The 72,089-nt window shown below is 40.6% G+C and overlaps 1 protein-coding gene across 1 annotated transcript; it reads right to left on the reverse strand.

Annotated features, from left to right (window-relative positions):
• Positions 1 to 7,209: 7,209 nt before the first annotated feature.
• LOC125395210 (large ribosomal subunit protein mL51-like) lies at positions 7,210 to 46,485 on the reverse strand. The gene is made up of 4 exons (XM_087912341.1): positions 46,128 to 46,485; positions 42,968 to 43,031; positions 27,719 to 27,815; positions 7,210 to 7,329 (listed from the first exon to the last, which is right to left on the reverse strand). The coding sequence occupies exons 1-4, from the start codon at positions 46,477 to 46,479 to the stop codon at positions 7,210 to 7,212; spliced, it is 633 nt and encodes a 210-aa protein (XP_087768467.1). The 5' UTR covers positions 46,480 to 46,485.
• Between the last annotated feature and the right edge of the window lie 25,604 nt (positions 46,486 to 72,089).

Here is a 72,089-nt window from a genome sequence, read left to right on the forward strand (position 1 = left end):
TCCACAGATTAAAAAAAAAATTAGTAACCACCTGTGTCTTGTCAGATCACCATGGAATAAAGTTAGAATTCAACAACAATTCTAGGCCCAGGAAGCCTACAAACTCATGGAAGCTGAACAGTCAACTACTGAATCACCCCTGGGTCAAGGAAGAAATAAAGAAAGAAATTAAAATCTTCCTTGAATTAAATGAAAATAAAGATGCAACATATTCAAACCTATGGGACACAATGCAAGCAGTGCTAAGAGGAAAGTTCATAGTACTAAGCGCCCAATTAAAGAAAATGGAGGAAGCACACATTGGAGACTTAACAGCACACCTGAAAGCTCTAAAAAAAAAAAAAAAGAAGCAGATTCACCCAGGAGGAGTAGAAGACTGGAAATAATAAAACTGAGGGCTGAAATCAACAAAATAGAAACACAGAAAACAATCCAAAGAATCAATGAAACAAAAAGCTGGTTCTTGGAGAAAATCAACAAGATTGACAAACCCCTAGCCAAACTAATCAAACGGCAGAGAGAGAACATGCAAACTAATAAGATCAGAAAAGAAAAGGGGGACATAACCACAGACACAGAGAAAATTAAGAGAATCATTAGATCTTACTACAAAAGTCTATATGCCACAAAATGGGAAAATGTAAAAGAAATGGACATTTTTTAGATAAGTACCATATACCAAAGTTGAACTAAGGCCAGGTGAACAATCTAAATAGACCTGTTTGTCACGAAGATGAGAAGCTGTTATGAAAAACTTCTCTACCAAAAAAAAGCCCAGGACCAGATGGTTTCAATGGAGAATTCTACCAGAACTTCCAAGAAAGGCTAATACCTATACTCCTTAATGTATTTCACAATATAGAAACAGAAGAGTCATTGCCAAATTATTTTTATAAGCTATAGTTACCCTGATACTAAAACCACACAAAAACACAACCAAGAAAGAGAATTACAGGCCAGTCTCACTCATAAACATCGATGGAAATATTCTCAATAAAATATGGCATATCAAATCCAAGAACACATCAAAAAATTATCCATTGTGATCAAGTAGGCTTCATCCCAGAGATGCAGGACTGCTTCAACATACAAAAATCTATCAATGTAAACCATCATATAAATAAACTGAAAGAAATAAACCAGATGATCATTTCATTAGATGCTGAAAATGCATTTGACAAAATTCAACATCCCTTTATGATATAGTTATTGAAGAGATTAGGAATACAAGGTTTATACCTAAATATAATAAAAGCTATTTACAGCAAGCCGACAGTTAACATCAAATTAAATGGAGAGAAACTCAAAACCATTCCACTGAAATGAGGAACACGACAAGTCTGTCCACTCTCTCCATACCTCTTCAATATAGTGCTTGAAGTTGTAGCAATAGCAATAAGACAACATAAGGGGATCAAGGGGATTCAAATTGGAAAGGATGAAGTTAAACTTTTGTTATTTGCAGATGATATGATAGTGTACATAAGTGACCCCAAAAACTCTATCAAAGAACTCCAACAGCTGATAAACACCTTTAGTAATGCGGCAGGATACAAGATCAACTCCAAAAAATCAGTTGTCCTCCTATAGACAAAGGATAAAGAAACAGAGAGGGAAATCAGAGAAACTTCACCTTTCACAATAGCTACAAATAGCATAAAATGTCTTGGGGTAACTCTAACCAAGGAAGTGAAAGATCTATTTGACAAGAATTTTAAGTCTTTGAAGAAAGAAATTGAAGAGGATACCAGAAAATGGAAGGATCTCCATTGCTCTTGGATTGGGAGGATCAACAAAGTAAAAATGGCAATTCTACCAAAAGCAATCTATAGGTTCAATGCAATCTCCATCAAAATCTCATCAAAATTCTTCACAGACCTTGAGAGAACAATAATCAACCTTATATGGAAAAACAAAAACCCAGGATAGCCAAAACAATCTTATACAATCAAGGAACTTCTGGAGGCATTGCCATCCCTGACTTCAAACTCTGTTACAGAGCTAAAGTATTGAAAACAGCTTAGCATTGGTATAAAAACAGAGAACTTGACCTATGGAATCGAATAGAAGAACCGAATATTAACCCACAAACCTATGAACACCTGATTTTCGACAAGGAAGCTAAAAGTATACAATGGATGAAAAAAAGCATCTTTAACAAATGGTGCTGGCATAACTGGATGTCAACCTGTAGAAGAATGAAAGTAGATCCATATCTATCACCATGCACAAAACTCAAGTCCAAATGGATTAAAGACCTCAATATTAATCTGACCACATTAAACCTGATAGAAGAGAAAGTGGGAAGTAGACTGCAACACATGGGCACAGGATACCACTTCCTAGGTAGATCCCCAGTAGCACCAACAATAAGAATAAATGGGACTTCCTGAAACTGAGAAGCTTCTGTAAAGCAAAGGACACTGTCAGTAAGACAAAAAGGCTACCTTCTGACTGGGAGAAGATCTTCACCAACCCATCAACAGACAAAGGTCTGATCTCCAAAATATACAAAGAACTCAAGAAACTAGACACTAAAACTCTAATTAACCCAATTAAAAAATGGGGTACTGATCTGAACAGAGAATTCTCAACAGAAGAACTCTGAATGGTCAAAGACACTTAAGGTCATGCCCAACCTCCTTAGTGATCAAGGAAATGCAAATCAAAACAACTGTGAGATACCATCTTATACCTGTCAGAAATGCTAACATCAAAAACACCAATGATAGCCTATGCTGGAGAGGATGTGGAGTGAGGGGAACACTCATCCATTGTTGGTGGTAATCCAAACTTGTGCAGCCACTTTGGAAATCAGTGTGGTGGTTTCTCAGGAAACTGGGAGTCAACCTCCCTCAGGACCAAGCAATACCACTCCTGGGAATATACCCAAGAGATGCCCTATCATACTACAAAAGCCTTTGTTCAACTATGTTCATAGCAGCACTATTTGTAATAGCCAGAACCTGGAAACAACCTAGGTGCCCCTCAATAGAAGAATGGTTAAAGAAGGTGTGGAACATATACACATTAGAGGTTTACTCAGCGGTAAAATTAATGACATCTTGAATTTTGCATGCAAATGGATGGAAATAGAAAACGCTTTACTGAGTGAGGTAACCCAGACCCAAAAGGGTCTGGTATGTACTTACTCATAAGTGGATTCTAGCCATAATTAAAGAACTTTGAATGTATAATTTGTCATCCTAGAGAAGCTAAATAAGAAAGGGAACCTAAAGAAAATCATATAGTTATCCTCCTGGATATTGAAAATGTTATTCCTTTGCAGTCACTTTAAGAGCTAGCCACGCCCACCCCCCAGCCACTTCTGACCTCCCTCGTCACCATCTTTCTCTCTCTTGTGTTTGTCTCTTGTCGTGTGTACATGTGTCTTTGTTTTTCCTCTATGTTTCTCTTATGTCTCTCTGTTTTCCTCTTCTTTAAGCAATAAATGTCTCCCTCTTCTTTAAATAATATTATGTCCTGTGAGCCTTTTATCCACCGTAACCGCCTGCCTGACTCCCCCAGCCGCATGGCACTGCCACCCTGGAGATCTTGCAGGGACCCACAGCCATCCTTGTCAGACTAGCAGCTGCTCTGCGAGACGCCCAGGGCATTCCATCATCATATTCTTTTTAAAGAACAATAGGAAGTAGACAAGATTGTCAGGCAAAACATGGGTGCATGGTGTGGTGGGGGGTGGATGTAAGGGGAGATGGGTAGAGAGAAGGGAGAATAGGAGGATTTGGGAAAGCTTAGTGGAATGGGATGGGTGGAATGGAGGAAGGGTGGATATGGGAGAAGGGAAGTAAATATCTTAATTAAGGGAGTCATTTTAGGGTTTGCAAGAGACTTGATTATAGAGGGGTTCCCAGGTCCAAGGAGAAGTCCCCAGATTGTTACTTGGGCAGCAGAGGAGAGGGTGCCTGAACTGGCCTTGTCCCATAGCCACACTGATGAATATCTTGCATATCACCATAGAACCTTCATCTGGCGATGGATGGAGATAGAGACAGAGACCCACATTGGAGCACTGGACTGAGCTCCCAAGGTCCTAATGAGGAGTAGAATGAGGGAGAACATGAACAAGGAAGTCAGGACTGTGAGGGGTGCGTCCACCCACTGAGATGGTGGGACTGATCTAATGTGAGCTCACCATGGTCAGCTGGACTGGGACTCAAGGAGCATGTGATCAAACCGGACTCTCTGAATTGGCTGTAAATGAGGGCTGACTGAGAAGCCAAGGACAATGGCACTGGGTTTTGATTCTACTGCATGGACTGGCTTTGTGGGAGCCTGGTTTGTTTGAAAGCTCACCTTCCTAGACCTGGATGGATGGGGGAGGACCTTGGACTTCCCACAGGGTAGGAAACCCTGCCTGCTCTTAGGACTCGCGAGGGAGGGGGATGGGGAGTGGGGGGAGAGAAAGGGAAATGGGAGGTGGGGAAAAAGTGGAAATTTTTAATGAATAAAAATAAATAAATAAATAAATTGAAAAAAAATAAAATTTAATTAACTTTCAAATTCTAATTAACCCAATTAAAAAATGGGGTACTGAACTGAACAGAGAATTCTCAACAGAAGAAGTTCAAAAGGCCAAGAGACACTTATGGTCATGTTCAACTTCCTTAGCTATCAGAAAATGCAAATCAAAACAACTTTGAGATACCATCTTACACCTGTCAGAATGGCTAAAATCAAAAACACCAATGATAACCTTTGCTGGGAGGATGTGGAGTTAGGGGGAACTCATCCATTGTTGGTGGGAATGCAAACTTGTGCAGCCACTTTGGAAATCAGTGTGGTGGTTTCTCAGGAAGTTTGGAATCAACTCACCTCAGGATCCAGCAATACCACTCTTGGGAATATACCCAAGAGATGCCCAATCATACTACAAAAGCACTTATTTAACTATGTTCATAGCATCATTATTTGTAATAGCCAGAACCTGGAAACAACCTAGATGCCCCTCAATGGAAGAATGGATAAAGAAAGTGTGGAATATATACGTATTAGAGTACTACTCAGCGGTAAAACAACAATGACATCTTGAATTTTGCATGTAAATGGGTGGAAATAGAAAACACTATCCTGAGTGTGAAAACTCAGACCCAAAAAGATCAATATGGTATGTACTCACTCATTTGTGGACTCTAGCCATAAACCAAGGTCATTAAGCCTATAGTTCACAAGCCCAGAGAAGCTAAATAACAAGGTGAATCCAAAGAAAAACACATAAAGATCCTCCTAGAAATTGGAAGCAAACAAGATTGCAGGGCAAAAGTTGTGAGCATGGGGGTGGGGTTAGAGGTGGGGTGAGGTTGGGGGAAGGGGAGTGGGGGAGAGGGAAGGGAGAAGGGAAGGACTGGCAAGAGCCTGGGGGAGTGGGAGGGTGGAGATGGAGGAAGGGCGGATATATGAGCAGGGAAGAAGATACCTACATTAAGGGAGCCATTTTAGGGTTGGCAAGAGACTTGGCTCTAGAGGGGATCCCAGGTGTTCATGGGGATGTCCCCAGCTAGGTCCTTGGACAGCAGAGGAGAGGGTTGCCTGAATTGGCCTTGCCCTACTATCACACTGATGATTATCTCCAAATATCACCATAGAATCTTCCTCCAGCGAGAGATTGAGGTAGAGTCAGAGACCCTCATCATAGCAACGGACTGAGCTCCCAAGGTCCAATTGAAAGGCAGAAGGAGGGAGAAGACGAGCAAGGAAGTCAGGACCTCGAGGGGTTGGTCCACCAACTGAGGCAGTGTGCCTGTTCTAATGGAAGCTCACCAAATCCAGCTGGACCAGGTCTGAATGAGCTTGTGATCAAACCAGACTCTCTGAATGTGGCTGACAATGGGGGCTGACTGAGAAGTCATTGATAAAGGCACTGGGACTTGTTTCTACTGCATGTACTGGCTTTTTGGGATCCTAGTCTATTTGGATGCACACTTTCCTGGGCCTGGATGGAGGGGGCCTTGGACTTCCCACAGGGCAGGGTTCCCTGCCCTCTCTTAAGACTGGATGGGGTGGGAGGAGCGTGAGTTGAGTGGGAGAGCGGAAGGGGAATGGGAGGAGGGGAGGAAATGGAAATTTTTGAATGGAAAAAGAAAAAAAAGAAAAGAAATCAAAATATCATTTGCAGTATTTTTCAAAGAAAACTTTAACAGATGCCAAAGAGATGCAACTGAAATTAACATGAAATGACATGACCATTATGTTTCAATATGAATGATAAGGATACTTAAGCTAGATCCACTTCGGGAATTAAAACAGAATCATCATCACAGCATAACTCCAGTCAACGAAACGCAGGGGAATTGAATGCACTCAAAACTTAAGAAGGCACGTGCTTAATGTAGTCTGTAAATCCCCAAGAAATGAAGGTGTACAAAATGACACCGATTTATCTCAGGTCATCTCAGCTCATGGGAATGCCTCTACAGGCAATGCCCTTTCAAAAGCTGGAGGACTTCTCCAGACCCGGAAAATGGAATGGTTTAAAAACATGAATGAGCGACTTCTGGAAATAAATGGGGATGATAAGGGAGTGACGGTAGTAAGCAAAAAAAGATACATCACTTTCTCAATGAACTCTCAAAATAGCTTCAGTATGGAGTAGAAAAGCAAAGACCAAACACTAAAATCCAATTTTCATTGTGAATTTCTGAATTCACAGAGGGTCTAGAAACTTAATGTGACCCAATCTTTCAGAGGCAAGATGGGGTGGGAATGGGGGTAAACAGTTTCTCAACTAGAAGAAAACGGGGTTTTCTACATTGTTTCATGCATTCCGGGAGTTCTATGTACCAAAAGCAGCGACTAGCTGGGTATGCACTAGGGTCCCAGATGAGGATCTGAATGCATCCCCTCCCCAGAGAAAGCGTGGGAAAATGCCCTAAGACTGCCAGGGCATGCAGTGCTTACCTGACTGATCCACTGTACCAGGGAGCTCTTTCCTGTGATGTCCACACGGAGAACCTGTCCTTCAGAGGAAAGTACCAGCAGGAGCCACTGAAGCAGGAGAACGTGAATCCACAGAGGCTGGGATCGGCGGCCGCGCCAAACCCTGGCTATGGATGCTCTTCCCCTGACCCGGGTCCTGCATCTCGCGCATGGGCGAGGGCAACCGAGGCTGAGAGGCCATTGCGCGGGACCGCTCCTCACGCCCAGACTACCCTCAACTAAGTTGAGCCCTCACCGGTCGGCTGCAAGGGCTCACCCGCGGCCAAGTCCGAGCACCTCCGCGCCTAGTCCGAGCACCTCCGCACCTCCGTGGCGAAGGACGATAGGCTGCAACTCCTTGGCGGCGGCTGGGGAGAAGAGGGGACTCTGGCACTGGTGGAGCTCAGAAGCTTAACAGGGGCCTCCTTGACCCCCTGCAACAGCCTCGCCCACCCGCGCATGCGCTGCCCGTGGATCTTGAGTAGACAGAAGTGTCCCCCCCCCCCGTGAACGCCCCTTCTGGGGGCGGGGCTTCTGAGGAGCTGTTGACAGTTGATCTCTTCTGGGGAAAGAGAGTCAGTTTAAGAATTGGAACCCCTTTGGTCAACCATGTCTCAGTGGAGGCCCAACTCCAGTCCCTATACTGGCAACACAAATTGAACCCACTGAATTACAATATATATTTAAAAAAAAAAGTTGAGAAGGACGGCGTGGGTGAATATGTCCAAAATATGTTATATGCATATAGGAAAGTTTCAAAGAATTAAATGAACACTTCCCCCTCTCAGTGCTGGGACTACAGGATTGAACCTATGCAAATCTTGTGTTTGCTGCCACAGTCTACATGAGTTCATATGTACATCAGTCCTTTTGTGCCTGGAACTCACTGTTTCCTTGGAATCATGCATCACCTCTGGCTCTTACAGGTTTTCTGCCTCCTCTCCTCATACCTCCCTGAACCTGGTGGGGAGGGGTTCAATCAAAACATCCCATTTAGGACAGAATGCTCCAATGTCTGTCACTTTCTACACATTGTGCACTTGGGGGTTTCCCATCTACTAGAAGAAACTTCTCTGATGTGGATTGGGCAAGACGCTGATCTATGGGTATAGCCAGCTGCCATTAAGAGATGTTTTATTGCTATGTTCCTTTATCAGAATAATAGTAGTAGGCATCGCAAAGACCATGACCTATCAGTTTGGGGTTCTAAACTACCTTGTCAGTGTAGGTCTGAGCTTTATCTCATGGAATCACAAAGTGGCTGGTTGCTCCCGTAACATTTGTGCCTCTATTAAACTAGAATGTCTTACTGTTGTAACTCACAGGTTTGTAGTTTGGTAATATTGCTGATTACCTTGATATTTTGGTATCAAGCAGATTAGCTTCTACTACCATGAGGGCTAATCAATAATGACAAAATTTCTAATTAGGCACTAACTCAGCTATTCCATATTTAATAATGGAAGTGAATGTTATTTTCAGAAATAGAGCCTTACTATCAGTTTATGGAAAGTAATCACTGGCATTGAAAATACCCTAATATATTTGGGGGTTTCCATGGGGCCTCCTTGGCCAAAAGTTCAGTAAGGTATCACCCATTCCTGGCACTGGAGGTTTTACTTGGTGGCATAAAATGTCTAGTTGTCTCCACTGTTATTTGGTAACTCCATTTAGATCCCTTTTAAACATATGTGTGTTTTAGGAATCTTCTACAGTAGTAGGCTTCCACATTGGTTTCTCAAACGTCCTTTAGAATCAGTTGTCCTCCCCATAGTCCCTCCTTTACCCTTTTCACTCATCTCCTCCCATTTTGCTGTGATCCAGCTGCCCTCACTCCCCATGACTGACAGCGGAACTTCCTTGTGGTCTGTAATTGACAAGGATGCTTATGTTCTTTCTGGCCGGTGAGTCTCCACAGAAGGGGTAGAGGTATAAAAGGTTGCTGGGCAAAATAAAGGTTGCTGTTCTTCCACCTGAAAAGAAGCCTCTGTGTCTCAATCCCGGCACCCCCAGCCAGTCTTGGCTATCCAGGCTGTGCTGACTGCAGCACCATTTTAATTCTCCTAGTATCCTTGTCTCTCCACAACAACATATTCTATCATTTATTCCTTCGGGGAGTCTCTCCTTCCCCCACTCCCTTACTGGGTATCCAACTTCTGTGGTAATTTGGAAAATAACACATATATAGAAAGCTTAAAAGCTAACATCTACATATGAGAGAAAGCATACAGTATCTTTTAGGATCTATGTTACCTCGGTTGAGATGATGTTTTCTAGCTCTATTCATTTACCTGAGAATTTTATGATTTTTAATAGCTGAATAATTGTCCATTGTCTAAATGTATCACATTTTCATTATCCATTCATCAGTTGGTGGACATTTAGGCTAATACCAATTTCTAGCTATGATGAATAGAACAGCAGTGAACATAACTCAGCAAGTATTTTCATATTTGGGATATATACACAAGAATGGCTTTGCTAGATCTTGAAGAAGATTGGTTTCTAGCTTCCTTGGGAACCATAGTGTCTAGAGAAGGTTTACTCCCACCAGCAATAAATAAGTGTCACCCTTTCTGTACATCATTGACAGCCCTTGCTTTATTTTATTGATATTGACCATTCTGGCTGGTATAAGATGAAATCTCAAAGTACTTTTAATTTGCATTTCCCTGGTGGCTAAAGATGTTGAACATGTCTTTAAAGGTTTCTCAGCCATTTCTGTTTCATTTTCTTGAGGGTTCTGTGTTTAATTCTCTATCCCAAGTTTGAATTGAATTATTTGTTTTCTTGATGTTCAGCTTTTAATGTATATATTTTAGATATTAATCATCCATCAGATGACTAATTGGGGTAGAATAGATCCCCCCACTCTATAGGCTGCTGCTTTGCCCAAATGATAAAGCCCTTTACCATATAGAAGTTTCTCAGCTTCATGAGGCCCCATTTATTAATCATTGGTCTTAATGCCTCTGCTATCAGTGTTCTGTTCAGAAAGTCTTCCTCTGTGTCAAAGAGTTCAAGACTATTTCTCCACTTTCTCTTCTGTCAGATTTAGGAATCAGATCTTGTATTCATGTACTTGATCCATGCAGCCATCCAGTTGTACTAGCACAATTTGTTGAAGATGCTGTCTTTTCTCCAGTGTATACTATGCATTCAACACAATCACCATCAAAATTCTAATACAATTCTTCACAGAAATTGAAATAAAAATCTCCAACTTTGTATGAAACCACAAAAAATTCAGAATATACATTGTTGATTTATTCTTTTTATTAATAATTGCTATTGGTAGAACGGCCATTTTACAACATTAATCCTACTGATCAATGTGCATGGGAGATTACTGAATCTTCTGATTTCCTACTTAATTTTGCCCTTAATTGCCAGTTTTTATTATACAAGTCTTTCACTTTCTTAGTTAGAGAGTTATCGCACATTTTCTGTCTTTGTCTTAGATGATTTTGAAAAGGCTTTGTAATTCTTCAATCTTATTGATTTTCTTGAGGTTTCAAGAATCAACTCTGCTTATTGTTGATTTTTTGTTATTATTTTTGTTGTTTCTAGTTCAGTGATTTAAGCCCTCAGTTTACTTCTTTCCATCTATTCTTTTGGAGTATTAATTAACCTTTTTCTAAAGAGTTCAGATGTGCTGCTAAATTACAAATATGAGAACTCTCTTTTTTTTTCAGGCAGGCACTCAGTGCTGTGAACTTGCCCTTCAAACTCCCTTCATTGTGTTCCATAGGTTTGGATAGGGTGTGTTTTCTTTTTCACTCAATTCAAAAAAATATTTTAGTGTTAAGTTGATTTTGGTTTTGACCCATTTTTCATTCTGTACTGAGTTTTTCAGTTTTCATGACTTTGTATAGTTCGTGCTGTTGTTGATAGCCAGTTAAAGCCATGGTGATCAAATAAAATGCAGGATTTTACCTCAATTTTTTAATATTTGTTGAGACTTTTCCTATGTCCTAGTATGCTATCAGTTTTGAAGAATGTGCCATGATACTCTGAGCAGAAGATATGTTCTTTAGTGTTTGGGTGAAATAATTTCTAGGCATCTGCTAGTTCCATGTGATTTGTGGCATTATCTGGCATTTCACAGTTTAGTTTTTGTCCATGCTGTCTGGAACTAGCAGAGATCCAGCTCTGTCTGTGAGGAGCATGGGCCACATAGTGAGTCCCCAGCCAGTCAGAGCTACAGAGATTGTTGGTGCCCTGGATATGGATAGCATGGCTTGCTCATAGATGCACACTTTATGATGGAATCAGCATCCATAATTTATTTATGTTGCCATAAAGGACACCCCCCCAAAGTGTCCTTTTCATTTACTTTGCTGTAACACCTGAGATTCCCTCTGCTATGTTTTGTGCTTTCTTGGTGAAGCTTATCTTTGAGATTTTGACTTGACTTCCTAAGTTATACATTTCCAGTTTTATTTCAGTTTGTGTTTTCCTTAATAATTCTCTTTCTACTTGCAAGCCTTGAAGTTTTTCTTCATATTATTCCACTGTTTGTTATCTTTTCAAATACTTCATTAAGGGGTTTTTTCATATCTTCTTTAGGAACCTTCATCAAGTTCATATTATCTATTTCTGATACTATTGTCTTGTGGTTCAGTTGTATTGCATTTTCAGGTTCTGTTGTAGCATAGTTCCTGGGTTCTGGTGGAGACATATTGTCTTGGCTATTCATGATTATATTTCTGTGCTGGTGTCTCTGGTCAGGATAACTGTGTTTCTGTGTGTATTGTCTTTGTTCCGTCAGTGTTTTCTTCCCTGGATATGAACTCTCTGGATCTTAGCGAAGTATTGTTATTATGGTATGGTAGGGAGTGCTTCTATGGCCAATGTGTGGCAGAAAGAAACAGGTGTGGGCTAGGAGAAAAGGCTGAGAGAGGCTTCAGTAACAAGCTAAGTGGATCCTCTCCACACCTAGAGGTGGATCCACAGAGTGTTGGGGTGTGGTGGGAAGATGGGATTCTGCATGTAGGTTGTAAGACTTATATGAAGAGATGGGAAGGAAGTGCTAGGGACCCTCGGTCCAGTGTCCAGTGAATACAATTGAGAAAGGGGACATGCAAGCAGATTGTTACCAGGCTGAGCATGAGAACAGAGAGATTGTAGTGGGGGACAGGAAGGAGGTGAGAACAACCTACTTGAGTCCCTGTCAGTGTGGTCACTGGCGTAGTTCTTTTATTTATTGGAAAGTGACACTAAGGAAAGGGAATTAACTGCAGGGGATGCTGAGAGGATCCAGATGAAGGAGAGAAGCTGGGTCCTCTGCAAGGTTTGTCAGAGTCCCTAGGTAATGGAGGCCAAGAGGAAGGACAAGTCAGTGCTACAGGGTTGGGGAGAAAATGGGGAAACTGAAATGTAGGACAGGATGGAGAGTAAGGGTGGACTACCTGCTTCCCAGGAATGAGTGACAACCACATTTCCATCTGGAGTATTTCTAAAGGCTTTCTACACAAAAGAATAGGAGTGAGGGAGGAAAGGAAACTCAGCAATGTTCTGCTGAGTCCTCAGTGAATGGAGGAAGAGTGATAGGACGGGCAGATAGTTTGCTACAGGAGAAGGGATGGTACCAGAAGAACTGAAATGGAGGACAAAAAGGATGATTAATCTGATCTGTCTGCTTTCCAGGTCTGTGAGCACACTGTATTCCCAGATAGACAGTGTTTGTATGTGTTCACATTTGAGATAAAGGAAAGGCAATTATCTAGAAATAGGGGTAAGAGGGTGGGAGAGTCCTCAGGAAAGAGGAAAAATGGGCTTGTTGCAAGGTTTGGCATATTCTCCAGGGATTCCACCACTTCTCTTCTATCAGTAATTCAGTCTAGATACTGTGGGAGTGGGCAAAATGGATGATGCCATCCTGAAGATCAAATGACTTCTGAGAACTTTCCTATGAGTAGCTGTGTGCGCTTGTGATTCCAGGCCAAATCTCTGGAAGATACGATGAATGCATAAAAGCATCATATCAGCATTGTCCGCAAGATCTCACTGCCATGGAAAGAATATTGTCATTTTGCAACTGAAAGCCCAAAGAGACCCAAAAATGCCTGTTCTTGGTTACCATAGCTCTCAAGAACAAATATTGGCTTAAGTATCTGTCACCAGGAAAAGGAGGAGTGGCAAGGTGGTCATTACCTGGAAATTCTATGATAAGGGAATACATCAGTAAACACAGTTCTAGATATAAGGAATGCTATACACACAAATACACACATGACCACATCATATATATATACATATATATATGAAAACGTCATGTATATAAATTTATATATAAAAGATTGTATATAATCTATGGTAGATTTATATAGAAGAAACAGACTCACTGGTGTGTACAAATACCCTTTTGATATCTCACTAACATGACCCACTTGATATGACAATTTGCTGTTTTATGTGTCTGCTTCCCTCACAGGTCAGAGAACCATTGAGCAGAGACCTCACTGGTTAAAGATGCAACCAGAAGGTGGTAGGAGACCTCAGCTCCTGGTGGGTATGGAGAGAACTCACTTCCTTGTATGCTGGTTGTGCAGGCTTAGGGCAGAAGCATAGACTTTTGTCCCAACGGTTGAGTGGATGACTCAAGATGTAGAATTGTTACTGAGAAAGAACAACACCCATGTAGCTGTAGTTATCCTGCTAGGCACAATTCTATCCTGGATCTTAGTTTAATTGGAAAGCACAATGAAAACACATGTTCCTACTTTATTCATGTTTCTGTGGCTGCAGCTGGATGATGAGTTAAGATTTTAGGTCATAGAACACACAGTGGGTATTTCTGAGACAACCAGGAGGACTTCTATTTTTGTCATTTATATCATAGAAAAAGAATCCTGAATAGTGATGACCTGACAATCATTTTTTCCATCTTTCTACATAGGGATGAGCCATGGCCAGCAGGTGGAACAGCATCCTTCTACCCCGAGAGTCCAGGAGGGAGCCAGCACTGCCATCAACTGCACATATGTCGATACTGCATCATCCTACTTTCCTTGGTATAAACAAGGACATGGAAAGCATCCTAAGCTCATTAGACAGTGATTCAAATATGGAAAGAAAGCAGGATGAAAGTCTGATAATTTTATTGGATAAGAAACCCAAACACTTTTCCATGCACACCACAAACACCCAGCCTGGAGATTTTTCCATCTACTTCTATGTTGCAAGGGCACACTGCTACCCAGGCACCTGCAGCCTCTCCTCAAACCTTTCACAGGGCCTGGAGCCCCATCAACATCCTGTATCACAGGCCTTCAAGTACAGCATATGCCAGTTGTTGGTTGGTCAGTGCCAACTACAGTGTAGACATTAAAAACACAAAATAATAAAGTTAGCTTCAACCCACTCAATACAATTTAGGATAATTTATTCTGTTTTTAGAAATTGAAATACAATTTTGTCATCCCCTTTCTGTGGTTTCAGCACATGGTGATTGTCACAGAGAACCAGAACACACTGTGTTGCAGAGAAAAACAAATTGTAGCACACTCACCCACAGATGGGACATCTACATTACACACTTTCCTCCCAAGGACAGAGGCCACCAAGGAAGGAGACTTGGAAAGAATGTCAGAGACATAGATGGGGATGACTACAAGTAGACAGTGCTTTCTGGACACACCAGGGCAGCTGCACACATGAACTCACAGAGCTTGAAAGCACAGATAAGACTTACAAGGATCAAGGCAGACAAGAGTTCCAGCAAGGAGAAGGAGGGTGAGCATTTCCACCCTTAGTTAAGGAGCAATGGGCAGTTGGTAGCTGCTGGGAGAATGGTTCAGGTTTCTATATTGGCAAGGCCTTGATTGCATTGACTACGCTCCACTGAAGGTCACACATCCAAGAGAATATGTGCTGTACAGCTTGTAAAGCAAAAACTGAGTTATTTTCTTTTAAAAGTGTGTGTGTTGGGGTTACTGGGTTGGTAGAGAAGAGTAGATGGATCTGGTAGGAGCATAGGGAGCAGGTGAATATAATCAGTCTTTTCATAACATTTCCTAAGAACTAATAAAAGAGAAAAAGAAAAATTTTAGAAGCTATGTGAATGTTTATGTATGTATGTGTATGTATATTGATAGATAAATTTTATGTATATTCATCACAATAAATATCATAGAACACATATGGTTCAGTATCACTGGCGATCGCAGTCATTGACTGTGGACATGAGACTTGCCATCTTCTGATGAGATTTCAAGTTTATTCACATGTGCTGCACAGACATCTGTGTGCAGTTTGAAGGGAAATCAGCAGAGGGCACTGCCTCTTCAGATGTGGTTAGCTTCTTATCCAGGTGGTAGTTTCACATGACAGACTGTCACTGTGCAGAAGGAGGTTCTCCTTTGAGAGTGAGAAGCTTCAATAAGGTCCTCGGGAGGCTTGTCCCGCGAGTTTGGTGAACTCAAGGAGCAAGTGTCATTGACTTCTATGGACATGCTTCCTGACACCTGCTCAGTCCTGGTGCTCCTGTTAATGCTCAGTAAGTTACATTTACCCTAGGTGGTGCTGACGTCATTGTCTTACAACTGTGGACGTCTTTACCTTCTTCCTCATAGAAAAGTGATCTTTCTTTCTTCCTTCCTTTCTTTCTTTCTTTTCAGGGATGAACAAGGGGGACTCAGTGACCCAGACAGAAGGCCTGGTTACTGTCACAGAGGGGTTGTCTGTAAAGCTGAACTATCAGACTACTGATTCAGCCCCTTTCTTTTACTGGTACGTGCAATATATTCAAGCTTCGTGGCTACCGCTGAGGAGGTCCACAGACAACAAGAGGATGGAGCACCAAGGGTTCCATGCCACTCTCCAGAAGAGCAACAGCTCCTTCCCCAGGCAGAGCTCCTCAGTGCAGCTGTGGGACTCTGCCCTGTACTTCTGTGCTCTGAGTGACACAGGGAGGGAGACTGCAGGGGAAGCTGCACACAAACCAAGGGTGCAGGAGGGCTGACGGGAGTGGCCCTGTGAGGGAGAGCTGCGTGCCTTCCCTAAGTGGGGTTTACTCAATCTCCTAAAATACAGCAACAAATTTCAGATCAAAGTCCCAGAAAACTTGGAATTTGTGGATACTCTGACAGGATAGGATGGAAGTCATTGCCAGAGACAACTCGGGATTTGAACAGAACACCAATGCTGTTCTCTCCCTAAGTGGAGGACCTCTCACAGAAAACATCTCCAGGAAAATTCTGACAGGATTTATCACTACCAAGATATCTTACAAAATTTAGTGATTGATGTTCCCCAGCAATCTTCTGTTATTACTCCTCAAATTCATGTCCACATGACAAATATAGACTCCAGTCTTTAAACATCTGTTTCACTCTCAGTCCACAACATATTTAGTTTCTTCCTTTCTTTGGTCCTTGTTACAAATGGCTCAACCTAACTTCTGGCCTCAGTTATTTTTCTATTGCTGTGAAGAGACACCATGGAAGACAACTTATAAAAGAGATCATTTAAGTGAGTTGTTTTTCTTTCTATATATGTAAAAAAGTCTTGACATTTTATTGATGGGTCACATGAATTAATGTTGTAAAAATGGCTACTCTACCAAAAGCAGTGTATAGATATGATGCAATCACAATCAAATTCCTGGTAAACTGGTTTCCCTTCCTACTCCAACAGTATTAGTGTTTAAGGCCTTGCATTGAGATACTTGATCAATTTTTAATTAATATCCTTTAGGGTAGCAAAGATATAACTTGTTCTACTACTTATTTTTCCCAGCACCATTTACGGAAGGTGTCTTTCACCATTGCATTGCTGTAGTTATATTGCTTTATGCGTCCTCAAGAGTAATTCCATTGGTCTATGTGTCTCCTTCATCAATGTAAAATGTTGTTTTGCTCCCATGATGATGTCCTACAAATAGATATCAGAAATTGTGGTATCTCCTACCTTACTATTTCTATTTAGGAAAAGCTTTGACTATTCTGAGTATTTTGTAATTTCATATGTTTTTAATGCTTTTATGTCACTCCAAATTATATAAAGTACTGGGACTTTAATATTGATATTATTGAATCTTTAGATTGTTTACAGTAGAATATCCATTACACAAAATTAAAAGCAAACAAACAAAATTCTTGTCAAGGAAGCTGTTATGTTGCCCGATAATCACACAGTTTACCATTTAGTCCATATATGTGTTCTGATAAGACTTCTATGCCCCTGGTTTCTCTACACTATAGATAATGGATGTTCACTTATGCCCTTCTTGAATATCCTATTGATGCATTGTGTCATGGAGATCCTCAGCTTTGGATCTGTACATCTGGGCCCTTCACACACTCCAGCAGTACCTAGATGAAGAGGATATTAATTCATAGGGTCTGTGCTTAGGTGGTAGCAGTTTGGAGAGCTCACCACTTTTCCTCATCTCACCACCCAGGCCCGCTCTCCAGCACTGCCCCAGCTAGTTCTCCCAATTCAGCAGGCAGAATTGAGACAGGCCAGTTCTCCTCCTCTCAGGCACTCACATCTCTCTTACCTACACTCAGTCCACAAGGGAACAGCTCTAAAGATTTGCCAAGATGATGTGCTGGGTCCACAATCCCAATTTCTGCCATTGGTGAGATGTTCTGTTCTCATGGCCCAGAGACCAACTCTCCCACCAGCTACAGGTGCATATGCTCAGGTCGGGTAGACATCTTTCCCTCACCTTTGCCGACACAAGGTGGATGAAGTAGGGTGGACTCAATTCTTTTGCTCTCACTCCCTCGGGGCCAGCTCACCTGTACCACCACTCTACAATACTCTATTGTGCTGCTCAGTTCAGGTGCAGGACCCTCTCTCCCGAGGGTCACAGTCGGTGAGGGGCAGCTCCCGGTAACTCTTTGTTAACCTCTCCTGCTTCAGTGGTAACAGGAGGCATTGATATCAACATGGCCAAGGCTGTGGCAGCACACTGGATCCAGACATAGCTTTTGGCAGCAGTCTAGGCCTGGATGTCACCAGGGCCCTGGCTGACAGTGCAGGTCAATCAAATTGGTATGGACCCAAGAGCACCATGTCCCCAGGGTGTGGTCCTATTCCAGAAATCTGCCCTGATTTGATGACAACAGGAGCATGAGACCTCAACGCAGACTGACTGAAGCAGAGACATGGACCCAGACGGATATGAGATTCCCCTCTGTATGTTGTGAATATGTTTTATTACCATTGGTTAATAAAGAATGAATTTGTTCTAACTTAGTCAGAGTTCAGAGAGTTCAGGCATATTCTTACTCCTTCAAGGTTATGACAGGAAGTTTGACTCAGGGTGTAGCTGTCTGCAGGATTCTTGGTCTAAAGTGTGGTCACTGAATGTCCTGACGAAACAGAATACATATCTCACGATATAGTTACTTGATTTTTCAGGTTTTGAAGAGGTAATTGCTCTATTTGTTCTTTGTATCATGGTAAAGCAGTCTTTTGCCTTCTTCCCCTGCTTTTGGATTAGGGTATGTAAGCATATGAGAAACAAATGTGGGCAAATTCAGTATTCACTGAGTTGCCCTTCTAACTGTATTCTGTGTTTCTGTATTTTTTTGTATCTCTGTCTTTTTTTCTTATCAGAAAGTACATGATAAGAAAATGGGGTTCAGCAGCAAAAGATCCATCAGAGGGGTGAGTTTGCTCCTGACCCACGGCAGAAGCCTGGCAAGGAGGAGCTCAGACATTCCCCGACCCCCTTGACTCCCAGGTCACTCTGCAGGGGCTGCTCCACCCTGCTAGGCCCTCTCACCTCCTATCCCATCCCAGTTTTCACCCAGGAATCCCTTCCCTTATTCCTCCCTCCCTCCCCTTCCTAGGGGCCATAAAATCCCCCAGCTCAGCCTGCTTGGGCCCTGGGACTGGGTGATGAGTGCAACCAGCCAGGAGGGAGTTCCTGTGTTTTAATAGCCTGCCTGCAGAAAGGTAGGCCTTTTGTCAGCTCAGCGAGATTCCTGGCCAGAAAAGGGCACTGATCCTCTAGCGAACATCCATCAGAGGAGTGAGTTTGCTCCTGACCCGAGGCAGAAGCCTGGCAAGGAGGAGCTCAGACATTCCCCAACCCCCTTGCCTCCCAGGTCACTCTGCAGGGGCGGCTCCACCCTGCTAAGCCCTCTCACCTTTTATCACATCCCAGCTTTCACCCAGGAACCCCTGCCCTTATTCCCCCCTTCCTCCCCTTCCTAGGGGCCATAAAATATCCCAGCTCAGCCTGCATGGGTGCTGGGACTGAGTGGAAAGTACAACCCGGAAGAAGGGAATTCCTATTTTTCAATAGCCTGCCTGAAGAAAGGTAGGCCTGTTGTCAGTGAGGTCCCTCACCAACAAGGGAACCTGACCCAGTAACCAGAATATCCATTAGAGAGCATTTGAAAGAATAGATGGGCATGCACTAAGGCAAGAATTACTCCAACAATCTGAAAAACAACATCAAAATACTAGATCCCAGCAACCCTACAACAGAAGGACTTGAACACCCTAATCCAGAAGAAGTGGGAAAAAGTGCCATTGTGAAAACAATAGAGTCCCTTAAACAGGACATGAATAACTCCCTTAAAGAAATGGATGAGAAGTATAACAAAAAGTTAGAAGGAATGAGTAAAGAAATGGATGAGAAGTATAACAAAAAGTTTGAAGAAATGAGTAAATCCGTAAATGATACTAAGGGAAACCAAAACAACACAATCAAACAGGTAATGGAAACAGTTCAAGAATTGAAAACTGAAATGGAGGCAATGAAGAAAACACAAACCGAGGGCCAGCTGGATGTGGAAAATCTAGGTAAACGAACAGAGACCACAAAATCAAGCATAACCAATAGAATACAAGAGATAGAAGAACGAATCTCAGATTCTGAAGACGCCATAGAGAAAATAAATGCTCTGATCAAAGAAAACAGCAAATCCAACAAATTCTCATCACAAATCATTCAAGAAATCTCGGACGCAATAAAAAGACCAAATATAAGAATAATAGGGATAGAAGAAGGAAAAGAAGTCTAGCTCAAAAGGCCAGAAAATATATTCAACAAAATTATAGAAGAAAATTTCCCAACCTAAAGAACGATATTCCTATGAAGGTTCAAGAAGCATACAGAACACCGAATAGACTGGATTAAAAAAAAATCCCCTCACCATATAATAATCAAAACATAAAACATACAGATTAAAGAAAGAATATTAAGAGCTGCAAAGGAAAAAGGTCAAGTAACTTATAAAGGTAAACCTATCAGATTTACACCTGACTTCTCTATGGAAACCATGAAAGCCAGAAGGTCCTGGATAGAGGTACTACAGAAACTAAGAGACCATGGATGCAAGCCCAGACTACTATACGCAGCCAAGCTACCATTCACTATCAATGGAGAAAACAAAATATTCCAGGATAAAAACAAATTTAAACAATATGTAGCCACAAATCCACCCTTACAAAAAGTAATAGAAGGAAAGTCATAACCCAAGGAATCTAACATTGCCAACACTGGCTACAATAACTCAGATATCTAGCAACCCTTCACAAGCACAATTCAAAGAAGGGAAACACACAAACTTTACTACACAAAAAAAAAATTTAAAAAAATAACCGAAGTCAACAACTACTGGTCATTAATATCACTTAATATTAATGGACTCAACTCACCTATAGAAAGGCACAGACTAAAAGATTGGATACAAAAACAGGATCCAATATTCTGCTGTTTACAAGAAACACACCTCAACCACAAAGACAGACATCTACTCAGAGTAAAGGGTTGGGAAAAAGTTTTTCAAGCAAATGGACCTAAGAAACAAGCGGGTATGGCCATTCCAATTTCCAACATAATTGAATTCAAACTAAAATCAATCAGAAGAGATGGAGAGGGACATTTTATACTCATAACAGGAACAATGCATCAAGAGGAATTCTCAATCCTGAATATCTATGCCCCTAATATAAAAGCACTCACTTATGTAAAAGAAAACCTTCGAGAACTCAAGGCAGTCATCAAACCTCACACACTAATAATAGGAGACTTCAACACACCTCTCTCACCAATGGACAGGTCAATCAGGCAGAAACCCAACACAGAAATAAGAGAATTATTGGAGATAATGAATCAAATGGACTTAACAGACCTCTATAGAACATTCCACCCAAATAGGAAAGAATATACCTTCTTCTCTGCAGCTCATGGAACCTTCTCGAAAATTGACCAGATACTCGTAACAAAACAAACTTCCACAGATTAAAAAAAAAAAATAGTAACCACCTGTGTCTTGTCGGATCACCATGGAATAAAGTAAGAATTCAACAACAATTCTAACCCCAACAAGCCTATAAACTCAGGGAAGCTAAACAGTCAACTACTGAATCACCACTGCATCAAGGAAGAAATAAAGAAAAAAATTAATGTCTCCTTTGAATTCAAAGAAAATAAAGACACAATGTACACAAACCTATGGGACACTATGAAAGCAGTGCTAAGAGGAAAGTTCATAGCACTAAGTGCCCACATAAAGAAAACGGAGAAAGCACAAATTGGAGAAAGCACACCTGAAAGCTCTGAAAAAAAAAAGAAGCAGATTCACCCAGGAGGAGAAAAAGACTGGAAATAATCAAACTGAGGGCTAAAATCAACAAAATAGAAACACAGAAAACAATCCAAAGAATCAATGAAACAAAAAGCTGGTTCTTGGAGAAAATCAACAAGATTGACAAACCCCTAGCCAAACTAATCAAACGGCAGAGAGAGAATACACAAATTAACAATATCAGAAATAAAAAGGGGGCATAACAACAGACACTGAGGAAATTCAGAGAATCATTAGATCTTACTACAAAAGCTTATTTGCCACAAAGTTGGAAAATGTACAAAAAATGGACTTGTTTTTAGATAAGTACCATTTACCAAAGTTAAATCAAGACCATGTGAACAATCTAAATAGAACTTTTAGTAGCAAAGAATTAGAAGCTGATATCAAAAAACTCCCTACTAAAAAAAGCCCAGAACCAGATGGTTTCAATGCAGAATTCTACCAGAACTTCCAAGAAGAGCTAATACCTATACTCCTTAATGTACTTCACAATATAGAAACAGAAGAGTCATTGCCAAATTCTTTATGAAGCTACAGTTACCCTGATACCAAAACCTCACAAAGACTAGAACAAGAAAGAGAATTACAGGCCAATCTCACTCATGAACATTGACGCAAAAATTCTCAACAAAATACTGGCAAACCAAATCCAAGAACACATAAGAAAAATTATCCATTATGATCATGTAGGCTTCATCCCAGAGATGCAGGGCTGGTTCAACATATGCAAATCTATCAATGTAATCCATCATATAAATAAACTGAAAGAAAAAAACCATATGATCATTTCATTGGATGTGGAAAAAGCATTTGACAAAATTCAACACCCCTTTATGATAAAGGTGTTGGAGAGATTGGGGATACAAGGATCATACCTAAATATAATAAAAGCTATTTATAGCAAGACGACAGCTAGCATCAAAATGAATGGAGAGAAACTCAAAGCCATTCCACTAAAATCAGGAACACGACAAGGCTGTTCACTCTCTCCATACCTCTTCAATATAGTGCTTGAAGTTCTAGCAATAGCAATAAGACAGCATAAGGGGATCAAGGGGATTCGAATTGGAAAGGAAGATGTTAAACTCTCATTATTTGCAGATGATATGATAGTGTACATAAGTGATCCCAAAAACACTACCAAAGAACTCCTACAGCTGATAAACACCTTTAATAATGTGGCAGGATACAAGTTCAACTTCAAAAAATCAGTTGCCCTCCTATACACAAAGGATGAAGGAACAGAGAGGGAAATCAGAGAAACTTGGCCTCTCATGATAACCAAAAATAGTATAAAATATCTTGGGGTAACTCTAACCATGGAAGTGAAAGACCTATTTGACAAGAACTTTAAGTCTATGAAGAAAGAAATTGAGGAGGATACCAGAAAATGGAAGAATCTCCATTGTTATTGGATTGGGAGGATCAACATAGTAAAAATGGCAATTCTACCAAAAGCAATCCATAGATTCAATGCAATCTCCATCAAAATCCCATCAAAATTCTTCACAGACCCTGAGAGAACAATAATCAACTTTATATGGAAAAACAAAAACCCAGGATAGCCAAAACAATCTTATACAATCAAGGAACTTCTGGAGGCAATACCATCCCTGACTTCAAACTCTATTACAGAGCCACAGTATTGAACAACTTGGTACTGGCATAAGAACAGAGAAGTCGACCTATGGAATCGAATAGAAGACCTGGATATTTACCCACAAACCTATGAACACCTGATTTCTGACAAGGGAGTTAAAGGTATACAATGGAAGAAGGAAAGCATCTTTAACAAATAGTGCTGGTATAACTGGATCTCAACCTGTAGAAGAATGAAAGTAGATCCATATCTATCACCATGCACAAAACTCAAGTCCAAATGGATTAAAGACCTCAACATTAATCTGACCACATTGAACCTGATAGAATAGAAAGTGGGAAGTAGTCTACAAGACATGGGCACAGGAGACCACTTCCTAGCACAGACAATAAGAGAATCAGTGAATAAATGGGACCTGCTGAAACTGAGAAGCTTCTGTAAAGCAAAGGACACTGTCAGTAAGACGAAAAGGCTACCTTCTGACTGGGAGAAGATCTTCACCAACCCCTCATCAGACAAAGGTCTGATCTCCAGAATATACAAAGAACTCAAAAAACCAGACACTAAAACTCTAATTAACCCATTAAAAATGGGGTACTTAACTGAACAGAGAATTCACAACAGAAGAAATTCAAATGGCCAAAAGACACTTAAGGTCATGATCAACCTCCCTGGCAATCAGGAAAATGCAAATCAAAACAACTTTGAGATACCATCTTACACCTGTCAGAATAGCTAAACTCAAAAACATCAATGATAGCTTATGCGGGAGAGGATGTGGAATGAGGGGAACACTCATCCATTGTTGGTGGGAATGCAAACTTGTGCAACCACTTTGGAAATCAGTGTGGCGGTTTCTCAGGAAACTGGGAGTCAACCTCCCTCAGGACCCAGCAATTCCACTCTTGGGAATATACCCAAGAGATGCCCTATCATACTCCAAAGGCATTTGTTCAACTGTGTTCATAGCAGCACTATTTGTAATAGCCAGAACCTGGAAACAACCTAGGTGCCCCTCAATAGAAGAATGGTTAAAGAAGGTGTGGAACATATACACATTAGAGTTTTACTCAGCGGTAAAAAACAATGACATCTTGAATTTTGCATGCAAATGGGTGGAAATAGAAAATGCTTTACTGAGTGAGGTAACCCAGACCCAAAAAAGAGGAACATGGTATGTACTCACTCATAAGTGGATTCTAGCCATAATTAAAGGTCTTTGAGCCTATAATTTGTGATCCTAGAGAAGCTAAATAAAAAGGTGAGCCTGAAGAAAATCATATAGTTATCCTCCTGGATATTGGCAGGAGACTAGATTGCCAGGCAATCTTAGGTGCATGGGGGTGGGGGGTGTGGTGGGGGTGTGAATGTAAGGGGAGGTGGGTAGAGAGAAGGGAAAAGGGGAGGATTCGGGATAGCTTGGGGAAATGGGATGGGGGAGAGAGGAATGATGGATATGGGAGCAGGAAAGCAAATATCTCAACTAAGGGAGCCATTTTAGGGTTTTCAAGAGACTTGATTCTAGAGGGGTTCCCAGGACCAAGGAGAGGTCCCCAGATTGTTCCCTGGACAGCAGAGAAGAGGGTGCCTGAACTGGCTTTGTCCCATAACCATACTGATGAATATTTTGCATATCACCATAGAACCTTCATCTGACGATGGATGGAGATAGAGACAGAGACCCACATTGGAGCACTGGACTGAGCCCCCAAGGTCCAAATGAGGAGAAGAAGGAGGGAGAACATGAACAAGGAAGTCAGGACCGCGAGGAATGCGTTCACCCACTGATACAAGGGGACTGATCTAATGAGAGCTCACCAAGGCCAGCTGGACTGGGACTGAACGAGCGTGTGATCAAACCGGATTCTCTGAATGTGGCTGACATGGGGGCTGACTGAGAAGCCATTGATAATGGCACTGGAACTTGTTTCTTCTGCATGTACTGACTTTTGGGGATCCTAGTCTGTTTGGATGCTCACCTTCCTGTAACACCCAATTCTGTGTTACCCTCTCGGTACAGTTCGCACGCCTCTGTACCTTATGCGATTCGGGGCAAAGGCCTGGAGATTGAAAGAAACACACAAGAGTCCTGGGTCATTCGAAAGGAGATCAGCCGAATGTCACTTTATTCAATTTAGGGGAAAACCTATATACTTGGCTGCTGCAAAAGGATTACCTCTCAAGCAGGTGGGCCCTGGCTGCTGCATAAAGATATCCTCCCAGGCAGTGGGTATCTGGCTGCTGTATAAGGATATCCTCCTGGGCAGGTGGAAAATCACCATACCAAAGGTAAAACAATGCCCTTCAGCTAATCACCAGACTAGGAGAGAGGGAGCACAGGAGCAAACAGGATGCTTAGCTGACTGGTGAATAACCGTCCTCAATATTCACCCCAAGGAGCAAGGATAAATGGGCCCTACACCTTCCTAGACCTGGAGGGGGGGGGGAATTGGACTTCCCACAGGGCAGGAAACCCTGACTGCTCTTAGGACTGAAGAGGGAGGAGGAGAGGGAGTGGGGGCAGCGGGAGGGTATTGGGAGTAGGGGAGGAAGTGGAAAGTTTTTTAAATAAATAAAAGGGAAAAAAAGAATATGGGGTTCAAAGGAACTTTAAATTTCTCAGGTTCTGGTTGTATCCATGAAGGCGGTCAGTGGTATGGGAGTATTCTGAGGTTATTTAGATAATATTGAGAGTGAAAATAATGGAAGAGCAGGGTGCTGTAGGAACTCCTTCAGCCAGTAGCCTTTAAGTTACCAGCCCACTTGGGCATGACCTCTTATACTATAAATGGCAAAGTAAAGTGTGTGCCCTCCCTCTTTTCTGGCTGCTGGATTCAGTTCCTGTTTTCTTAGTTTGTGCAAAGGTCTTTGTTTTGCGAGTCTACTCCTAAATAAATTTTTATTATACTCAAAAAAAATTAAAGAATCTGCCTTGGCCTATGGCAGGGCAGAATAAAGCTAAGTGGGAAATGCAAACAGAGATATAGAGAGAGTAGGTGGAGTCAAGGAGAAACCATGTAGCTGCTGAAAGGGAAAGACACCAGAACCTAGGTAAGCCACAGACTCATGGTGATACCCAGATTAATAGAAAAGGGCTATAGAAATCTGCCTAAGTTATTGGGTGAACAATGTTGCAATCAATACAGTTTCTGTGTGATTGTTCAGGTCTGGACAACCAGGAATAAAAGAGCGGCCACCATTTACACCAGACAAGGCCCCCAGTCCCTGCCCACATGTCACTCTGGGCCTGGGTATCAGCACAACACTCTAAGAAACACATGCCCCCATGGGAGCACATCCCTTTAACACCAACATGGTCACAGGTGGTGGCCGAGTCTGCAGGTGATTGCAAGGACCTCACTGGTAAGAGAAATCACCGATACCAAAACAGACTCCCACATCTGTGTCAGGGCCATGGACTGGATATGGCCCTTGGTAGCAGTCCAAGCAAGGACATTATCATGGTCTCTGGTGGCAAGCGGGCCATGAATTTCTTTAATATTCCCTTAGTAAATGTTCTCATTTCCAGAGAGGCTTTACAGAAATACTATTGTGTTTCTCATTAATTTGGCATACATGGTTATTTCATGAAATGTGTAAACAGAATGTTATATTTTAAGGATGGTTAAGTATATGACCACAAGGATACAGTATGAATACTTTTTCCATCATGCAATGCATATCCACGGAGTTGGCAACACCATCCACATTCACATACTGGTGTAGCTCTGGCAGACTGTGAACTCACTATGCAGCCCAAGTTGGGCACTCAAGAGCTATGGTCTTGTAGGAGGTTCTGGAGCCACTGGAGTGAGAACCACACCCGATCAAAGAAATTGGTTCTAAGAGAGAAGAGTTGGAAATCACTTTTGTATTAATAAAAATAGTCATTTTATTCAATAGGGGCTTAAAGAGAGCAGTCAATATAAATAGTGAATATCCTTCAAAAATACTAAAACACAAAAAAATCCAAAGAAAAAGACAAATCAATAGCAGAACCTCAAACCATAACAAAGAAAACCAACAGAAGCAAAGCAAACAAACTTCAACCAAAAACGAAACAAAAAAATTAAGCAAGCAGCATTCTCTTTCTGCAGATTTAGCAGCACAGACCTACAGCCTGTCACTGGACATGTTTGGAATGCTAGGAGGGCTGTCATCAATTGTAAAAAGCATTTTCAAAGCTAGTATAGCCAGGTTTCCTTGCAGATTTGTAAGTCAAGGCCTCATCATCAGTTAGTTTGAGACATATTTCAAGAGCATTCTTTGTGGCCCTTTTGGGCAGTTTTTGATGGATATACTTGGAGATGGATCATGTGGAGGTCAGCTGGTATTTGCCTCATTGGTAAGTTCACAGATATAAGGGGGTGTCTTCTGAGGAAGAGGCCTTGATCCATGGGTGTAGAATGTCATAGGTTCAAGGCATCTTTGACTTCTTGGGCCTCCTCAGATTTCTCAAGATCTGCTATGTGAGAAGGAAAAGAAATCAGACCAATAAGCAGCCTGGCTGGGCCACCAGCTAGAAAACAATCAGGCTCCATTCATACTGGAAGCCAAGGTCGAGAACTCCCAGTCCCCCCAATGCCAACTTTGCTGGGGATGGGATGAAATGGTGGCTCACTTGCCTGTGAGACTTGACCTGCTGTGGCAGCTCTGTCTGCAGGAGGCTCTCATCCTGGACTGTGACCTGTTCCGACTCAGATTGGAGATTTTCTGACCTAGAGGAGGAAGGCAGTTAGGAAAAAAGCCTAATGGGGACCTGCTCTGTCATCTGTTGAACCTGAATCAGCTGTATTCAGCTGGACAATCCTACATGAGGATGTTCCCCAAGAGAAGGGTCAGAGTGCACCTGGGCTTGTATTTTTTTTCTCAGCTTTTATGATCTGGTAGAAGATGAACTGAGAACTACACTCTGCTGAGCAAGAAAATACAGCACATTTCTCCAGTGGTATAGATTTTGGAAAAAAATAACAGTGTAGCAATGTCTGAGTAACTGTTCAAGATAGATATGCATGGCCTTGATTAGCTACCAGGTGAGTGTGAGCAACCTGGGAAACTCAATGTATACCCTCTAGGGGAGCCTGTAAAAGCGTTAAAGTTTCTAATTATTCCCACAGCACAGAAACGTGCCTGGGTTCAACTCCTCAATCAGTAAAGCTTCTTATAGCCAGAAAAATGTTTGCACAGGAAACCAATGCACACTGCAGAGAGCCTGTAATGAGCAGGAGTGTGCTGCATGCAGATCTCCCCAGAGGCATGAACTCTCTAAAGGTGATGATCTGGAAGAAAGATAAAGTGGCAGGAGCACTCAGTGTCCTCCACAACTAACCCTCCTCCTGCTAGGTTTAGGACTACCAGAGGAAGAATTATGAGGAGAAACAAAGGAACAGATACTAAGAAGACACTAGAGAGGTCAGAAGGGAATAAGGTATAAACGATCCTCAGAAACACCAAGAACAAACATGGTGTTTCCTGGTGATATTCTTGTTGACTGGACCAGCACAATACCATGAGGTGTTCTTTGGCTGTGGCTGAGAGACATCCAGAAAGTGAGAATCCCCAAAAGGACAGAGATCCAGGTACAGGGGCCTGCTTCATCAGGTTCTTCAGTCTTTCTTCCAGGCTTTCTTGCTCCTGTTCATTAGAAGATTATGTTCTGAGAGGAGGGTTGCTCACTCATGTACATACAAGAACTCATGAACACAAACAAATACATGTATGTACACATAGAAGCACATTGTAATCCAGTAATATGTTTAGTTTACCAGATAGTGATAATATAAGAAAAAATCATCAGGGATACTATTGAGAAGAAGGTTAACCTTTGCTGAATGAGAGAAACACCTGGGCATGAAAGATAGGCAGCTCAGTCATTGAAATGTCCATCCTGTCAATCTACTTCACAGACAGGTGGAGCTCTGGAGTCCTGGCTCCTTAGCCAACTGTGCTTAGGAAATTCCTAGGCTGTGGAGTACAGGAATGTTTTCCAGCACAGTACCACTGGATGCTACTGGACCTGCCTACAGGTCCTGTTTGTTAACTTACTCATTGCCCCCAAGGTGAGGAACTTCCTCCAAAAGGAGCTCCCTTTGCCACAGGCTGCCTCACTTCAGACCCAAAGCAATGAGTTCAGGAAACCAGAAAATTTTGACAACCAGGAGTCAAAATCAATAGTTCCTCCCCGTGAGGTGATTGTGTTAGGAATTTCTTTGAGTAATGTTGACAAAGTCAGGCCAAATGATGTATTATTTCATAGTGAATAACATTCCATGGAAGGGCTCAATCACACTGTTCTTTTTCACTCATCAAGTGATAGAGATCTGGGTAGTTTCACTGTGAGGCTACTCTGCGAATTGCTGCTACAACCCTGATGTTGCCTAGCTTCTCTGTGGACACCAACTTCATGTTCCATAATCACTGGGTCACCTGGGACCTACAGTCTAACTCTCTGAAGAATTGCATATGGCTTCCCGCTGTGCTACATCATTTTATACCTTCGGCATCTCTGAGAGTCCTCATTTCTCCCAACCCTCCAGGAGGCTGATTTTAACAATTTGAATACAAGCAGTTACTGAGTTCTACAGACAGGACACATGGTGAGTGCTTTAGAGCCAGAAGGTCTTGGATAGATGTGCTGCAGACACAAAGAGACCATGGATGCAAGCCCAGATGGCTATACCCAGCAAAGCTTGCATTCACCATCAATGGAGAAAATGAAGTATTCCAGGACAAAAAAAAAATTTAAACAATATGTAGCCACAAACACAGCCTTACAGAAAGTACTAGAAGGAAAACCACAAATCAAAAAAGCAAACAAAACCCATAATAACACAGGCTTCTAACAACCTTTCACCAACACAACTCAAAGAAGGGAAACACACAAACACTAACACCAGGAAAAATAACCAGAGTTAGCAACCACTGGTCATTAATATCACTTAATATCAATGGACTCAATTAACCTATAAAAAGGCGCAGGTTAAGAGAATGGATACATAAACAGGATCCAACAATCTGCTGTTTACAAGAAACACACTGCAACCTCAAAGACAGACACTACCTAAGAGTAAAGGGTTGGAAAAAGGTATTGCAATCAAATGGACCTATGAAACAAGCCGCTAAAGCAATACTAGTAACTAACGGAATAACAGGAACAATTAATCAGGAGGAAGTCTCAATCCTAAACATCTATGGCCCTAATACAAAAGCACCGATATATGTAAAAGAAACATTACTAGAACTCAAAGCACACATCAAACCCCATACTATAAAAATAGGAGATTTCAACTCTTCTCTCTCACCAATGGACAGGTCAATCAGACAGAAACCTAACAGAGAAATAAGAGATCTAACAGATGTAAAGAAACAAATAAACTTAACAGACATCTATAGAACATTCCACCCAAACAGAAAAGAATATACCACCTTCTCAGCATCTTATGAACCTTATCAAAAATTGATTACATAATTGGTAACAAAGCAAACATTCTGAGATACAAAGAAATAGTAGCAACCACCTGTGTACTATCAGATCGCCATGGAATAAAGTTAGGATTCAACAACAATTCTAATCCCAGAAAGCCTATAAACCCATGGAAACTGAACATTCAACTACTGAATCACCCCTGCATCAAGGAAGAAAAAAAGAAAAAATTAATGTCTTCTTTGAATTCAAAGAAAATAAAGATACAATGTACACGAAGCTATGGGACACTATGAAAGCAGTGCTAAGAAGAAAGTTCATAGCACTAAGTGCCCACATAAAGAAAACGGAGAAAGCACACATTAGAGACTTAACAGCACACCTAAAAGCTCTAGAAAAAAGAAGCAGATTCAACCAGGAGGAGTAGAAAACTGGAAATAATCAAACAGGGCTGAAATCAACAAAGTAGAACATGGAAAACAATCCAAAGAATCAATGAAAGAAAAAGCTGACTCTTGGAGAAAATCAACAAGATTGAAAAACCCCTATCCAAACTAATCAAACAGCAGAGAAAGAACACACAAATTAACAAGATCAGAAATGAAAAGGGGGACATAACCACAGACACAGAGGAAATTTGAGGAAACATTAGGTCTTAATACAAAAGTCTATATTCCACAAAGTTGGAAAATGTAAAAGAAATGGATATTTTTTAGATAAGTAAGTACCATATACCAAAATTAAACCAAAACTAGGTGAACATTTTAAATAGATCTATAAGTCGCAATGAATTAGAAGCTGTCATCAAAGGATCCCTACAAAAAAACAAGCCCAGGACCAGATGGTTTTAATGCAGTATTCTACCAGAACTTCCAAGAAGAACTGATACCTATACTCCTAAATGTGTTTCACATAATAGAAACAGAAGAGTCATTGCCAAACTCCTTTTATGAAGCTACAGTTAGCTTGATATCAAAACCACACAAAGACTAGAACAAGAAAGAGAATTACAGACCAATCTCACTCATGAACATTGATGCAAAAATTTTCAATAAAATACTGGCAAACCAAATCCAAGAACACATCAAAAATATTATCCATTATGATCAAGTAGGCTTCATCCCAGAGATGCAGGGCTGGTTCAATATACAAAAATGTATCAATATAATTCATCATATAAATGAACTGAAAGGAAAAAACCATAAGATCATTTCATTAGATGCTGAAAAAGCATGTGAGAAAATTCAACACCCCTTTATGATGAAGGTCTTGGAGAGAATAGGGATACAAGGCTCATACCTTGTATTATAAATACAATAAAAGCAATATACAGCAAGCCAACAGCTAACATCAAATTAAATGGAGAGAAACTTAAAGGCATTGCACTAAAATCAGGAACAAGACAAGGCTGTCCACTCTCTCCATACCTCTTCAATATAGTGCTTGAAGTTCTAGCAATAGCAATAAGACAGCATAAGGAGATCACGGTGATTCAAATTGGAAAGGAGGAAGTCAAACTTTCGTTATTTGCAGATGATAAGATAGTGTACATAAGCGACTCCAAAAACTCTACCAAAGAACTCCTACAGCTGATAAACACCTTTAGTAATGTGGCAGGATACAAAATCAACTCAAAAAAACAATCAGTAGCCCTCCTATACACAAACAATAAAGAAGCAGAAAAAAAAAATCAGAGAAACGTCACCTTTCAAAATAGCCACAAATAGCATTAAGAATCTTGGGGAACTCTAACCAAGAAAGTGAAAGATCAATTTGACAAGAACTTTAAGACTTTGAAGAAAGAAATTGAAGAGGATACAGAAAATGGAAGGATCTCCCATGCTCTTGAATTGGTGGGATCAACATAGTAAAAATGGCAATTCTACCAAAAGCAATCTATAGATGCAATGCAATCCCCATCAAAATCCCAACAAAATTCTTCACAGACCATGAGAGAACAATAATCAACTTTATATGGAAAAACAAAACATCCAGGATAGCCAAAACAATCCAATATAATAAAGGAACTTCCGGAGGCATTACCATCCCTGACTTCAAATGCTATTACAGAGCTACAATAATAAAAACAGCTTGATATTGGCATTAAAAACAGAGACATTGACAAAGGGGATCAAATCAAAGACTCAGATATTAACACATAAACCTAAGAACACCTGATATTTGACAAAGGAGCTAAAAGTATACAATAGGAAAAACAAATGGTGCTGGCATAACTGGATGTCAACTTGTAGAAGAATGAAAATAGATCCATATCTATCCACCATTTACAAAATTAAAGTCTAAATTAATTAAAGACCTCAATATAAACTGACTACACTGAACCTGATAGAAGAGAAAGTGGGAAGTAGTCTGCAACACATGGGAACAGGAGACCACTTCCTACGTATAACCCCAGTAGCACAGACAATAGGATCAACAATGAATAATAAATGGGACCTCCTGAAACTGAGAAGCATCTGTAAAGCAAAGGACACTATCATTAATACAAAAAAGGCAACCTACTGAATGGGAGAAGATCTTTACCAACACTGCACTAGACAAATGCCTGATCTCCAAAATACATAAAGAACTCCAGAAACTAGACATTAAAATTCTGAATAACCAATTAAAAAATGAGGTACTTAACTGAACAGAGAATTCTTCTTCTTCAACAGAAGAAGTTCAAATGGCCAAAAGATACTTAAAGACATGTTCAACTTCCTTAGAAGTCATGGAAATGCAAATCAAAACAACTTTGAGATATCATCTTACACCTAACAGAATGGCTAAAATCAAAAACACCTATGATAACCTATGCTGGAGAGGATGTGGAGTAAGTTGAATATTCATCCATTGCTGGTGGGAATGCAAACTTGTGCAACCATTTTGGAAATCAGTGTGGGAGTTTCTCTGGAAACTGGAAGTCAACCTACCTCAGGATCCAGCAATTCCACTCTTGGGAATGTACCCAAGAGATGCCCAATCATACTACAAAAGCATTTGTTCAACTATGTTTATAGCAGCACTATTTGTAATAGCCAAAACCTAGAAACAACCTAGGTGCCCCTCAATGGAAGAATGGATAAAGAAAGTGTGGCACATGTACATATTAGAGTACTACTCAGCAGCAAAAAACAATGACATCTTGACTTTTGCATGCAAATGGATGGAAATAGAAAACACTTTACTGAGTGAGATAACCCAGACACAAAAGGATGAATATGGTATGTACTCACTCATAAGTGGATTCTAGCCATAAACAAAGGACATTGAGCCTATAGTTTGTGATCCTAGAGAAGCTTAATAAGACGGTGAACCCCCCCAAAAAAAAAAACCATATATTTATCCTCCTGGAAATTGGAGGTACACAAGATCGCAAGGCAAAAGTTGGAAGAACGAGGGTGGGGTGGGGTGCTGAGAAGGGGAGGGGGAGAGAGAAGGGAGAAGTGAAGGAGTGGCGATAGCTTGGGGGAGTGGGATGGTTGAGATGGATGAAGAGTGGATATGGGAGCAGGGAAGAAGATATATTAATTAAGGGAGCCATTTTAGGGTTGGTAAGAGACTTGGCTCTAGAGGGGTTCCCAGGTGTCCAAGGGGTATTCCCCAGCTAGGTCCTTGGGCAGCAGAGGAGAGGGTCCCTGAATAGCCTCGTCCCATAACCACACTGATGAATATCTTGAATATCACCATAGAACCTTCATCCAGAGATGGATGGAGATAGAGACAGAGACCAACATTGGAGCACAGGACTGAATTCCCAAGGTCCAGATGAAGAACAGAAGAAGGGAGAACATGAGCAAGGAAGCCAGCACCCAAGGGTTGCATTCACCTACTGAGATGTTGTGACAGATCTAATGGGAGCTCACCATGGCCAGTTGGACTGGGACTGAATGAGTATGTGATCAAACCAGAGTCTCTGAATGTGGCTTACAATTGGGGCTGACTGAGAAGCCAATGAAAATGGCACTGGGTTTTGATTCTAATGCATGTACTGGCTTTTCGGGAGCCTAGACTGTTTGGATGCACACCTTCCTAGACCTGGATGGGGATGGAGGGCCTTGGACTTCCCACAGGGCAGGGCACCCTGACTTCTCTTAGGGCTGGAGATGGATAGGGGAGGGGAATAGGGAGAGTGGGAGGGAAATAGGAGAAGGAAAAGATGTGGAAATTTTTAATAAATAAAAAAATCACAAATAAATAAGTAAATAAATAAATAAACGACTATGTTATTGAAGGTACGGTATAAATAGGTACAAATGTAACAATAATTTCACCAGAATCTTGGTATCCAAATTGGCCTCTTCAGGAGATACATGTAGCTGCCAAGGTTTTTCCCTTCTCCTGGCGATTCGCAGGGCCGTGTGACCTCTGGCTCCCTGGAGACTCTGCACTAGCTCTGGCTTGAGGGGATAACCAAGCAAGAACCTGGTTCTCTTTGTTATGGTGATTCCACTTGTATTCAAGGTCTTAGCAATGGGCCCTTAGCCTGGCTCCCCAGCTGACCCTGCCCGAGGCGCCGGGAAGACTTTAATCTTCTCCTCCTGCTCCTGGATGGGAGGAGGCCTTGCATTTTCGGTCCTTCTAGCCCACTGGTATAAATACCCGACTTGAGTTTAATAAAGTTGCCATTTACTCTGGTAAATGAGCAAAGGTCTCTTTTGTGTGTGTGTCTCTTTTCCAACCCTCAGGACAATCGTCCATTCTCGTGGGCTCGAGTTCGGGAAAGCGTGCAGCCTGAACCGGGTGTGGGTATGCATTGGGAAGTGCAGACTCTTACAGATACATATTCAGCTTTTAAGGATTGGAAAGCTAGCTCAGATTAAAAGAAAAAGTGGGGGCAATATGGGCTAAATGTATAGAACTGGAAGGATCCTGGGGGAAATTAAAGCCATATGTGGTTCACATAGCAATGAATTTGTGGAACATGACTTGTTAAATTTATAGAATACTAAAATTAGCATTCCCCCAATCTTAGAAACAAACTACAAATCAATGTATGTTTCTTTTTTCTTTTTACGTTTTCTTTTTTCTTCCTTTTGTTTTTCCTTCTCCCATTCCCCTCCTGCTCCCCCACTCATCCTCCTCCCTTCCCCTCGCTCCTTGAGAGAGGGCAGGGAACCCTGCCCTGTGGGAAGTCCAAGGCCCTCGCCCCTTCATCCAGGCCTAGGAAGCTGTGCATCCAAATAGACTAGGGTCCCCAAAAGCCAGTACATGCAATAGAAACAAATCCCAGTGCCTTTATCAATGACTTCTCAGTCAGCCCCCATTGTCAGCCACAAGCAGAGTCCAGTTTGATCACATGCTCCTTCAGACCCGGTCCAGCGGGATTTGGTGAGCTTCCATTAGAACAGGCACACTGCCTCAGTTGGTGGACCAACCCCTCGCGGTCCTGACTTCTTTGCTTGTCTTCTCCCTCCTTCTACCCTTCAACTGGAACTTGGGAGCTCAGTCCATGCTCTCATGAGGGTTTCTGTCTCTGTCTCTATAGGTCATCAGGTGAAGACCCTATGGTGATATTCGAGATAATCATCAGTGTGATAGTGGGGCAAAGACAGTTCAGGAATCCTCTCTTCTGCTGCCCAAGGACCTAGGTAGGTCATTCCCGTGGACACCTGGGATCTTCTCTAGAGCCAAGTCTCTAGCCAACCCTAAAAATGGCTCCCTTAATGTAGATATCTTCTTCCCTGCTCCTATATCCGCCCTTCCTCCATCTCCACCCTTCCACTCCCCCAAGCTCTCGCCAGTCTTTCCCTTCTCCCTTCCCTCTCCCCCTCTTCCCTTCCCCTAACCTCACCCCACCCTACCCTCACCTCATGCACTTCACTTTTTCCTGACAATCTTGTTTGCTTCCAATTTCCAGGAGGATCTATATATGGTTTTGTTTTGGCTCACTTTGTTATTTGGCTTCTCTAGGCTTGTGAACTATAGGCTTAATGTCCTTGGTTTATGGCTAAAGTCCACTAATGAGTGAGTACATACCATGTTCATCTTTTTGGACTGGGTTATATCACTCAGGATAGTGTTTTCTATTTCCATCCATTTTCATACAAAATTCAAGGTGTCATCGTAGTACTCTAACACATATATCTGCCACACTTTCATTATACATTCTTCCATTGAGGGGCACTTAGGTTGTTTCCAGGTTCTGGCTATTACAAATAATGCTGCTATGAACATAGTTGAACAAATGCTTTTGTATTATGATTGGGCATCTTAGATACATTTTCAAGAGTGGTATTGCTGGATCCTGAAGTAGGTTGATTCCCAATTTCCTGAGAAACTCCCACACTGATTTCCAAAGTGGTTACAAGTTTGCATTCCCACCAGCAATGGATGAATATTCAACTTACTCCACATCCTCTCCAGCACAGGTTATCATTGGTGTTTTTGATTTTAGCAATTCTGTCAGGTATAAGATGGTATCTCAAAGTTGTTTTGATTTGCATTTCCCTTATTTCTAAGGAAGTTGAATATGACTTAAGTATCTTTTGGCCATTTGACCTTCTTCTATTGAGAATTCTGTTTAGCTCAGTACCCCATTTTAATTGGGTTATTCAGAATTTTAATGTCTAGTTCCTTGAGTTCTTTATAAATTTTGGAGATCAGACCTTTGTCTGTGTAACATGAGGGGGCCTGCTTGTTGGGGTTTCTGTCCTGCCCGATACCCTGCAACTGTTTAGCCCCAAAGAAAATCATACAGAGATCTCCATAAGTTATAAAACTGATTGGCCTATTATCTCAGGCTTTTTGTTAACTCTTGTAGCTTATATTATCCTATTGTTTTTATCTATGGTAGCCACATGGCTCAGTCTCTTTTCAGCTGGCAGGTCACATCCTGCTTCCTTGGTGGTCTGCACAGGACTGGAAGGAATCAGCTTTCTCCTTCTCAGAATTCTCCTGTTTTCATTGCATCACCTCTATTTACTGTCTGGTTTTCCCACCTATACTTTCTGCCTGGCCAATTGGCGTTTATTTAAAACATGATTGACAGAATACAGACAATTCTCCCGCAACACTTCTCCCTCTTTAAAAAAAAAAAAAAAGGAAAATGTCCATAGTCCATTATGGGGCAGGGGGAAATGGGGAAATGTGGGCATAGTATTTCAGGCTACTTTCAGCTGGTTGGGGGCACTGATAATCTTATGGAGACCTAAAGAAAATTTAGAGTTATGATCAAGTCCTGACTGAAGTATCCTGTGAGTCTTGGTCATCTCAGGCAGCAGAATGGAACCTGTTCTGAATGAAGAACTCAGACATCTGGGTCATCTACTCCTGTTAGAGATTTCTCAGATGGTCTTCATTGATCAAAGCTGATTTTTCTTAACTCTGAATAAATCCAGAGCCTCTCATTTTCTGTGGAAACAAAAGCAAAATCTCTTTTCCAAAGTAACATATCTTTTGACTTCAATTTTAAAGTCAAGGTATTTTTAAAATACTTATCTTGGATTAATTCTATAGCATTTGTAAGCAAATATCTGTCTGCACAGGACTGGGAGAAATCAGCTTCCTCCTTCCCAGAATTCTCCTGTTTTCATTGCATCACCTCTAATTCCTGTCTGGTTTTCCTGCTTATACTTTCTGCCTGGCCAATCAGTGTTTATGTAAAACATGATTGTCACAATACAGACAGTTCTCCCACATGTCTGATACGGGGTTGGTGAAGATCTTCTCGCATTCAATAGAATGCCTTTTTGTCTTAATGACAGTGTCCTTTGCTTTACAGAAACTTCTCAGTTTTAAGAGGTCCCATTAATTCTTATTGTCTGTGCTACTGGGGTTATACATAGGAAGTGGTCTCCTGTGCCCATGTGTTGCAGTCTACTTCCCACTTTCTCTTCTATCAGGTTTAGTGTGGTCAGATTTATATTGAAGTCTTTATTCAATTTGGACTTGAGTTTTGTGCGTGGTGATATATATGGATCTATTTTCATTCTTCTACAGGTTAACATCCAGTTATGCCAGCACCATTTGTTGAAGATGCTTTCTTTCTTCCATTGTATAATTTTAGCTTCTTTGTTGAAAATCAGGTGTTCATAAGTTTGTGGGCTAATATCCATGTCTTTGATTTGATTCCATTGGCCACGTCTCTGTTTTTATGCCAATACCAAGCTGTTTTCATTACTGTAGCTCTGTAATAGCATTTGAAGTCAGAAATGGTAATGCCTCCAGAACTTCCTTTATTGTATAGGATTGTTTTGGCTATCCTGGGTTTTTTGTTTTTCCATATAAAGTTGATTATTGTTCTCTCATGGTCTGTGAAGAATTTTGTTGGGATGTTGATGGAGTTTATGTTGAATTTATAGATGGCTTTGGTAGATTTGCCATTTTTACTATGTTTATCCTTCCATTTTCTGGTGTCCTCTTCAATTTCTTTCTTTAAAGCCTTAAAGTTCTTATGAAATAGATCTTTCACTTCCTTGGTTAGAATTACCCTTAAGATACTCTATGCTATTTAGGGAAATTGTGAAAGGTGACATTTCTCTTATTTCCCTCTCTGCTTCTCTATCCTTTGTGTATAGGATGGCTCCTGATTTTTTTTTTTGAGTTGATCTTGTATCCAGCCACATCACTGAAGGTCTTTATCAGTTGTAGGAGTTCTTTGGTAGAGTTTTTGGGGTCACTAATGTAGACTATCTTATTATCTGCAAATAATGAAAGTTTGACTTCTTCCTTTTCAATTAAAATCCCTTTGATCTCCTTATGTTGTCATATTGCTATTGCTAGAACTTCAAGTACTATATTGAAGAGGTATGGAGAGAGTGGACAGCCTTGTCTTGTTCCTGATTTTAGTGGAATGCCTTTGAGTTTCTCTCCATTTAATTTGGTATTAGCTGTTGGCTTGCTATGTATTGTTTTTATTATATTTAAGTATGATCCTTGTATCCTTAACCTCTCCAAGACCTTTCTCATAAAGGGGTGTTGAATTTTGTCAAATGCTTTTTCAGCATTTAATGAAATGATCTTATGGTTTTTTCTCTCAGTTTCTTTATATGATGGTTTACATTGATAGATTTTTCATATATTGAACTAGCTCTGCATCTCTGAGATGAAGCCTACTTGATCATAATGGATAATTTTTTTATGTGTTCTTGGATTCTGTTTGCCAGTATTTTATTGAGAATTTTTGCATCGATGTTCATGAGTGAGTTTGGTCTGTAATTCTTTTTCTTGATTAGGTCTTTGTGTGGTTTTGGAATCAGGGTAACTGTAACTTCATAAAAAGAGTTTGGCAATGACTCTTCTGTTTCTATTATGTGAAGCACATTAAGGAGTATAGGTATCAGTTCTTCTTGGAAGTTCTGGTAAAATTCTGCATTGAAACCATCTGTTCCTGGGCTTTTTTTAGTAGGGAGGTTTTTTTTATGATAGCTTCAATTTCCTCATGATTTATAGGTCTATTTAAATTGTTCACCTTGTATAATTTAATTTTTGTATATGGTATTTATCTTAAAACAAGTCCATTTCTTTTACATTTTCCAACTTTGTGGCATATAGACCTTTGTAGTAAGACCTAATGATTCTCTGAATTTCCTCAGTGTCTGTTGTTATGCCCCCCTTTTTATTTCTGATATTGTTAATTTGTGTATTCTCTCTCTGCCTTTTGATTAGTTTGGGTAAAGGTTTGTCAATCTTGTTGACTTTCTCAAAGAACCAGCTCTTTGTTTCATTGATTCTTTGGATTGTTTTCTGTGTTTCCATTTTATTGATTTTAGCCCTTGGTTTGATTATTCCAGTCTTCTATTCCTCCTGGGTGAGTCTGCTTCTTTTTTTCTAGAGATTTCAGCTGTATTGTTAAGTCTCTAATGTGAGCTTTCTTTGTTTTTTTATGTGGGCACTTAGAATTATGAACTTTCTTCTTAGCACTGCTTTCATAGTATCCGACAGGTTTGAGTATGCTGTGTCTTTATTTTCATTGAATTTAAGGAAGACTTTAATTTCTTTCTTTATTTCTTCCCTGTTCTTTATTTTTTTATGTTTTTTATTTCTTTATGTTCTTTATTTCTTTATGTTCTTTATTTCTTTATGTTCTTTATTTCTTCCTATTCAGTAGTTGACTGTTCAGTTTCCATGAGTTTGTAGGCTTTCTAGGGGTAGAATTATTGTTAAATTATAACTTTATTCCATGGTGATCTGATAAGACATAAGTGGTTACTAAATTTTTTGTATCTGTGGAAGTTTGTTTTGTTATCGAGTATGTGATCAATTTTTGAGAAGGTTTCATGAGATGCTAAGAAGAGGGTGTATTCTTTCCTGTTTAGGTGGAATGTTCTATAGATATCTGTTAAGTCCATTTGATTCAATACCTCCATTAGTTCTTTTGTTTTTCTGTTAGGTTTCTGTCTGATTGACCTGTTCATTGGTGAGAGAGGTGTGTTGAAATCTCCTACTATTAGTGTGTGGGGTTTGATGTGTACCTTTAGTTCTAGTAATGTTTCTTTTATATTAGTGGGTGCTTTTATATTAGGGGCATAGATATTCAGGATTGAGACTTAATCCTGATGAATTGTTCCTGTTGTGAGTATAAAGTGTCCATCTCCATCTCTTCTGATTGATTTTAGTTTGAAATCAATTTTGTTAGATATTAGTATAGCCACACCCACTTGTTTCTTATGTCTGTTTGACTGAAAAATCTTTTCCCATCCCTTTACGCTGAGTAGATGCCTCTCTTTGTGGTTGAGGTGTCTTTCTTGTAAACAGTAGAATTTTGGATCCTGTTTTCACATCCATTCTCTTAACCTGTGCCTTTTTATAGGTGAATTGAGTCCGTTGATATTAAGTGATATTAATGACCAGTGGTTTGGTGTATGAGGGTCTTCTTTCTATGTGTTGCTTTCATTGGTTGAATAAAGAAAACTGCCTTGAGCTTTTGATAGAGCAGCCCTTAGATGGGCATGGTAGACAGAACAGAATTCTAGGAGGAAGAAAGCAGAGTCATGCAGGCACCATGCTTCTCCTGCCCAAGATGAATGCTGTTTAGACTCATGCCTGTAAGCCACAGTCAAGTGGTGATACACATTAATGGAGATGGGTTAAATTAATATGTGAGAGTTAGCCAATAAGGGGCTGGAGATAATGGGCCAGGCAGTATTTAAATGAATACAGTTTCTGTGTAATTCTTTCAGGCATAAGCTAGCCAGGCGGCTGGGAGTGAGGCAGGACAAAACAAGGTGTCCCGCTCCTTGTACTACAGTGGTTGTTAACTCCGGTTCTTTGGTTTTTTTTGTGTGTGTGGTAAAGTTTGTGTGTTTCCCTTCTTTGAGTTGTGCTGGTAGAGGGTTGTTAGATATCTGAGTTATTGTGTGTGTTGTTGGGTTCCTTGGGTTGTTAATTTCCTTCTATTACTTTCTGTAATACTGAATTTGTGGCTACGTATTTTTTTTTTTAGTAAATTTTATTAAATTATAAAAGTTTCCATTTCCACCCCCCCTCCCAACACCCTCCCACTCCCCCTACTCCCCCTCCTCCTCCCTCTTCGTCCCCCAGGGCAGTCAGGGTTTCCTGCCCTGTGGGAAGTTCCAGTTCCTTCCCCCTCCCTCCAGGTCCAGGAAGGTGAGTGTCCAAACAGACTGGATCCCCAAAATCCATTATATGTAGAGGAAACAGGTCCCAGTGTCATAGTCAATGGCTTTTCAGAAAGACTTCGGGTCAGCCACAGTCAGAGAATCCGGCCAAATTCGGAGAGTCTGGTTAGATCACGTCCTCTTTCAGTCCCAGTCCAACTGGCCTTGGTAAACTCTCATCAGATCCGTTCCCTTGTATCAGTGGGTGATAGCATCCCTCGCAGTACTGATTTCGTTTTTCATGTTCTTCCTCCTTCTGCTCCTCATTTGGACCTCGGGGGGCTCAGTCTGGTGCTGCAATATGGGTCACCGACTGTATCGCCGTCCTTCGTCAGATGCAGGATCACTCGGGAAGGCCCTCTGGATGGAAGCTGGGATGGCTGGCAGGAAGCTAGCAGGGTGGCTACGTATTTTTTAAATTTGTTTTTATCCTGGAATATCTTGATTTCTCCATTGATTGTGAATGAAAGCTTGGCTGGGTATAATAGTCTGGACTTGCATCCATGGTCTCTTAGTTTCTGCAGCACATCTATCCAAGACCTTCTGGTTTTCATGGTTTCCATAGAGAAGTCAGGTGTAATTCTGATAGGTTTACCTTTATAAGTTACTTGACCTTTGCAGATTTTAATATTCTTTCTTTATCCTGCAGCTGTTGCACTCACCACTTTATTCCCAGACCCTCAGCCCCAAAGCAGGCTGAGTTGGGGGATCCTATGACCCCACAGATGGGAAGGGGTGCCTGGGGGCAAGCTGGGATGGGATAAGAAGAGAAAAGCAGTAGCCGGGGAGAGAAGGACCCGCTGAATGACCAGAAAGTTTAAGGGATTAGAGGGTACCTGTGCTCCCTTTCCGGGGCATCTGGCCAGGTGATCGGGCACAGACTCACCTCTCCAGATGGAATTTCTGGTACAGGATCCAGGCCACCTGCTGGCCAGGGGTAATGTATGTTTCTTGAAAAAAAACATTAGAAGGTATTATATAGAACAGTCACTGACTATTCGGGTTGTGCAGGAACAGGATACAGTTACTGATCTTCCGAAGGTACCAACAATCCTACCTTTAAAATGATTGACAGCTGGGTGGTGGTGGCACACACTTTTAAGCCAGCACTCCAGAGCCAAAGACAGGTGGATCTCTATGAGTTTGAGACCAGCCTGGTCTACAAGAGCTAGTTCCAGGACAGCCAAGGCTGTTACATGGAGAAACCCTGTCTCACAAAAAAGTAAATAAACAAATAAAATAAAAAAGTAAAATAGCTGACAGACAAATCTGTATGGGTTAAGCAATGGCCTTTAACAATACAGTAACGGCAGGCTTTAGACGGGCTCATACTAGAGCAACTAAATGTTCAGCATATTGTAGGATCAACCAGTCCTTGGAATTTTCCTGTATTTGTTGTTGAAAAGAAATCTGAAAAATCAAGAACTATAAATAAAGTTAATTAGTCAATGTACTCTCTGTGGTCTGTAATTCCTTTGCCTTCTCTATTGCCTAAAGGATGACCTCTTATAGTTATTGATTTAAAAGACTGTTTCTTCACTATACTTTACAAGAAAAAGACAAAGAAATTTTTTCCTTCTTGGTGCCTACTTATATTAATTCTCATCCTGCTAAGAGATAGCAATAGAAAATTCTCTCACAGAGAAAGTTAAACAGCCTCACCCTGTGCAATATTTTCTACAACAGCTGTTGGAAATGATACCTAAACAATTTCCTGAATCTGTAGTTTACTTTACATGGATGGCATTTACTATCTGATTCAAATGTAGATACCTTAGAAAGAATGTTTGATGATGTGGGATCCCCTCTGTATGCTGTGAATATCATTTGTGAATTAAAAAAAAACTGCCTTGGCCTGTTGATAGGTCAGAACTTAGGTGGGTGGGGAAAACTAAACTGAATGCTGGGAGAAAGGAGGCAGAGTCAGAGAGAAGCCATATAGCTCTGCTGGAGACAAACATTGGAAAAATTTCCTGGTAAGCCATGACCTCGTGGCAATACACAGATTAATGAAAATGGGTTAAATTAGTATGTAAGAGCTAGCCAATAAGAAGCTAGAGCTAATGGGCCAAGAAGTGATTTAAATAATATAGTTTCTGTGTGACTATTTTGGGGCTGAGTTGCCGGGAACCAACAAGCAGCTTATTACAACGGTTTGAAAAAGTAAAGAAAATTTTGCCTTGTTGGGTTACAAATTGCTCACAAAAAAAATATAGAGAGGGGATATTGTATTAATTATTTGGTCTATAGGATAGTTTACAAAAGCTTAGACCCCAAAAGATGCAAATTAGGAGAGAATGACTACAGACTCTTAATGAATTCCAAAGATTGCTAAGAGAGATTTCACATCTACCACCCAATATTGGGATAAAACCTAATGAACTGATTAATTTAAACAAAACAGTATATGATGACAAAAACTTAAATAGTCCCAGGAAATTATCAGTTGATGCTGAGAAACAAGTAACTTTAGTAGAAGAGGAATTACAGAAGGCATTTGTGGATCATGTGTACCTGAAGTTTAACTGCATTCTGATCATATTACCCTCCAAGTATTCCCCTACAGGGAATTTTAATGCAGTAGGAAGATATTATATTAGAATGAATATTTTAACCACAAAAACTGAGTAAAAAATTAAAAACTTGTGTGGAAAGATCTCTGAGTTAATTGTTTTTTATATTAAAATATCTTTATTAAGTGCCATATTTTTTCTTAAAGGAAAAAACAACAACATCAACAACAAAACATGCATGATAGCACACACCTGTAATCCCAGCACTGGGAGGTGGTGACAGAGTTGGGAGCTCACGCACAGCCTCAGCTACATCATAAATTTTAGGCCAACCCAAGCAACATGAGACTTTATATTCAGAAAACAAAATAAAGCCACATATGGAAGTCCAAGATTTATTTCATCTCTGCCAATCCGTTTTTGTAGCCTGGGATGAGGCTTCTGGTAACTTCGGCTTCACATACCATGTGCTCTAACATGGCACTTACTATTATTAAAGAGGTGAGAAATCCAGGTGTGGAGGCACATACATCTATCTCAGCACTCAGAAGACAGAGGCAGAGGCAGGAGCAACTCTGAGTCAGAGGCCAGCCTGGTCTATATAGTTGCAGGTCAGAATTAGCAAAACCCTGTCCGTTCTGTTCCCCCTACTACACATACATTTATTTATTTTTATTTACTTATTTATTTATTTATTTTTAGTAAGGAAGAGGTACTCAGTTGGAGGAGTTCTTGCCTAGCACATAGGAAATTCTACTGTGATCTTTAACACTCAATAAAACTGGATGTGGTTCACCAAGCACTGGTGGCACACATCTTTAATCCCAGCACTTGGGAGGTAGAGGCAGGTGAATCTCTGTGAGTTTGAGGCCAGCCTGGTGTATAGAGCAAGTTCAGGACAGTCAGGGCTACACAGAGAAGACCTGTCTCCTGGGGGGGGTGGGGACGGGGACTAGAAAAAACAAACAAAACTGGATGTGGGTTAAGGTCATCCTCTGAAATACTTCTCTACTCAGAGAAGTTAACCTCATTTATTTGGATGAGAGCAGTACAAGTGTAATTTCACTTTTCCATTTCATTTTGGTGTGTCACACTCTTTAGAAACAACAGCATCATTACACTTCCAAGGGGCTGGGTAGCTCAGTGGCAGAACATTTCCCTAGAATAAGAACATTCTTGGGCTTTGTCTCTATGATTACATAAAAAAAAAAACAAATATGAAGGGCCAATGTCAGAAAGAGCCAACAATAAATGATTCTAATTGTCGTACTTCTAAGACCGAAAGTAAGACTGGGTTATAAATAAGTAAGGTCTTAACAGACGAGCCTACGACTCAGGGATGAGAAACTTCAGTCTGCAGGAGTGAGCAGAAATAGCACTGAGAACATACAGTGTGCATAGCCCATCCCAAAGCAGGCCCATTTTATCACAGAGAGCACACTGAGCTTCCTGTCAGGGACAGGTCCTGTTCCTCTTCTCCAGGGTGACAAGTGCGTCTCTTCCCGAGTCCCCAGTTCTCCGTTCTAGCGGTACTTCCCATGCGGGTTAAGTGTTTGTAGAGATGGTGGATCCGTTTGCTGAGGTTGTGCAGGTCCTCGGCGAACATTCTGCTTCCAACCCTTTTCTTCTTTCGGATACAGCGCAGCCGTTCATTTCCTCTCCAGCCTCGAAGCCATACCGGGCCCTTGATCAGTTCCTTCGGGTGCTTTTCGAAGTTCCCCAGGATCCCTCTTCTCGAGCCCTCCTCTCGATCAACCACTCTCGGGGGCGGCAGCGTAAGCCTCACACGTGTCAACAGTGGTACACCCAGAGAGAAGCTTCTGCACGCCAAGGGCATCCAGCCCCACAGGCTCCTACTTGCCACCCAAGGGAGACTCCCTGCCATTACTCTAGCGCCTGTCTACCTCGACAGGACCCCGCACCAGCCAGAAAAATGGGAACCAGGTGTAGATTTCAAAGACTAGGCAAAGGACAGTCTCAGCGGGGCTGAGACGCCATCTTGGGCCTTACTCCCACTGAATTAATTCTTAAAGGAAATTGAGACTTCATCAAATAGCAAGAATAGACCCAGCAGAAAATGTAGTACCTTTTATAGATGATGAAATTTACAAATTACAGGCAGAAAGTGAAGTATGGCAAAGAGCTTGTCGTAATTTTTGGGAGAGTGTAACAGCAACTATCCCAAAAGCAAGAGAATTCAACTTATCCAGGAAACACCAATGTCTGGAGTACCTACTTTCTATACTGATACAAATAAATCAGGTAAGGGATGTTACAAATCAGAAAATTTAAGTAAAGTGAATCTAAACACTTATGATTCTGTTCAAAAGTCAGAAATATATGCTATTCTCATGGTACTAATGGATTTTACAAAACTTCTCAACATAATTATCAATTTGAAATATGCAGAAAAAAATATTTTACATGTTGAAACCAATGGATTTATACTAGATGACACAGAATTGACTTTATTATTTATTCAGTTACAAGTAATAATCCAGAATAGGAATCATCACATATATATAAATCTGATCCCATATGGGTCTGCCAGGTCCTCCAGCATAAGGTAATGCAAAAATTAATCAGTTGCTTATTGGAAATGTGATGAAGGCCTTGGAATTTCATAGAAAACATTATGTCAATAGAAAAGCTTTAAAAAGGGGGGAGGGCTTTTCCATCACATGGCAACAATCCAAGGATATTATAAATTAATGTCCTACTTATTTTTATACAACCAAACATCACTACTTGCAGAAAGTAACCCTAAGAATACTCAAAGGAATGAAATCTGGCAGATGGATGTGTTCCATTTTGTAGAATTTGGAAAAGTAAAATATGTACACCATACCATTGACAACTATGTATGTTTTCAATGAGCAACTATTTTAAGTTTTGAATAGGCTGATTCGGTATTCACACATTTACTAGAAGTTATAGCCATTATGGGTATATTTGTACAAATAAAGACAGATGATGTTTCAGCAAATGTCTCTAAGAAAATGAAACCATTTTTGCTATTGTAATATTAAGCATATTACAGGTATACCAAACAATCCTAGAGGGCAGACAGTTATAGAAAGATCAAATCAAACTCTAAAGGATATGTTAAATAAATAGAGATGATAGAGACCGCCAGGAATAGATTGCATAATACTTTGTTAACTTTGAATTTTCTAAATGATAATGAGAAAGGAACAAAAGCTATGGAAAGACATGGAATAGCAGAAAAGACTATGGAATTAAATCAGCCTGTATACTTTAAAGATGTACTGACCTCAGGATGAAAACCAGGACATGTGTTATGTTGGGGAAGGGGTTTTGCTTTTGCTTCCACAGGAAATACCATCAAAATTGATAAAGATTTAATTTGAACAAGAGATACCTCTTAATTGAAAAGATGATAGTTCATCAAACTGCCTGGCTGTCTAATCTAAAATAGCCTATAAAACTAATAAATGCTTTTAATTTGATCAGAAATAACTTGCCATCAGAGTACATCTCCAAAATTAGGGTTGGGAAAAGGTGTTGTTTTTGTCTTTTCAGGAGAATAAAGGTATCCAACTAAGAAATCTTAAGACCACTGGACAAATGAGACATCTGAAGAAAAAAGACAAATCATCAAGAAAAAAGTCTCAAGAAAAAGAGTAAATTAGCCTATTGGTATATCACATTTCCAACAGGATAAATTTCATAAATCTTCCCAAATGTTTGTTTCTGCTATTCTCTACAGACATATAAAGCAAACGGTATTTTTGTAGTCCCAGTCCAACTAAAGATTAAAACTGGCTTTGGAGTTGGAGTGTAGCTCTCCTCTTTCCTTCTCTAAACCCAAGCATGCTTATTAAAGTGCTATCCAAAATCTCTGTCTCATGTCAGAAGAGCCACCTGATATGGGACAGAAAACAAATTTTAAGGACTATTTTATTGTCACTAATTTCATAATTTTTGGTTATATATTGACTTTTTAACAGTTTTTCCCAGCTACTCAGCAGACCAAAACAGGAAGGCTACAAGTTCAAGACGAGCCTAGGCAACTTAGTGAGCCTCTGTCTCAAAAGAAAAAGAAAAAGGATGTAGTTTCAGTGGCAGAGTGCTTGCTTGCCTGGCATGAACAGGGACCTAAATGAAACAAAATAAAGCAAAACTTTGGTTTCCCTTCCCCAAAGCACAAAACTAAGGCACAATGACTTTCACTTAAGATAAACGAAGGAATAGGACTTGAATTCCAATGGGGAAAATTTATATACAACTAAGTCTCTTACAAGCCATAGTTAGGTATGTATTATTGTCAACACAAAGGTGGTCGATAGCGACTCAAGAAGGACAAAGCCTTCCTGGGGAGGGACATACAGAAGAGCAAGGACCAGAGGAAGGGAAGAGCTGACCTATGTCTCAAAGCACGAGAAGGATGCCTCAGAGAAGAATGCACAGAGAGTTCTAAGTTCAAGTCAAGGCTGACCCTAGAATGGTGATTCTCAACCTGTGTGTCATGACCCATTTGGAGGGTCAACCTACCCTTTCACAGGGGTCACCTAAGACCATCTGCTTATCAGATATTTACATTACAATTTATAACTATCAAAATACAGTTATGAAGTAGCAACAAAAATAATATTATGATTGGGGCTCACCAACATGAGGTGCTGTATTAAGTGATGCAGCATCAGCCAGGGTGAGAACCACTGATCTATCTACAAAATGATTTTTGCCGCTTTGGGCTCAGAGGTGCAGACAGAGTTCTTGTTCTCATGGTACTCAGTAGCTGGGGGAAACTGATCACACAGGGTTTTCAGTGTAGAGTGTTTCGCATAAAAGACCTAGGACTAAGGACAGGCTACCATGGCCATATCTTTAGCAATCAGGGACATCTAAAACAGGATCTGATGGTGAGAAAAAACTAACCTAGAAAGGAACACTTAGCGGAGTCCTTGGGGGCAACAGATGCAGGCAAAAACCAGTGAAAAACTTTTTTCTCCAGTGTTTTAGTCACTGAAAGACCCAACACGTGTGAAAGCAGGAAATGCGGTTGTAAGACAACAGGGCCGCCAGCTCCGCATGGAAACCGCTTTCCTTTAGACTCCCGCGGCTGTGGGGTGTACTGCTGGTGATCCACAACTGGGGGAACAGGACAGACTTCTTCCAGCTACAATCTATGTTGGTTGTAGATCCTTCTCTCACAGACATTTTAAGGGAAATTACAGTGTGACCATTGAGAAAGTAGGTTGTCTAGAGGTTTGTCTTCAAAATGTAGTTCTCAGATTCCAGGGGTCCTTGAACCCCAGAAGTGAAACTATTTTCTGACTGACACAAGATGTAGAATCCAATTTTCTGTGTTGATATTTGTATTTGCCTTTTTTATTTGTTATTTTTGTTTTGTTTTGTTTTGTTTTTTGAGACAGGGTTTCTCTGTGTAACAGCCCTGGCTGTCTTAGAACTCACTTTGTAGGCCAGGTTGGCCTGGAACTCAAAGAGATCCACCTTCCTTCCTGTACCTCCCAAGTGCTGGGATTAATGGCATGTGCCACCATGTCTGGCTCTTTCTTCTTTAAAGTGAATTCAGGCTTGATACGATTAGGACATAAAAATTTCCAAAATGATCCTAAGTACATTTTTGTCGTATTTTTACATATTTAGGTGAAGCGATGTTATATAAGATCTAAATATCAATCAACTCAGAAACTCCTTAGAAGCTCTTCATCCTGCAGAAACAGATCATCAGCCAATATTTAACTTTTTATGTAAACAAAAAATCATTACTTAGTAAATTTGCTTTCATCTTTATCAAGTGATAAAATTTCATATGTATACCAAAGAATTGTTTTAAAATAAATTTCCTTATGAAATGTTATTAGTAAGTGATTGATTTGTATACCATATCTTGTATTTCCAGTCACTGGCGGGAAAGGCAGTTGTGGACTTGAGACCTAGTAGGGGCTCTTTCTAGTTCTACCTCTAGAGGGCGCCAGAGGTCTTCTGCCAGCTAGGGAACGTTACCGCTAGGGAGACCAGCAGCTGCTTCTGGAGACCTGGTTCACATTGCTGATTTCAGTCTGTTCCATCTTCATTTCAAGTAGAGGTAGGCAGACAGAACGAAATCACAAGGAGAAACATAGATGCTGCCCAATACTCCACGGTTTAAGAGCAGTGTATAAGATTGTCGGCAGAACCTCTGCCTTTTGTCCTGTGATTCCTTTAGGCACATCTCTATAAAAATTTGGTGACCTTAACAGGACTTACATTCAAATGGCCCCCTCAATTTCCAACAGACATTCCCAAGAATTATACCTTAGGAGCCTCAGATTTCTGTGAAGCCAACAGAGCAGGCACACTGGCCTGCACTGCCTTTGGCAAGCAGGATTGTTTTATTTGCAACATTGAGGGACTGGAGAAGAGATCCTCCACTCAGCTGACCCAGAACCAGGTCTACTTTGTGTGTGACAAGGAGGAGGCAGCAGAGGCCACTGCTCCCCAGTCCAAGGAGTCCGTTTCTAAGTTAGATGCTTTGCTGTGCGGTCTGAGAAAGAGCCTTCTCAGCCACAGATGCTACCAGTCAGGAAACTGAGAAGGGCTGTAACACACACAGCACACAGCGTGTTTGCTAATTTGATCCACACCCTGTAACTGGATGGGTGGCATCCCTGCCTGTGGAAGAACTCACCTCAGTGGCTGGTCTTTTTCCCTGCTAAGAAAGATAAACAGGAGTAAATCCCAGGTCCCAGGATCACATTGACAGAAATTGGTACGGTCCAGAGTAGGCCCAGGTCTTCTGCTTCTGGTTAATGCTAGTTCCTGAGGATAACCATCTTTCTGAGCTTTTCTTTCATCACAGGCAGGAATGCTTGGCAAATGTTACTTGGAAAACGTGTAACATTTAATGTGAGGGACTGGCCCTCAAGTCTATAACTGTGGAACTTATTCCATTACAGCTAGGTCATGGTTTCCATCCCGGGTTTCACTCATCTCTGACCCTGCAGCAACCTAGTAAAGTGTTTTCTCCACACAGGCTCCTTAGGAAACACGTTTATTTGAGCTTTACATGGAGCATAATGTAAGGAAACAGGAAAAGAGAACCCTCCCTGTTTTCATCTACGGCATGCTGTGAAGATAAAAATATCCTTGAGTATACCTAAAGATAGCAGAGGAGAAACAGAAAATGGCAAATTTTACCACTTTAGAATTGTCTGTCTAAATTCTGCTGTATTTCCAAAAATAGTGAAGCCCAACCTGTTTTAATAGGACTTTTTTTTTAACATTGTCTTAGTGAGTAACTTCTGGAGCTCTAAAAAAGACCCTGTCTACAAATTTGGTCTCTGAGTTAAAGAAGTTTATGGTGAAGTAGAGAAAAACAAAATGTTCATAATTAGCTACAGTATCATGGCAGGCAAATGGAAATCCACACACACAGTGCTGGGAGATGGAGGGAGAAGGGATGCCAGTTTTCACTTAGAGAGAATGGATAACATCTGCAAAGAAAGGGGCTTAGACCTGTCTCTAAATGGCAGGAGGACCTTGTTTGTTAAGTCATCCAGACAATGAAAGCCACACAGGAAAGACACAGGTAGGTTCCTTCCTGTGTGGACTGTGCCAAGCATCAGAGTACAGTGTGTTCCACACATGTGTCACCGAGAGTCATAAAATAATTCTGAGCTGGGTAAGACCTGAACATGGGTCAGAGCCATGCTACAGAAGGGGCTGTGGCAAAGGCAGTCAGGAGTGAGGTGAGAACGCTGGGGTTCAGAACAGTAAGAAAGACACCCCCAGGCTGATGTGGTTAGTAACAGATCTTGGAACATGGGTTCGCTATCTCTGCTTTAACAACTGACTCTTTGGACTTTAGTTTTCTGTTATTACTGCTTCTCAAACATGATGTAAAAGCAAAAATTTATCTTACTGGGTTTACAGACATGAGAAAGCGTTTTTAGACTTCTGAAAATGTATGGGTGTCTTAGGTTACATCTCAATAAACACAAGGACTTGTATCAGGGACAGAGACCAGATTTCATGACTATAACCAAAAATCTCAGGCAACAAATGAATCACATAAAACATCACTTCAGTCAGGCAGAAAGCAAATGTATCCTATGGTTACTATTTATCTCGGAATGTTTAGGGAAACCTAAGCGAACTAAAGGAGCCCTCAGGTCTCATCCTGTGTGGGGTAAAATGCTCCAGCTCCGACTCCAGCAAAAACACCAACCTTTTGTTCTCTGAGGGTATGGGAAGGATATGGGAAACAGGGATCCAGCCATGGAGAAGATTCAAGGGAGAAAAATGAATCATCAGCTACCAGGAAACACCAGGAGCTCTCTAAATGGAGTAAAATCCTGTGCTGGCGGAGCAGGGGCGGAGGAGGGAAACAGGAAGAAGGGCAGGGGAGACCCTCTAGCAATACAGTAAAGGAGCAAATCCAAAGCCATATGAGCTTTGGGAAGCAGCTATTCCTGGGGCCTTAGTGACTTCCCCCAGCAGCTAGCTGTCCCCAGTGTCCATCATGGGCAGCATTATCTACTTAAATATGTGAAGAATGTTTCCACTGTTCAGACCATGTCCAAAACGGATCCATGAAAGAGGAGGCAGCTCACACAGGCTGCACATGTGCCTCCAACCAGCAGCCCGGAAATGCTAACCTCTGACCTCAACAGGAAGAGCTAGGGCCGCTGCGACTTTCTGACAGTCCAGATCTATAGCCTGGGAAGATTTTCAGCAAGCTTTGCTAACTCCTGAACCCTGGAGCATCATGGAATTTGAGCTGCATTCCCTTTTGATGTCCTATGCATCTTTAACTAATTTGTTTTATTACTTTTAAATTATCTTTACACTAAAATTTCTTCATTTTGTTTGGGCCTCCTTTGGTGTTTCTAAATTAGTCCCTTCTCTTTCTTTTTTTTTTTTTTATAAAATAAGCCTTTAAAAGCATTGACAGTTTAAATGTATAAAAATTAGCAAAGAGATATGATGAACTGACATGTCGTAACACATTTCTTCAAGCATTCTGTGAAATTTGTTCTGCTCCTGTACAATTTTATCCTGGGCATACTAAAGCAAATTTCAAATATTACATTAGGTCTCTGTAAGTGACTTGAAACTAACTGGTAGCAAGTAAAGATTATTTTAACATAACAATATTGCTATCATATGTAACGATAATGATTTTTTGTATCATAAAATACCCAGCATTCCACTTGCTTTTAAACTTTAGAGGAGGCAGCCATGGAGGTCAGAGGAAAACTTTCAAGAGTCAGTTTTTTTCTTCACCATGTGAGGCGTGGGGATTGAATTCAGGATGCTAGGCTTCTTTCTACTGAACCATCTCAGCGACCCTCTACTTATTTTGCTTGTCTAATGTATCCCTTACAGGTAGGTTGTTTGAGATCCATGTAAGGTCTACGCCAAGCATTAATTGCTGTCCTTTTGCCATGCTGTTCATTTGCAAAAGGAATCAGGTCACAGGTAATCGGAGTCACCTGCGCTTCATCCTGGCTTATTGCATTCTTGTGTATTTGCAAGGGACCTCATTCCTTTTAAATGAAAAGTGGACTTTTGGATCACAGTCCTTGGTCGGGGTAGTCCTTGTTCCTAAATTGTCATTGTTTATAGTTTTTTGTTTTGTTTTGTTTTCAGAATAAACAGAATTGGAAATTTTATGTTCATTTGAAATGAGAAATAAAGGACTTTCTTTGGGGGGGGAAGGGAGCTTCAAGAGAGGGTTTCTCTGTAGCTTTGGAGCCTGTTCTGGAATTCTCTCTGTAGACCAGGCTGGCCTAGAACTCACAGAGATTCACATGCCCAACCACGGCCCAGAGAGAAACAAGGACTTTCTGTCTTAACTTGTTTAAAAGTTTGCTTGTCTAATAGTGACAGATACTACTTTTCTCTTGCACACACCTGTAGTTTTAAAATTCCCAGAACTCATGTTACTTACCATGAAAGTTTTAAACATAGCTGTACTGGTTAGAGTTTTTGTCAGCTGGACACAAATTAAGGTTATCTGGAAAGAGGATCTCAACTGAGAAATTTTCTCTTTATTATTGGCCTGTAGGGGTCTGTGGAGCACTTTTTTGATTAATGATTGATATGGAAAGGGCCCAGCCGACTATAGGTGGTGAGACCCCTGGGCAGGAGGCCCTGAGTTGTCGAAGAAAGCAAGGTGAACTTGAACAAGTCACAAGGAGTTAGCCAGCAAGCAGAACTAGCCCACGGACTCTACTTCATTCCCTGCCTAGAGTTCTTGCCCTGATGCTCCTTACTGTAAGCTGTAAGGTAAAATCCCCAGCCCCGACCCAAGTTGCGTTTGATCATGATATTTATCACAGCCTAGAAACCTAACTAGAACTCAGTGTAAGATTTCTTTTCAGGAGTTCTATAGAGACACTACCTTCTCTTAGGTATCCATTGATATCAATTATAGTGATTTCTTTTTTAGTAATTTTTTTCATTCTTTTGTTTCTATTTTTTTTTACTTTTCAGACTTTTTTAAATAGATACTGAAACATGGCTGTGTTTCAAAGGTAAATCATACTAAAAATCAGTGTTAGTAGTAGGCAGATAATTGTAACAAGTGCAAAACTCAAAGTGACATAGAACAGTCCCAAGATGTCATGCTTATGTCTGAAATGTTGAACTGGAGAGATGGCTCAGAGGTTAATAGCATTGCCTGCTCTTCCAGAGGTCCTGACTTCAATTCCCAGCAACCACATGGTGGCTCAGAACCATCTATAATGAAATCTGGTGCCCTCTTCAGGTGTGCAGGCATATATGCAGACAGAACCCTGTATACATCATAAAAAATAATTTTTTTTAAAAAAATCATTGTGACCTCGAATTTTTTCTTAATAAAAAGAACTTTTTTCCTGTTGCACAATGCTGTGAATTAAACTCAAATGAACCAACCCCCTGCTGATACCAAAGGATAACTCTGAAATCAATATGAGTTTTGGCTGGATTGCCTAAGCATCTCAGAAGCTTACCTTTGATGTCTACTGGTAATAAAGCTATTTACCACCTTTGTTGTAAGCAAGACAAGGAGGTGTGAGTGCTTGGTTAGGAAGAAGGGATAACTTATTCTTTGACAGCTGGCTTTTTGTTAGAAGTTCACACCCAAGTCAGGTGGCAGTAGTGGAACACACCATTAATCCCAGCACTCAAGAGGCAGAGGCAGAAGGATCTCCAAGTTCCAGGACAGTCAGGGCTATTACACAGAGAAACCCTGTCTCAAAACAAAGACAAAAACAAGCAAAAAGTTAACATCCCAAAAGAACATTTTTCTGGTGGTGTTATTAGAAAATGAGTCTGTAAACCATACTCAACATCAAAGGAAGATGCCCCTCTTTGCTATTTGGAGTTTGAACTGATATAACACTTGGGTAACTGAATTTCAAGTTCCTGGACCTGGTCGGGCTTTTTCTCCAGTCTGGGAGTTTGCCTAGAGACAAATTCAGGGCACCCCTCCAAAGGGGGAGAAAAACTTGAAAACAAAGCCAGGTCACAGCTGGGCAAAGGCCAACCCCACAGGATGAATGCTGAGGGGCTGCCATTAGTACAGAGGGTGGGGTTCTGCAGGAGCAACAAGCTCCAAATATACAGAGGCAGAAAGGGTCTGTGCATGCATGTGCGCTCGCGTGTGTGTGTGTGTGTGTGTGTGTGTGTGTGTGTGTGTGTGTGTGTTTGGGTTACAGATAAATATTTTATTTTGTTTAAGTTTTTCTCTTTTTAAGCTAGACTTACTAGTTGTACTGGTTGTACTGGCTGGTTTTGTGTGTCAACTTGATACAAGCTAGAGTCTTCAAAGGAAGGAGCCTCAGTTGAGGAAATATCTCAATGACATGTTCCAGCTGCAAAGTATTTTCTCATTTAGTGATCAGTGTAGGAGGGCCCAGTCCATGGTGGCTGTTGCCATTCCTGAGTTGTTGGTCCTGGATTCTAAAAGAAGATGGGTTTAACGAGTCATGGGAAGCAAGCCAGTAAGCAGCTCTCCTCCAGAGCCTCTGCATCAGCTCCTGTCTCCAGGATCTTGTCCTGTTTGAGTTCCTGTCTTGACTTCCTTCCATGATGAACAGCAATGTGTAAGCCAAATAAACCCTTTCCTCCCAAACTTGCTCTTTGGTCATGGCGTTTTGTCACAGCAATAGAAACCCTAAGACATTAGTTTACCATGAAGAGCATAGTTAGCATTTGTAATGAAAATGAAACCATGAAATATGTTGTTACCTTTAACCGTCAAAGGATTTTGATGAAAAAGGAAGTCCTCTTATTATGGACCATGGTGTCAGCTACCAATCTGTGTTTAACAAATCAGGGCTGCAAATCAGAAATGAACAAGGAACAAAGGTTAAAAAAACACAATAGAGGATTAAGTATAGCAAAGAACTACAGCACTGTAAAATAATTCCAAATAAAATATACTACTAAAAATGAGAAACAGTCCAGGAAGTCTGTGCTCCTTTTCAGGACAAAGGAAGTTAACACAGCAGCAAAGAACAGAGCTGAGCCTCTCCGCAGAGAGCACTTCCTACAGGCTAAGCAGGGCAGCTGGGATCCAGTCAGCCCCTAGCTGGGACTTATATAGCAATAGGAACAAAGCCAGCCTTGGGCGAGGTCGTCCTGGTAAGCTCACAGTAAGTTGAAAATACATTCCTTACATCTACCCCACAGAAAACAAGAGTTTAGAAATGGTGCACCCTTCCCTTTGTGATTGTCCAGCTGACTGGGACTCACTGTTGCTACCTAGCATCAAGAGAATTACTTGTACAATTAATTACCCTTAGCCCAGAAAAAGATCAAAATTTGAAGTTTGGTTTCTATTGAATAGTGGTTATTTTAAAACATTGTAAAGTAAGTCAAAACAAAAATACACAAAAACCTTATAAGTCAGTTCCTCAGGAGTCTCTACTGTACATGAAGTGCAGGAAGTCAGCATTGGGTCAGCCCAACAGATGGGGAAAGAGTGGATCAAAGTATACTCTATGAAACATACAAGGAACAAATAAGATATAATAAGCAGATAATGACAATAAATGTGTCTCTCTATACACCTTTGTAAAGGAATGGTGAGCCGCTTCCCACCGCCCACCCAGCTCCTGGCCGCCTGGCTAGCTTTACCCGAAATAATTAAATGGAAACTGTATTCTTTTAAACACTGCCTGGCCCATTAGTTACAACCTCTTATTGGCTAACTCTTACATATTGATTCAACCCATTTCTATTAATGCATATTGCCACTTGACTGTGGCTTACCGGGATGAGTTTAACTGGCGTCCATCTTGGAGAGGAGAGCTATAGCGTCTGCCTCATTGCCTTCTTCCCAGCATCCTGTTCTGTCTACTCTGCCTATCTAAGCTGCTGTCCTATCAAAAGCCAAGGCAGTTTCTTTATTAACCAATGAAAGTAGCAAATAGATAGATGACCCTCCTACATCACACCTTTAGTACAGTTATTTTTTCAGACTTTTTAGTATGTAATTGATTAAATGTAAAGAACTGAATTCACAGATACTAAGAGTTGACTGTGTTTGTACTACAAAATTTAGCAAATGCTAGAAATTGGACTCTTTTCTTTAAAGAACCAGGTATTAAATATTTACAAGCTTCAAGCCAAACCATAAAACTATTCGAGGAAAAATCCAGGGGCAATCAAGCAAGCCTGGCAGAAATTCAAAATTACACAAACCCAGGTACCAGCCACTTCCCTTCACTACCCCAGTCTAATATAGAGGCACAGCCTCAGAGACCTGCCTCACCAAACTCTGATTATGCTGGAGCAGAAAGTGCCCAGGCACTCTGATTCAAACCTGAGAAGGTTATGGTACATTTACAGGATAGGACTCCTTCCATGAACAGTTCACTTGCCTCTAAGCACAAAGGGAAACTTGAGCACTCCTTTAAACTTACAATGAAAACAGGAAAGAGAATGAGATCAATGTGCCCTTTGTGGCACTTGAACTTGCAGAGGAGAGGTCTGGATTCCTTAATTATTTTTCTCCAACATCTGCAGCTGCCTTCAGTGGAATTGAAGATGGTTTGTTATCAATTTTTTTAATGTCTGGAGAAATAATTCAGTTTTCAAAGTAGAATGATCAAAATAATTCCTTGTGGAATTAAAATTAAAATCTTTCACACTTTCCGAACATCAACTTTCCTGCATTATCCTAAATTCCATGTTTACCTAATTCACTTCCCTCCACAGCAATTCTTGTGATAAAGCAGGCAAACAGGCACGACTTCTCTTGAGAGAGTTTTGGTAGGAGAATAATTGTACTAAAATAAAATAATGGTTGGCGTCTTGTACTCCACTTCCCTTCACCATCACTGTGATAGAAATACACTACCTGTTAAATAAGCACTTTAAGTTTAGTCTTTCTTCTATGGTTGAGTAACTAGTTAATCCTTTCCCATCATCATTATGTTGGTGAATATGTCTTTTAGTAAAGGCTTTTCTTTATTAATGTTTTTAGCATAGAAGGTAAAGAATTTCTGATGTTTTTTGGACACATATGTCATTATATTTTGTTTCCAAGACTTTGTCTTCTTGCAGGACACATTCCTAGAAAAGGACATTGCAAAGAAAGGATACAACGTAACTGCTGTAAGTGCTGAAAGACTGTAGCTCAATAGGCTTATCCAAAGTTTTGCACTAACCTGTATTTTGTGAAATTGTGTTTCATGACACAGTAAGCAAAAGTAACTGTATATAATGCACTTACATATGTTCTATATATGTATATTGCTGATTCTATACAGAAATGTGATACCTTTTAATTTAATGTGCATTCTTATCCTCCACCAAGAACCCAGCTTTGGTCTTGGAAATAAGTAGAATAACACTGCTCCAAAAGGATGGCCACAGTGAAAGTGAAGGCAGCTGGTAGAAGCAGGAACCCAGAAATGCTCACATTGACAGAACTGGGAAGATTTGAGGAGCTGGATACCTGAGGACAGGATGAACTATAACCATGGCGGGGGAGAAAGGGTTAATTAGTTCTGCAAAAGCCTGAAAGGCTTGACCTGTGATGCAGATCTGATAGCAAAAGCCCCAAACAACTGGTTCCTGAGAATGCAGTCTTTGCATCTATTAACACACAGTGTTTTCAAGTCCAATGTGCTAAATAGACCTGTGTTTCAGAGGACCTGAACAATTTCTCCATTGCTCTATCAGCTTTTCCCCTAATTAATTCCATCAGCTTGAATTTTTTCTTGAAAAAGAAGTTATCCATAACCCTCTACCCTGGCCTGAATCATAAATTCAACTCATAGAAGCAAGGAATCAAACTAGACTCTGATCCCACAGACCTGGGTAATAGAGTTTGGATTAAAATCAGCTTGGACAGGAAGAAGACATCAGCAGGGCCAATTGTGCTCCAGAGCCAAGGTTAACACAGAGAGGGTCAGTGCTCAGTGCCCAGGCTGTTCATTATTTACTTGGAGTAAAGGGCTTCTCATATGTTCCTGTGAACACTCCATGTAGTCAAAGTTTACAAGACAAAAGGATGTATGAAATCTGTGCTCTCATATCACAGACTGTTGTAGCACTGAGCTACAACACTCTGGTGGCTGAACTTGAAGTTCTAAGCTAGATATGAAATCTACTGAGATAAGGCATTTTTATAGGTTGCCAGCTTCTGGGATTTGGGGTTTGAGCCTTTTGCTATGCAGGAAACTGAGGACAAGAATGAAAGTTAGAATTTGTTTATAAGGTAACAACCCCTGGCTCATCATCAGCAAGTAAGCCAACCCTAGCCTGTTTTTGTGTTGTCTGTGAGTGAAGAGGTGGTTGTTAGAAACTTAAAAGGTTTAGAAGAAATCAGAAAAAAAAAACTGCATGAAATTCAACTTCTAATGTCCACAGATCAGACTCTATTGGAGAACAGGCAGAATCATTAGCCTAGATATTACCTGAGGCTGCTTTTCTGCTACTGTTGGAGAGCTAAGTAGTTACTGTTGTGACAGAGATCTTTTGTCCCACAAAATAAAAGTGTTTAACTTCTGGCTTTTAAAAGAAACATATTTTTAGCTGCTGATGGTCCACATGCCTGTTAATTCCAGCACGCGGGAAGCCTGAAGCAAGAAAGTCCAGCATTTGTATGTATCCATCCTGAGATATTAAGGTATCCATCCTGAGATATTAAATTAAGACCCTGTCTCAAAACAAACAGTGACTGGAATGTAGTTCACTGGTGCTTGTCTTGTATACAGAAGACACAGAGTTGGACCTCTAGAACTTGGAAAAGAAAAATGTTTCCTGATCCCTGCATTAACACATTTAGAGAGGTGGCTTCAAGCAGTACAATGTCCTTATCAAGTCACTATCCACAGTAAAGGATGAAAAGGGGGAGCAGGATGAAAGAGAGAAGGAAGGGGGCATGAAAGAGAGGGAAGGAGAGGGAGAGTGGTAGGATTTGACACAGAGTGTTATTTAGGGCTGCTGCTGTATTCAGCAAGGTAAAGAGAGAAGTTTAATACGGTATCAGAAGAAAGGATTAAAACCTAGCTCGGAGCTAGCTCAGGAAGTAAAATGCTTGCCTTGAAAGATTAAGGAACTGAGTTTGATCCCAGAACACACATGGAAACCGAGTATGGTGGGACCCATCTACAGTCCCAGTGCAGGGGAGGTGGAGACAGACAGGCAGATTCCTGGGGCTTGCAGGCCTGATCAGTGAGCTCCAGCTTCAGTGGGGGATCCCATTTCAAAAAATATAGTAAAATGCAATTGAGGGAGACACCTGACTTGACATTGACCTTTGAACTCCACACACATGCATACATATACACATATGTACACATTTACATACATGTGAACACACATAGATATATGCATGTGCATGTATACACACACATGAAAACTAATAATGTGAAAATGGTCAAGTTGAATTAGGCATTCAGTATCTGTAATAAAATCCTCCAGTTATAAAATAAAGAAGGCCTGAGAGGAGGGAGTGTGGCATTAGTATTCTAGTGATATTGTTCAACTGTAGTGTTAGATACTAAATTATGTCATATCCTCCCAAGAATCAAGCAAGGACCAGCTTCAACTCAAGCGGCATTCCTATCAACCTGAAAACAGGTCTTCTTTACTGAAGACAAGGAAGGTACTTCTCAGTTCTCATTGGCTCACCAGGAGGGTGGTACCTGTATTTAGAGCTGTGTTATAAACAGACGTGGGACTGAGATTTCTACAAAGGGGGTTGTCTGTATGGTGCTTTAAAAGAAAATAGTCCCCAAAGGGAGTGACACTATTAAGAGATGTGGTGTTGGAGTAGGTGTGGATTTGTTGGAGAAAGTGTGTCACTGTGAAGGTGGGCTTTGAGGCCTCAAATATGCTCGAGTCACACCCAGTGTCTCAGACCACCTCCTGTTGCCTGTAAGTCAAGATGTAGGACTCTTAGCTACTTCTCCAGCACAATGTCTGCTTACATGCCACCAGGATGCTCCATGAAGATAATGGACTAAACCTCTGACAAATGTAAGCCAACCCCAATTAAATGTTTTTCTTTATAACAGTTGCTGTGGTCATGGAATTTCTTCATAACATAGAAACTCTAACTAAGCAGTCTAAAACAAGACTAAACATGCTGGTGCATTTTCTGGGGATGGTAAAAGGAGAAGCTTTGACACGAGGGAGAAAGGGCTGGATGTGAAAAAGAAGGCTTGATTTCAAGCATGGCTTTGCCACGTACCAACCATGGACTTTAATCTTCCCAAACTTCCTTGTCTCTGAAGGAGGAACAGTACCTTAAGTGATTCCTGAAGAACTCCACGAGATAACATTGAAACAACTTTTGTGAACACTAAAGCACCTGGCAAATGAGAGAACCTGCCATTGTTGGATACTCAGACTGCGACAATAACATCTGGAGTACTGAAGAATTAACTCCTAAGTTTGGGGTTTGTGGATATTTCAAAGTGCTCAGAAAAGGTCTATAAGATCTCCCTAAACTGCTCTGGTTCAGACTGAACTCACCAGGAGGACTATTTCTCAGCCTCGCCTTTCCCCCACACACTGCAGTATCATCTACTGGCAAGAATGCCCAACAAGAGAAAAATGTACTCTCCCTTCCGTCGCTCTCAATGAGGTGCTTCCAGGTGTTCCATATTTATGTGTGAGTACACAGAAGCATTATGTTTTCCAAGGGCAGTAAAGATGATGGCACTGGATAGGTATTTCCTTTTCTACAGAGAAGATGAAATGGTGTTGAACTTGCAGAAGAAGAGGCCAAGCTGGTGTCTGAGACACTTGGCATGGCAATGCAATATCCACCTTTGAGACACCTTTTAAGACACATTAGAAGCCTTCTTAGTAAGCATTTTCTGACTATTCTTCTGATTCTCTGATTCTGTCAGAGATTAAAAGATACAGATAGGGCTTTTTAAATTTTTACTTAATTATATTTGGGGGGATATAAGGGCTAACCTGCAGGCCTCCTGCATTCTAGACAAATGCATGACATATACTAAACACATCTACAGATTTCCTTTAACTTAGGGCCTCCCTAAGTTGCCCACACAGGCCTTGGACTTGAGATCTTCCTTCCTCAGCCTCCCATGAAGCTGGGTTTATAGGCCTGCACCACCAGGCCTGGTTCTTTTATAGTGACTACCTAGAAATAAAATTGTTCCTTTGGCTTAGACAGATAAGTATTTACCAAATATCAAACTGTTCTGTGTCAGTGATAGGAGGGTAGAGAAAAAACTGGAAGAAATGTGTCTATTTAAAGTTTTTGGAGACTTTCGCAATATCTGTGTCTTGCAGAGATATCTAACTTATGCAAACCTTTTAATATTTTGTTGGCGAATTTACTCTACATTTTAGCTAATCAGCAAGAAGTACTTCCAGGGTGAGGGTGGTGCTTGTCTGTAGCAGTAAGAGGAAGAGGGTGAGGAGGGCAAGAGTGATGCAATCTACAGACTTCAACAGTGAGGATGCTGCACAGTTGAAGGACACAGTGAGGTGCCAGATTTAGCCAAGTGTAACTATCACTCACCCGTGGGTTCATCTCCCCTTCTGGGAATCTTGAGGAATTTGCAATGCAAACCAAGTGAAGTAATGACTGCTCTGCTGAGTGCTTTATGCAGAGCACTCTGCTTCCAGCACATTATAAAACAATGATGATGATCTCATCATACACACAGATTTGCACAACCGGGGGTAGCAAACATCCAATACCTAAATGCTGCTTAAAAGGAAGGTATTCAGTGACTTACAGGGTTTCTCAGTCTTCCACCTCCTTCCTCCCTTATTCCTCCCTCTCTCCCTTCTTCCTTTCCCTCCTTTCTTTTTTTCCTCCGTTTTTGTTAATTTACTTTGTTTGAGACAGAGTCTTACTACGTTGCTCAGGCCAGCCTGAGTTTCACTGTGTAGCTTAAACTAGCCTGATCTCCTGCTTCAACTTCTTCGGTATGCCTGACTTAAATCATTTAAAAACAATTATTATGTGTCAATTAAAATTGTTAACATTTTTGGTAAAAAATTTTTCAGTGGCCTTAAAAGCATAGAACACAACAGAATTTAACCTACTTTGGCCATCCCTCACTTCAATGTGCTTAGTCTTCTGGAACTGTTTTCATTCTATTACCAGGCAAATAATAGTTCCCATCTATATTGAGTGTCCACCTTCAGAAACTTATAATTAAGCCAGGAAAGCAGATCATATATATTCAGAATGGAAAATACAAGTGGATTCCTATTGATGGAGGTGGCTCATTTGTTCCCAGAGGCCCAGACTCAAAATAACTACACAGAAACTCTATTAATTACAGTACTGCTTGGCCTATTAGCTCTAGCTTCTTATTGGCTAGCTCTTACATCTTAAATTAACCCATTTCTATTAATCTGTGTATCACCACATGGCTGTGACTTACCAGCAATGTTCTAGCAATCTGTCTCCTGTGGGCACCTCCATGGCATATCCCTGACTCTGCCTTCTTTCTCCCAGCATTCAGTTTAGTTTTCCCACCTAACTCTACTCTGCCCTATCACAGGCCAAAGCAGCTTCTTTATTCATTAACCAATAAAAGCAATACATATACAGAAGGAATTCCCACATCATCTCCCCTTTCCTGTATAAATAAAAAGGAAGGTTTTTAACTTTAACATAGTAAAATTCCATATAGCAAAACAGGTATCAAGAAAGAATTATATTTACAATATTTGTATCAACTTTATCTTTAATCATAACTAATGAAAACTCTAATTATAACTACCTATTCTTTGACTCCATGAAAGACTCCAGAAGGATATAATATAGTCCTTCTGTGTATGTGTTGCTTTTATTGGTTAATGAAAAAAGAAGTAGCTTTGGTCTATGACAAGGCAGAGTAGAGCTAAGTGGAAAAACTAAAATGAATCCTGAGAGAAAGAAAGCAGAGTCAGTGAGAAGCCATTTAGCTCCCCACAGGAGATATATGCCTCTATAGGAGCCCACCGAAATATTGCCAGTAGGCCATGACTTCGTGGTGATGCACAAATTAATAAAGATGGGTTAGTTTAGGATATAACAGCTAGCTAGAAATACACTTAAGCTAATGGCCAAACAGTATTGCAAATAATATAGGTTCTGAGTGATTATTTCAGGTCAGGGCAGCCGGAAATAAACAAGCAATCTATCCCAACATAATTAGAGCCAACATGGTCAACCAAATCCACTTAAAAAGCTGAGAGAGCTTGGAAAGGAATTCTAGATACACACACACACACACACACACACACACACACACACACGCACAGAGAGAGAGAGAGAGAGAGAGAGAGAGAGAGAGTTTAATACAGCTTTTGCTCTGTTTGCTGATAGAAAGCAGAGACATGGCTCCTTTGAGAAGTTTCCTGACTCAGTTTTAGCAGTAAAAACTGTTCAGTTTCTTTAAAAATGGTGGCTTCCTGGTTCTCCGGCATAAGCCACTCTGACATTTTCAGTAGGTCCAGCTACAGAGCACTTGAATGAGTTTGTGAGTAGAGTGATACAACTTACTTAATGGCAACATAGACCCCCTGTGTGCCTGAAAATGGGGCTGTAAGCATGGCTCAAAGAACTGGCACTGAACAGACCTCAGCCATGTTGACCTGGGCAGAACCAAAAGGCAAAGCAGCCTTAGTCCTAGCTACACCACTTAACATTTTAAGAAGTGGTGTAGTCTCAAAACAATTAAAACAGATATGTAATAAAGACAGATTCAGACAGAAGTAAACCTCTGAATGGGTCAAAGTGTGTTTTAAAAAATGTATGTAGGCTTGAGAGAGAAAAAAAAGAATATAGACAGTTGTAAAAGAAAGTAAATGGTTTTAAGAAATAAAACAAAATATTTAAAGAGGCAGAGTAAGGTCACAGATTTAAGGAGTAAAGAAAAATAAACCATGCAAAGATGAAAAATAGACAGAGTCTGGATTATGTGTATTATTGTTTTCTTTAAAATATTTCTACAGTGAATGAACTAAGTACAAGAGAGACATTTCATCACAAAGGCTGCTAAGCTGAACTAACATATATACTTTAAAAGTATCTTGACTTTAAAATTTGGGTGTAAGGATATGTTGCTTTGGAAAAGAGGTTCTACTTTATTTCCACAGAAGGTAAGAACCTGTGGGTTCCTTCCAGACTAATGTGGTTTGTTCAAACAAGACCCCCTGAAACAAAGGCCCAGTTGGTCCAACATTCACAATGGTTTCTGGACTGATGACTGAGATGGACATACTCCACAGGATACCCCATATCAGACCTGATTAACAGCACCCCCAATCAGCAGGAAGTCTAGACAACAAGACTCAAATTCCCTAAATGATTGTTTACAAATGTCTGTTGACATTTAAAGAGGGAAATGTTATAGAGATTCGCATTGGTTTGAATCTTGGTACACTGATACAAATTTAAGATCAATTTTGTTGTATGTATTGTATACATATAACAATGTATACATAGTAAACAATGAATAAGTATCTTGGTTAGAGGTAGAAATGTATAATACAAAATGATAAATATATCCTAAAATTGTATCAATATACAAACTGTCTTAAACAGAGATAGAAACATGTATGCATACAATCAGACAAAATAACTTTGCATTGGTGTACAAAAATTATAAACAGATATAGGAGCATATTCAATATAACAAATATAATTTGAATTTGTATTAATATATAAGAATCTATACCAACATAAATTGTTTCTAAATAATAGCTCACAAGTATTCACTCTATTATTCACTATTATTAGTAGTAGTAGTAGTAGTACAAGTTCACACTAATCTATTATCCTATTCAATTTCCCTTTTTTTCAAAGAGATCTCTGAGCCTACAAAATTTCCACTCCAGAGGAGATACAATGGAGGGAACCTTCATATGGCGAAGGATGGAGATAGAGACAGAGACACATATTGGAACACTGGACTTAACTCACTAGGTCCAAATGAGAAGCAGAGGAAGGGAGATCGTGAGCAAGGAAAGCAGAACCAGAGGGAACCTTCATCCGACGATGGATGGAGACAGAGATGGAGACCCCCATTGGAGCACTGGACTGAGCCCCCAAGGTCCAAATGAAGAGCAGAAGGAAGAAGAACATGAAAAAGGAAGTCAGGACCGCGAATGGTGCGTTCACCCACTGATACAAGGGGACTGATCGAATGAGAGCGCACCAAGGCCAGCTGGACTGGGACTGACTGAGCATGTGATCAAACTGGATTCTCTGAGTGTGACTGAAATGGGGGCTGACTGAGAAGCCATTGGCAATGGCACTGGGTCTTGATTCATTTGCATGGATTGGCTTTTTGGGATCCTGGTCTGTTTGGATGTTCAAGTTCCTGGACTTGGAGGGAGGGGGAGGAACTTGGATTTCCCACAGGGCAGGAAACCCTGACTGCTCTTGGGAATGGGGAGGGAGGGGGAGAGGGAGTGGGTGGAGTGGGAGCGGGAAGGTATTGGGAGGAGGGGAGTAAGTGGAAATTTCTTAAATAAATAAATAAGGAAAAAAATAAATCTATGATATACATATTAAAAAAAAATTTCCACTCCAACCCCCAACCGTATACCAGTAATACTCAACCCCTAAATGATGTTCCTAATCCTGAGGACATAATCCAAGTAGTTTTCTTTTCTTTTTTTTAAATTTATTTATTTATTTGTTTATAAATATTTCCACTTCCTCCCCTCCTCCCCATATTCTCCCATTCCCCCCACTCCCTCTCCTCCTCCCCCCCACTCCCTCTCATCCTCCCTCTCCAGTTCTAAGAGCAGTCAGGGTTTCCTGCCCTGTGGGAAGTTCAAGTTCCTCCCCTCTCCTTCCTAGTCTAGGAAGGTGAGCATCCAAACAGACTAGGATCCCAAAAAGCCAGTAGCTGTTAATTCCCTGGGACTATTTAAGTCTTTTTCACAATCTAAAGTTTTGTCTAAATGAATCAGGTGTTATCCCAACAGCGGTTGCAAACTAGAAATGTCTCCTAATAATCTTTGAAAGTCATTAAGAGTCCATAATTAGTCTCTACTAATTTATGCCCTTTGTGTTCTAATTTTCTATAAACCTATTTTATGACCTAAGTGGATGACAGAATCTACCCTCTGTAATTTTTCAGGAGTAATTTGTAATCTTCATTTAGGCAAAACTTTTCTTACTTCATCAAACATTCTTTCTAAAGTATCTGCATTTCAATCAGATAGCAAATTGTCATGCATGTAATGGTAAATTATAGATTTAGGAAATTTTTTACGTATTATTTCCAATGGCTGACTTCCAAAGTATTGGCACAGGGTGAAACTATTGACCATTCCCTGTGGGGGGATGGTCCACTGATGTCTCCTAGTAGACTGAGAATAATATAAGTAGGCACTGTGAAGGCAAATTTTTCTCTATCCTTTTCTTATAAGGTATAGTGGATAAACAATCTTTTAAACTATGAGAGGCCATTCTTTTGGTAACAGAAAAGGCAAAGGAATTCCAGACTGTAGAGGGCCTATGGTTCTTAGATCTGTCACCATTCCCCATTTTCCAGATTTCTTTTTAACAACAACTACAGGAGAATTCCAAGAGCTTGTTGATTCTTCAATATGGTGAGCATCTAGTTGATCCTATACCAGCTGTTCTAAAGCCTACAGTTTGTCTTCTGTTGAAGGCAATTGCTTAATCCATCTTGGATTCTCAGTTAACTATTTTAAAGGTAGGTCCATTGGTACCTCTGAAGGTTTGCTAGTTGCTTTGTGTTCTTGTACAGCCTGAATGGCTGATGACCTTTGTTTTGAATACTTTAAAATTTCCTTCCCAAAAACATGAATTTTTTTTGACTTCAGGAATGTAAATCTTGGTATTCCATTGTGGCAACAGTTTATCACCCCATAAAATTACTACAATATTAGCCACACATTGCCTCAGTCTTCCTTTCTGTCCTTCTGGCCCTATGAATTCAACCCATCTTATGCTTTGCTTCACTTGTGATAGGATTCCAATTCCTAGGAATTGAACAGTAATCCCTCAATGACAAGGCTATTTATACATATTCATAGTTTTTATCTTTAATCATTTCTAGAAGTCTGCCAAATATACATTTCCTATTTCTTTCTTGAGTTTTTGATTTATCCTCCATGTCTATTCCATCATTTAGAACAGTATGGTTTTTACACTAGGCAATGAACTTTTAATTGTCCTCATGAGACACTTCCTCCACATTGACTGGAAATGACTGGATCACGTAAAACATGGGGGCATGCGAGAGGCCCCCAAGGAATTTCCCAATGGTATTGGATTGCCTTATCTGTCTTTTGTTGATTTACATTCATTAATCCAATGTCAGCCTTTGCCAATCTCCTACATATTCCAGAAGATTGAGACCTTCTCGTTTTGTCATTCCCAGAGGAGACATTATTTCTAGGAATTCCTTGCCTACAGCCCTTTCTCAGATGTCCTATTCTACCACAATTAAAACATTTGGCATTTTGGTTTCTTCTCATACCATTGGAAATTGCTTCTCCTACTCAAGCCTCAGTACTATAGTCAAATGTCTCAACATTCATTATATGCAAGATCCATTCATCGATTGGTGCTGATATGACCTTTAAAGGCCCAAGTGTCTTTTTCATTCTAAATTGGCATTTCAAAAGTCAGAGATTCAAAAATTATACATCTAGCTTCTAAGTCTGTTACTCCTACTTGTACAGGCTTTAATTTTTGTAAAATGTCACCAAAGGGTTCTCTCTGGTCCTGTTTAAACCTGGTATATGATTCAATTCTCTTTTTTGGTTCCTGAATCCTGTCCTAAGTATTTAAAGATGCTGTGCTACATAGGGACAAGGTGTGTTTGTTGTAGAGAGCCTGGTACTGAGGATCGAAGTAATAGCTCTCACCAAGAATTTGATCTTGGGAAATCTCAACCTTTTGCTTTTCCCTGCTTTAAAAATTTTGCGTCTTCTAACAAATAGCATTTCCATAGCAGATGTGGTCTGTCTTCAATGACCACTAAGACTAAATGTGTGGGGTAGCCTTATTGCCTGAAGTCCATGTTTCCCTAACAAACAGTGAGTGCAAGCATAAGATACTATTGCTTGATTAATTTCCTTTAGATTACTCATATGTATAGGTTGCCATATATATTCTTTGACTTCCTTAGGGTATTTTGTATCAGATGACTTCTCAGAGGAGATTACTGGATAAGCAGTTAAAACTCTGGGTAAGTCATTCCTGACTTTGACTCATACTGGTGAGGCTAAATCCTGTTCTTGTACCTTCTCTCCCTGCCCATCAGTTCCAATGATTTCCCCAATCATTTCAAAGCTTTTTAACCATTGCCTTTTGTAAAGTCTGAATCTCCAGTCCTGTGTGCTGCTCCAGTGTTCTCATTGATTCATTTAGCTTCTGGTCCATAATCTGCATATATGATTCCAATCTATGAAATTCATCTAGTAAAGATAAGGTCTCATCCTTGGATATTATTTGGATGGCATGTGTATTGCATTTCTAGAGGAATACTTTATCTGTTAACCTATCATAACTTTTCAACAGATTTCAATTGTTAAATTCAACAGTATGAATTCTTTCAGATAATTTCTCAGCACTCTTTAACAGGGAATGGATTTTTTCTGTAAAATTAATGTTATCCTTTTAAATATTAATTTTTCAGGTATCTGTTCATTATTAGTTTTAAAGACTATATCATTTCTAAAAGTGCCTCATTTTTTGACTCTGTTATCAAACATTTTCTTAATGATATAATAGGAAAAACAAAGCTAATTCCTAAACTCAAATAAAAACGTATGTATAAGGAAAATCACGTAAGCCTTGCAGAATATCATCCATAGTGTAATCAAAATGGTTATTAAATTCCTGAATGATAATATCGCCAGTTATTATATAACTTTCAAATTTTACAATTTACTTACCTGCCCTAGGCAATTACAGTGAATTGGAGTAGGTGTAATAATCTTTATTGGCCAACAGATGTCACGGTTGTAGCCGTATGGCAGAGGGTGGCTCTGCCATTGCATGCACATGTACTATCACCTACTTAACTTCTGATAACGTGCTCCATTTAACAAAATAAGAGCAGTTTTTAAGGACAATTAAAGTGATTCCATACATAGATAGAATTGGTGGTGGCTTTCTGTCAATCACCAGTCATGTGATGTGTGCAGCCAACAGAAAACACCACAAGGATAATGCAATGTGAAAAAAGAAGGAACAGTAGGCTGTTGCAGGGAAAGTTGGGATTCTAATCAGTGGCAGGTGGGCCATGGATGGGTGAGAACCATGCCTGGTCTGGCAAACCAGGAGCACAGCAGGAGGGGAGGAGTCCCACTAAATGTGGACTCAGCCCCACATTTGGCAGTCAGATGAAGAGAAATGTGTCAGATGGGGGAACCATGAATCAAATAATCCCACACTAGCTCCAAATAGGATATACTAAGGTTTTTCTTTATTAAAAGGGAACCTCGTGGATCACAACAGGGAAATAGGAACAGGATCCAACATCCAGGTGTTGTATGAGGAAAGAAGAGGGGCGCTCCTGGGAGCCTTTTGGTACCCAAAAGTCAAGCCTACATGGTTTGGCCTCTCAAAGGCCATTGGTGAAGGAGGTTCCCCATCATTGGTTCCCATCCACTAACAGAGGGGACAGACCTTGAGTGACTTTTATGGGACCTGTGACTTTTATGGGACCTCTAGATCAGATGTGCAGTGGTTCCTTTAATAAGATCCAGCCAATGACCTCAAGTATGTTTACTGGGAAGCAGGTTCCCAGAACATATGGCTTAGAATTTAGGAATAGTGTCAGACCAGAAAGGACCAGTATCAGACTGGAAATGACATCTGGGATTGGTTGCAGCTTCTAGTCTCAGCATTCATTCTGAGGCTGAAAAAGTAGGAGAATTTGAAGCCAACTTAGAGTACAAAATGAGACTGGTCTAAAAAGAGAGAGAGAACAAAGCACAGTGGCACCTACTTTCCATCCCAGCACTCTGGAGGCAGAGATAGACAGATTGTAAATTCAAGGTCAGCCTGATCTACAAAGCAAGTTTTAGAACCATCAGGGCTACATG

This window comes from Myodes glareolus, chromosome 12 (genome assembly GCF_982192425.1).
Source record: "Myodes glareolus chromosome 12, mMyoGla1.1, whole genome shotgun sequence".
NCBI lineage: Eukaryota > Metazoa > Chordata > Mammalia > Rodentia > Cricetidae > Myodes > Myodes glareolus.

Bases quoted from the DNA above. Each gene is read 5' to 3' on its own strand.
- LOC125395210 (XM_087912341.1), bottom strand. From the start codon at position 46,479: ATGGCAGGGAGTCTCCCTTGGGTGGCAAGTAGGAGCCTGTGGGGCTGG. The intron at 43,032-46,127 runs GTACCGCTAGAA...TTTTTTTTCAAG, and splicing joins ACACTTAACCCGCATGGGAA to AAACATACATTACCCCTGGC. The intron at 27,816-42,967 runs GTGAGTCTGTGC...TTCCTCCTCTAG, and splicing joins CAGAAATTCCATCTGGAGAG to GTCAGAAAATCTCCAATCTG.